The sequence below is a fragment of the Benincasa hispida genome, chromosome 5 (genome assembly GCF_027475165.1).
Source record: "Benincasa hispida cultivar pf3 chromosome 5, pf3_genome.v1.1, whole genome shotgun sequence".
In the NCBI taxonomy this organism is placed as follows: Eukaryota; Viridiplantae; Streptophyta; class Magnoliopsida; order Cucurbitales; family Cucurbitaceae; genus Benincasa; species Benincasa hispida.
In genome coordinates, this window is record NC_143482.1 from 39966705 (window position 1) to 40028149 (window position 61445).

Sequence of the window (61445 nt, forward strand, 5' to 3'; positions counted from 1 at the left end):
GTGTGGTTTTCTGATAACGACTGACTGTTTTATAATATGCTTATGAGAGTTGATTATGCTATTGTTTTACCAGCACGTGTTCGAGATGTTGTTGAATCTTTCATACTTGTCCAATGTTTTATCGAATGACTTATTACTTTTATGGATGATTTAGAAAGCGATAACTTATTTTTATATTAAATTACCACTCACTGGGTATTAGCTCATGCTTTTGATGTTTTATGTTCTCACTCCCCCCCCCCCCCCCAGGTAGCGTTAAAGTTCCAGAAACACTCTGAGCTATTTACTGCCACACGACAAGAGTCTTCTGCTACACTGTAGGCCTTGCACTGTTGTAAATAGATTGCATATCACGTACCTTACATGTCCTGGTGTTGGGAGTATGGGACAAGAGGAGTTGTTTTGTTGTGTAATGTCTAAAAGTGTTTCCGTTGTGTCTAAACTTTGTTCATTGTTTGTATGTAACAGGAGATAGGAAGTTTTTGAAACATGTTTGTGGATATCGTAATATGGAATATGTTAAACAAAAATTAAATGTACTAAAGGATTATTGTGTAACTTTTCAGATTTAAGCACAGGTTAAGTATGTTAGTAAGATGCTAAATGTCATCAGGGGAGGTGACGTTTAGCATCTTGAAACCTCTTTCTATATTAAGTGGGTAATCTGGGAGGGTGTGTGACAGTTTGCTATCAGAGCATGGTTTTGGGAGACTTAAGGGTTATATGTTAAAGAGTCATCATGTCTTAGGCTTGCATGTTGTAGCATATTCATGATTTTTACTGAATATGATGTCACATATTGTAATTTAAGGATTATGACCCATCATGGCAGGACGAAGGAACAGTCAGTTGACGGAACTAGTAAAGCTCCTAGTTGGTGCTATAAGTGGAACTGAGGAATCAGAATCTAGAACTAATCAACCCCAGGCAGAGATGAATTTTAGGGAACAAATGATTGCTAGGTTTGCTCAGGAACTTGCAGCCAGTGTGAGGGTCATGCAAGATAATCCTAAGAAGTACTATGGGACAGAACATTTGAAGGCCTTGGGTACCACAACATTTTCAGGGACAATTGATCCTGCAGATGCTGAGAAATGGATGAAAATGGTAGAAAAGTGTTTTGGTGTGATAAGATGCCAAGATGACAGAAAGGTGGGACTTGCCACCTTCTTACTTCAAGAAGCGGCAAATGACTGGTGGCGTATGACTCAGTTACGCCACAGAGATAGACAGATCAGCTAGGAGGAATTCAAAGCTTTTTCTATGACAAGTTCTATCCAAGGTCATTTCACAATATGAAACGGAATGAATTTTTGAAGTTAGTACAGGGAACGATGTCACTGGCAGAATATGAGAAAAAATATACAGAACTGTCCAAATAAGCTATATCAATAATTAAGGATGAGAGGGACAGATGCAGAAGATTTGAGGATGGCTTGAGGGGAATATATTTGTACACTTATTACTGCAAGTGCTGAGTGGAATGACTTTGCTCAATTAGTTGAAACGACAATGAGAGCTGGGAGGAGTATCTCTGGGAAGAGGATAAAGCTAGAAGCTACAACGAATGCTCGTCCAAGTACCTCATTTGGCCAACAACGTGAGTAATTCAGTAGGAGATTTACCCGGGAGTTTCAAACAAGGGAAGCTTTAAACCAAGATACAATGGTTCTTTCAGTTCTAAATTAGGTAGAAGAGGAGGATTTTCGTCTGTTAACAATTCAAAATGACCATTTGAGTCCACAGTAGGTTCACAGGTGAGACCAACTAGTGGTGCTTCTACAGATGCTGAGAGAAGACCTATTTGTGTAAAATGTGGAAGAGGTTACTAGGGTCCATGCTTTGGAAAGAATGATGTATGCTTCAATTGTGGACAACCTGGACATTTCCTCAGAAATTGTCCTAAGTTGTTACGAGAGGGCAATACTACTCAGAGAACCACTTCTCAAACAGTTGATCAGCCAACTATGCCAACAGCTTCCAAAGGCGAGGGTTCGAGCTATGCTAAGTAGAAGGCACTAGTAGGTCGCTCCCGTGCTCAAGAGAAATGTTTTGCAATGACCCAACAGGAAGCTGATGAAACACCAAATTTCGTCACTGGTACGTTAATTTTTTTTGAAAAACTTGCTCATGTATTGATTGTCCCTGGTGTTACGCATTCTTTTATGTCATGTGTGTTTTTCCAGACAATCTATCAGGATTACCACCTGTTTTACCAGCACGTGTTCAAGAAATTATAAGATATACCAGTGGTACAAGAATTCCAAGATGTTTTTCCAGACGATCTGTCATGATTACAACCTATTTTACCAGCACGTGTTCGAGAAGTTGTTGAATCTTTTATACTTGGCCAATGTTTTATTGAATGATTTAGTTACTTTTATTGATGATTTAGAAAGTGAAAACTTATGTTTATATTAAATTACCACTCACTGGGCATTAGCTCATGCTTTCGATGTTTTATGTTCCCCCCCCCCCAAGGTAGCGTTAAAGTTCTGGAAACACGCTGAGCTGTTTACTGCCACACGACAAGAGTTTCCTGCTACACTATAGGCCTTGCACTGTTATAAATAAATTTCATATCACGAACCTTACGTGTCATGGTTTTGGGAGTATGGGACAAGAGGAGTTGTTTTGTTGTGTAATTTCTAAAAGTGTTTCTGTTGTGTCTAAACTTTGTTCGTGGTTTGTATGTAATAGAAGATAGAAAGTTTATGAAACTTGTTTGTTGGATATCGTAATATGGAATATGTTGAACATAAATTAAATGTACTAAAGGACTATTGTGTAACTGTTCAGATTTAAGCACAGGTTAAGTTAGTTAGTAAGATGCTAAATGTCATCAGGGGAGGTGATGTTTAGCATCTTCACACCTCTTTCTAGATTAGGTGGGTAATCTTAGAGGGGGTGTGACAACATATCCATAAGGTCCTCTAGGTAGCTTGGATAAAGTCGAGAATCAGTTTTTGGGTAAGTTTGAAATGTTCAAATTAATAAGAGGGAGTTCGATTATATACGATATAATTGAACTGATTAATTATATATGATATAATTGACTAAATGTATGAGATACATTATCTTGGAGGAGAAATTACTATAGTAAATATATGATATCAAACTATAGGTTAAGAATATAATAGGATTATATTCATTTATTAATTAATGGGTTAATTATGTGATAATTGGCCAGAAACTTCTCCTCAATTGTGTGTTAGTAGGAAAATCTTAGTCGGTTATTGTAATTGAAGAATAAAATGACAATTGGTTTACTTTTGCAAAGAGTTCAAAAAAATCGCTCAAGGTGTGAAAACATAACGATCGCTTAGCTGAGAGCCTATACGATAGCACCCTATCACCTAAACGATCGCACACCTCGTGTACTAAACGATCGCACGCATTCTCTAAACGATCACTCAGTTTTTCTAAAAGATCGCATAGCGTTCTGAGTTTTCTAAACGATCACTTACTAACTACTAGATGATTGCTTAGTAAAACCTACACGATCTTGAAGCTTTCTCTAAACGATAAGCATCCATTATCGATAGACTTCTCTCACTTGCTTGTCATTCTACACGATCATCCCTTTCCTCCTTCCTCTACCAATTCCATCAAAGACCACTATTTCGATTCTCACTCCGCGAATACCAATGGCTCTAGGTGGTAGTATCTTCCCCGGTCCTGCTTGTTCATGTGCTGTCATTTGTGTAGAGGATCGTGCTGCTGGTAGACGACTATTTGATGGGTGGTAAAGGTTGTAGAGGGTTGCTTCCGCTGGATTGAGTTTGAAGTGAAGACTGTCTTCAACTGGTACGTTAACTCAATCTCTTGGATTTTATTTGTAAAAGCATGCCTTTTAATTAGTGTGAAAATGCATATCTATTTGTTAAAATGTGTATGTAGTATTTTGGTCACAATGAAATAGGAAAGATCTAAAAGTGCTCATGGATGCTCTTGTTTAATAGTTCCTTTAGTCTCCACATAATGTTTAAATTATAGAACATAACCTTGGATGTTTATTTATTAGTTTTTTAGGTTAATGCTATCTTGAATAAAATACCTCACATCTTATTAAATAAATAAACTGTTTGTATAATACGATGACAAACTACAGAACCCACGAGATTTAGGGCATCAACCCCATCGGTTAGTCTCTCATTTGGGATTCATCAGAGATTAGTGATCTCATTCGAGATTTCATCAGAGTTTTGTGGGTATATCGAATTTATGATAGGACGAGTTAAACTATTCATCAGATGGCCATCCAGAAATGGTAGGGGTTTTTGCATGTCTCACTAGAAGATTGCATTTATTAGACATAAATGCAAAACCTGGCGCCGGTAGTGGGGTTACTTGTTGAGTATTTTATACTTACTCTTTCTCATGTTTCTTTTTCAGGCAATGGGTAAGAATATGCTGGTGAATGACAAGCAAAATCCGTGATCGAGAAACTAGGATTAGTCAATGCTTTCGCTTTTTTTTTTTTTTTTTTTTGTCTTCATGATTCTAAATTTAGCTAATTGTTGGATTTAGAGAATTTTTAGTTTTGATTTTCTTCTTGCACATTGGTTGTTTTGGATCATGTTTTAATGTGGTATTTTCATTACTTCATATTTTCCGGGTACCCTATTAAATAAATTTCATTTAGTTACTTTTAATAAAATTATTAATTTTGGTTTTTTTCTAATCTTAGAAAAATGTCGTTTTGAAATGTATACATGCATGTCTATAGTTTATGTCCTAGGGAGTCGGGTCGTTACATCACGTGCCCTCAACGAAAATTTGTATTTAGGAGAAGAAATTACTTGCAAGAAAATTAAAAGGGTAACACATAGGTATGGTGCTTGCCACAGACACTCTAATGTACTTTGCACAAATGTTAAGGCAAGTAGTTTTTAAGGAAGAGATGAACTTACCTTTCATGGAGCTGTCATGCCTTATTTATAGTTGAGTCCTAGAGGTCTTCCTTACTCCAATTGGAGAATAAAATGTGTTTTCATGGAAGGTTAAAACCTTACCAACAAATTGTGCATACACAAGTATAAAATTAAAAAAAAAAAAAAAGCATGGTTATATAATGGGGCTTTTAGATCTCATTTGATAACTTCTTTTTTATTCTCATTTCCCTTTTTTTTAATAAAGAAAATTTAAGCCTTTAAACACCACTTTCATCTATTGACTTTCTATGTTTTGTTTTCTACATTTTATGTGTGTTTTTAAAATAAAAGCCAAAATTTGAAAATTAGTAAAAGTAGTTTTCAAAAAATTGTTTTCATTTTTGAAAATAGTCTAATAATTCAAATGTTTACATAAGAAATATAAAAATCACGAGTAAAATGTTGTGAGAAAACAAACACAATTTTTGAAAAAGAAAACCCGATGGTTACTGAATGAGATGGTTAGTTTTAAATTTTTAGTATTTGAAGATGAGCTTTATAATAACTACTTGCACGTGTGAATTATTTCTTTACAATGTTATCAATACCTTCTACCAATATTTTGAAAATTTAAGCTAAATTTTGGGGAAAATAAATGGAAAGACTTTTAATCCAAATGAGAAGCGAAAATTAAAGAAAAAGTGAAGAAACCATAAAAATTTCAAAAACGAAAAATAATATTGAAACAAAATTATTATTAAATGAAGCCTTCATAGAATTATGATTCGAGATTAAATAAATTAATATCTTAATGATATATTGTTGGAAATGCGACCAAAGTCCGACATTGATTGCTATGTGATTGTTATGTGATTGTCACACCTGCAATTACAAAAAAGTTATAGTCATGGCTTTGGTTTATTAAAATATATTTTTCATATAATGCAACTTCCCTAGAAATAATTCAAAAATGTTATATAACTGGATTAAAAAATGACCAAATTTATTTAATGTTATATAACTGCATAATCATATGTAGAAATATGTGTTAATTAATTTATATCCAAAAAAATGTGTTTTTAATTTAGGATTTAAAAAATGACATCGGGTTAATATATAAAGGCGATCTATTTAGGGAGAATAGATTCGATTTAAGGCGGTCGTCTACTTGAGTTTAATATATATCTTATGCATTCCATTCATACTTAAATTTTGCAGGAGTGGACACGTTGTCTGAGATCCGTGCAGATGCATGCAAGCCTGCCTGATACACACAACTATTAAAAGGACAAAGAGAGAAAAAAAAAAACTCGAGAATAAATAAACTAACCTAACAGTAATCCATAGTTAGAATCCATGGCGCATACGATGCCTCTATTTTTGTTTCTTTATTTAGCATTCAAACGCCAACCATCATCTAAAAACTATTTCATTCTCACTATAAATAAACCTTCACCAAATAATGTCCATACTCCCACACGGTGCCTTTCACATTCTTCCTTTATTCCATCAACCCTTAAAAATAAGATATCCAAAATCGCACTCGCCACCGTTCTCGTCGCCCTTTGCATTGTTGTGCTAACCCTAACCCCCATTGTCGTTGCCCAAAACAGCCCACAAGACTTTCTTGATGCACACAATGCGGTTCGAGCAACAGTCGGGGTTGAACCCCTTTTTTGGGACGAATAACTTGAAACTTACGCTAAAAATTACATCGGATCAAAGATTAAAACTTGCGAGATGGTGCACTCCAATAGCCATTATGGTGAGAACTTGGCAACGGTAAACAGCGAGTTGACGGCAGCGGCTGCCGTGAAGGCATGGGCGGATGAGAAGAAGTACTATGACCATAACTCCAACAAATGTGTGGGAGGCGAGTGCCGACATTATACACAATTGGTGTGGAAGGATAGTTTTTTGGTGGGTTGTGCTACTGTTAAATGCAAAAACAATTGGACTTTAGTCTCATGTAACTATAGTCCTACTGGCAATGTTGTAGGTGAGCTACCTTATTAGGTGATGATCAAATGTTATTCATTTCACGATCTAATTATATGAAAGGAAGATTGACATTTAACACAATCCCTTCAAAGTCAAACGTGGTTGTCTCATGTTTAAATATGGTAGACTTTGTTCTAATAGAATGAAAACACGAGGAAAAAAAACAAAAAAATATATAAGTGAAATATTTGTTATGATGTCGGAAACATTCTTACAATTATTTTTGAAAAACAAACATGGTGGTTATCTAAATATGCTAGATGTCTATATTTTCAGTCATCTACAATTACAATTTCAGATATATATAAAGATTCTGGCTGGTTTTGATTCCTAGAAAACAAACATCCTTTGAAAGGTTAAGTTGTAGAATCATTAGTTGAATTTACATTACTGGCATTGGTTTGAGAGACTTTGCCGTTCAATTGAAACTTGCATTCGTGATCGGCGGGAGGATTCCGTATCGGAGAAACGAGTCCTCGTAGGGACCCATTCCTCGTTTTTCCTTTTGTTTCCCTAGGACTTTTTGTTTTCATTTTTTCTCAAAAATTCTATTTGGTTCGGGCTTGTACATTTTAGTTGGGCTTAGATTGGGCTAAATTAAAAACTAGGCTGAATGTGAAAAGTTAGATACCTAATATATATATATTTAAAAACCTAACCAGGACGGGGATGGGATGAGGATCCCTCGCCATCCCCACCCTATCCCTGGTTCAGGGCCCTAAAGGGGTCCCCGATTTGATCCATCCTCTGTTAAATCGGGGATTCCCCACCCTGACCAGGGTGGGGCCCTGTGAGAAATTTTACCAACCCTAATTGTGGGAAATGGGTATTGGCATCAGCATCTATATGGGGTTTTGATTTCAAATCAACAAACATGTAGATTATTTATTTAATAATTAAATTCACAATGATGCAGTATTTTGTGAGTTTGAGAGAGGATGATGTTAGAATATATTATTTGACATTTAGATTATGTGATTTGAGTTTGATTTATTTAGGCTCCATTATATTTCATAATTATTTCTGTTGACGGCAAGATCCGGCAAAGGGAATTTCCTTGAGTTTCACGTGTGGCATCCCAAATTTTTATGTAATTTAAATTTTATTATTTATGGTATATGAGACTTATTTTGAATTTTGGAGGTTGAATTGAATTATTGTGAAAGGATAATTCAATTTCTAAATTTTGTTTGGTGAAGAATTTTGGAATTTAAGTTTTAATTTAAGAAGAATTTGAGATTTATTTCAATTGTAATTTAATTTGAAAAATAGAATTAAATTAAATCGATTTAATAGGATAACTTATTTAAATTCATTCTTTCCAAGAGGATTTGGAAGTTTAATCTTTTTTCAAAAATAGAGATTTGGATTTGGAATTGGAGAAGTTAAAGGGAAAGTCAGTTTATTCATATATATATATATATATATATATTTCTTGGGATAGTTGCAAATATAGACATTATACTGAAGTATTAATAGATATAATATAATGTAAAAAATTATAAATATGACCAAATTTAAATAGTTTATCAGTGATAGACCATATTATTGGTAGCAATTTATCAGTGATAGACCATATCACTGGTAAGAGTCTATCAATGATAGAAATCTATCACTAATAGACTTGAGAATTGATCAACGATATAAGTCTATTGCTGATAGGCTTGACTATATTTGTAATTTTTTAAATGATGTTATACACTTGGTTATTATACCTAAAAATACTACCAATTGCAATTACACTTTTTTCTTTTATAAGGGTTAAAGTTATTAATGTTTAAAAAAATTATTTCCATCCTTTCTTTTTCGCGTGCAAACAAAACACCCCGCCTCCTTTTGAGTTTATGCTTCGTGTGAGCATTCATATCCCTAACGGCGTGACGCCATCAAGTGAAGCTCGTGCTGCATCTCTCTTTTGACCAAGCGTCGTCCTCTGCCTGACACACGGCTGAGCATTCATTCTTCAGACAGCCGATCACTCGCGTCGCCGGAGTTTGTCTCCATCCATAGCTCTTCTCCAATTGAGTGTTGATCTATGAACAACTGCCTTGGGGCTATGCCGTTGCCTATCTTTCAAGACTCCCTTCTCTGCCATCGTCGACGCTTTTACCGTCACTGACCCGGTGGGACCGCCACTGCCAAGAGTTTTCGCTAGAATCTTGATTTAAGGGTAAGTTTCAATTAGTTTGATTGGGTTTTCCTGAGGATAATTGAGCACTCATTAAAGTTTTAGCCCTGATTTGTTGAAACTCGTCATATTTTGGATGTTGGTACATAGGCCAATGAAGTTTCTGTCAAAACAATTAAAGACATAGTCGACAAATTTGGGTGGGTGAAAGATTTGGATCTTGAGGATTTTAGGTGCTTTCGTTTGGGTGTTTTAAGTCGATCCCGTGGATTGTCAATATTGTTGGGCAAGAAGAGGTTAAGCTTGCTAGTTCCTAATGTTTGCAATCTTAGGTAAGTAATCTTTCTACTAGAACTACCTTTATGTCAGGCGATAAAACACAAGAACAATTTAATGATTATATGACTATATGAATCATGATGCATGATTAAAGAGGAAATTGAACATATGACTGTCCTTGTTGATGTATGTGATAAGAATGAGCATAATATTGTCTTATAAGATATTTTATAAGAAAGTATGAGCATGGTCTATATCTTATTTGGCATATATGAGGATGGATGAGCTTTATGTTATGATTTATGTGTGGGCTCTATTTTATGATACATGATATTTATGTTAGTGATGGTTACCCCCTATCCGTAGACATGTACCTACCAGAGGTTAGTACTTCCTTTAGGATTCATTAAAGGTTAGTTATCTTCTTTGGGATTTCACTAGAGATTTGTGTTTATTGTGAGATTAACCAAATGTTAGTGAAGGTTTACGAAAATCCTAGACGGAAGTGAGATAATTTTCCAATTTTTAATTTACATAAAAAAATAAAATTTAAAACACTATTATGCATTCCAAGTTATTTACAGCATGCTTAGAATAATATTACAGAGAAGATGAAAATAGGGTTCAAAGATAGTAACCCTTGATGACACAAATTATTTATGAAATCCTTTCAATTGACCACAAATCTTCTTGTTCATGAGCACCAAAGAACATTGCAACACCTAAATCCCAATTTAGTCGGTCACCACCAATGGAGAAACCTCTGTATTCTTGTTAGGATCGAGAATCTAAGAGAGAGTTGTCAGCTTCTCTTAATTTTGGTAGAAGGTAAGGAAGAACAATTCTATAGATGATTTTTATTTTATTTTTTTTTCCTGTAAAGAAATTCACACACTCCGAGCATGACCAGTCTACGTGAACTCTAATGGAGAAGGAAGAAGATCAACGCATAACCTCTAGCCTCATCCTACAATTCCTGAGAGAAATTAGGGAGGGAAGTTATTTTAATAACCCCCTCTTTTTTAATTTAAATTTAAATCAAATTCAAATTTTAATTTAAATAATAACAATACAATAACTAATTTATCATATATATTATATATATAACTATATGTTATATCAAATATAACACATAATATATGGTTTATATTATATCAAATATAATATAAACTATAGTTTGTAATTCTCTCATTAATCTATGATATATGTGTTGGGGATGATGCCCTTAATTCTCGTGTTCTATAGTTTGTTAACATTTTTTGTACGAACGCTTGAGATGTATAATATATGATATTCTTTTTCACTACTTGACTTTGAACATTGGATGTTTTATTTGCTTTACCATAAACCGATAAACTATAATCCATGGTTGTCATTATGTAACTTAAGCATGTATGTGGTGACATACAAGTGGATCATGTCTTATGTGATAACCAAAATGGTCTGTAGTATATTGATATAGGAGGGAAACCTTGTCCTGGTAACGCTACAGATGTGGTCTGCTTTATGGAATGGTTACAAGTGTTGTGACTTGTCACAGATGGTCTGATCCTAATCATTCTTGTGGGAACATGCGAGCAGGGACGTCCTATACAAAGAGTTTGTATAAGACCTGGCCACGAAATGTTAACGTCTCATTATATAACATCGTTCGTGACAGAGGCTTCACTTCACTAAGATGACCATAGGTAACATGATCTCAATCCTGAATGAGTTGGGAACTCCTGTCATTGAGGGCGGTTCTTTGATTTGCATGCGTGCGAGTGACCAGGTAATCGACTCAAACCTACCACTTTGGGGATTCGTCTGATGTTGGAGTTAGGAACTCAGCTATACAAGATGGAATTCCCTCCTTCCTCGAAGCAAGGGTAAGTAGATAGATTTCTCTATTAAGGATTGATCCCCAGGCTTGAACGATGTGGCGTCAAACACCTTTTCATGGCCCGAGAGGTGTTCACACATAGTAGGACTATGTTATATTGTTCATTAGAGGGATCAGTGGTACTTAAGGAGTAAAATGTAACTACAGGTGCAAAATGGTAAATTGGCCTAGCTATACATACGAGTATCTGTGAAGGGTTATCGTACTCATGATTGGTTATATCCGAGTGACACAGAAATATATATGCGGTAGGAAGAGTTCAGCTATCAGTCTTTAGTGGAATTCCTGGCAATTAACAGATGGTGGATCTCGTGGCTAAAGAGTTTAGTCAGCTATTCACGTACCGTTGGAGCTTTAAGCCATAGGTCCATAAGGTCCCCTTGGTTACATGGATTCAAGTTGAGACTCAGTTTTTTGGTAAGTTTGAAATGTTCAGATTGACAAGAGGGAGTTTGATTATATATGATATAATTGAACTGGTTAATTATATATGATATGATTGACTTTATTATGAGATACATTAATTGGAGAAAAATAGATATAATATGATTTATATCTAGTGGAGGAGGAAACAATATGGTTGATATATGATATTAAACTATAGGATAATGAATATAATATGATTATATTTATTATATATTAATTGGACAGTTATAGGATAATTGGCCACTGTTTTCTCCATAACCATGCATTAGTTGGAGGTTCCATTCGGTTTTCATAACTAAAGAATAAAATAAAAGTTGTTTTTATTTTGCAGAGAGCACGGTACAAGCTCACGAGGTGATTGCATCCTATCACTTAGTGAATTGAGAGCCCATACAATAGCTCGAGTTTACTAGGTGATCATTGCGTGCGCTGTCTTCTAAATGATTGCCTAGGATTTACTAAATGATCGCTTAGCGCCGAGCTTTTACTGAACAATCATATAGACGATCATTTACCTTTTCCTACACGATCGTGTACTTCGCCTAAACGATCAATCATCTTCTCTATATGATAGATGTTGCCTTCTGCCACTTGCTTGATCATTGTATACGATCTCATTTCTTTCTTCCCTCTACCAAATCCTAACAAAGCCCACTCTTTGGATTCTCACTCCGAGAATACAAAGGGTTCCAAGTGGTGGTGTCATCCCCATTCTTCGTTTATTCGTGTGGAATCCGTTCGTGGTAGACAATCGGGTGTTGCTGAACGATAGCTTGTCGTTTCAACAAGAGCAAGAGCGTCCGTTAGTGGACAGAGCGTGTTTTGCTGTGAAGAGAGTCTTCAACTGGTAAGTTTACTCATTCCCTTGTTTATTTATCTTTAAGCATACCAGTAATTTAGTAGTTTGATGCATATCTGTATGTGTGAATGTAAATGTGGTAATTCTGTCACAATGCTTTTGTAAAGATCCGCTTTCGCTCAGAGGTACTCTTGTATAAGAGTTTCTTCAATTGGTATCAGAGCCAAAATTCTAATATTCCAAATTCATTGCTGCAAAGAATTGCATTTACATTCTCAGTAGGTAAAAGCATGTCTACTCTCTATTTTAAGCGTTAATTCGTTTGTGGATGTGTGAATTAATGGAGTTTCTAGGATGAAACCTCTGGTTTGTTAAATTCTTTTAAATTTTGAGTTAATTGTAAAGGCCTCTGGTTATCAGGCATTATTAACTGCTATCGAGTCTGTATTCAAAGATAGTTTGAATCTGTGAGTCGTTCGTGAAGAAGATTTATAGCAAGGGTTGTTGTTCTTCGAGGATGAGGACGACCAAGCATTGGTTGAGTCGTGTAGATGATAAGGTAGACAATCGTTGAGTACCGGATACTCGAGAGTTGTTTAACGCGCAAGCACTAGACGATCATATAGCTGAGCAAGCTTCATCTCTTGGTTACTGTCTATACGATCGTGGAGTAAATTGCGTAGTAAATCATTTACCTTTCGCATGTTAAGCAATCGTATAGACGACCGAGCTTCGTAGCTTCGTTGTCGTCTAAGCGATCGTTTAGCATCCGCGCATTATCGTCTAATGTGCTACACGATCGTTTACCTGGAGGCATTTACTAAAAAATGAGAGCTTCGCTCAACGGTTCAAGACCCGGTTCATCTGTGAACCGGTTTGCTCGGTGGAAAAATGTAATAGATAGAATTTTTCATTTCGGTTTTTGAGGTGGTTCATCCCGGTCCATTAATCTGCGTTATTATACATGAGATGTATGTTTTATATATATGTCATATGGTATGCACATGTAGAAAAATTCCACCTTAGGTTATGCTTTGGTCATGTATCATCTCTTTATTATAAGTGTTATGATTTAGAGAAGCATGATTTAAATTATGTAAGAATATGCTCATGCATCATATAATATAAGAGTTATATTTATCCATGCATAAAGCATTGACATGCATCATCTTTATATTATAATTTTTATAGTATAAAGGTGTATGGAAAGCACGTGTGCTTGGTTATTACTTGTATATAAAAGTTGTGTATAGTAATGACTGGACATTGCATGAAGCATGACACATAGGCTAAATTTATAAGGGTTATAAATATCTTATTGTGTGGCAATGTTTGTTTTAGTTGTTTCTTTTATAATGGTTATAAAAGAAATTAGAACTAACATTTATAAGAAAGACATGCATGCACACTTAGGTTTAATTCACGGTTTTAAAATGTTTAAAACTTGGATGAGATAGATCTACGATCACGATTCTAATATGATTAGCAACTTTAGGCTTTAATCTTTTAATTAGTTTAATAGGATTAAATTGACTAACAAAAGGTTAAACTGTAGCAAATCTATCTATAAGGGACCTTTTGTTTAATGCGGGTTCTGTCTACGCTAGGGTATTTAAGGTGACAGAAACGTAACACCCCTACCTGGGAACCTACCTGGAAAGGTGAATTAGATAGATATGATGCATGCATGCAAGTTAAGGACAGTTCATTAAAGAGTTTAATGTGACTACTTGAACTTGTATTATTTCAAAGACAAAAGTTGTGTTTTGAGTGGACTTATAAATGACTTAGACTAAAAGAAGTAGCCGGATTGTCTAGGTTAATGAACCCCTAGGTAGAACATTCAGTGTGAGATACTTGGGGCATATGATGCTTCATTTAAATCTCTTGTGTTTCTCCCTTATTGTCCACGTCGTGAGATCTTCCCTCGGCCTCGTGGCACCCTGGGAATGTCCCTCTAATTGATGGTGTTTGAGTAGGTCAATATCAAGGTGGATGGAGAGAATGTTCATAGTAAGTGAGAGCGGGAAGTGCGACAGTATATCCCACTATCTCTCTCGTTAGGTTGAATAAAGTTTATGTGCATTGCCTCGAGGAACCCTGGGAGTGTCCCCCAAAAGGATGGCAGTTTTATGCGTTTCTTTATTTGATCTACTGTAAGAGGATGAGGTTAATTAGTCTCCTATCCTAATTTACTTCTTCCCTACCGTGGGCTCATTAGGACGGGACTCTGGGGCCAAAAACGAGGGGTCACACATACGCAAAATTGTTAAGGGTTGATAGTTATGGACCAAATAAATGTGGCTGTTAGGTTCAGTTTCAAGAGTTGGTTCTTCCTAATGATTGAGAATATGTCGTCCCAGTGAAGGGGCATCTGATCACCCCACCGGTGACGTTTTTCCTGCCTCGCTAGGGCAACATTGCAAAATAGAAGTCTTAATAACTTAGGGTACTTGAAAACTATTTTTCTAAAACTAATTGGTTAAAATATGGTTTAGTAATGTCTTATAAAAGTTTGTTCGTTTTTCACCAACGGTTTTTAAAATGGCCACAACCACAATTGTTTTGTTAAGTGCCAAAAAACATATTGGCGACAACTATTCGAATTAAAAACATATGATCACGACGATACTCATCATTGAGGATCTGATGTTTGCCCTTACGGAGGTCTGTCCTCCTATTCCAGCTCCAAATGCCGCTCAAAATGTTAGAGAGGCATACGAGTGATGGACACGGGCAAATGAGAAGGCCAAGAAGTATGCCCTGTGGTCTCAGCACGTGAGATCATGGAGTCCCAACGGGGGAAGTTCGGACAACTGTCTGAATAGCTCAAGCACGGGGCTCTTAAATAAATCTTTAACTCCAAAATGGAGGAAGGAACCTCTGTTCGTGAATGTGTGCTTAACATGATGGTCCACTTTAACGTGGTGGAGATGAATGAGTCTAGAATCGATGAGCGCTATCAGGTTAGCATAATCCTGCATTCTTTACTGGAGAGCTTCCTTCAGTTTGTTAGTAATAAGATTCTTAACAATGTGGAATATACCCTTAGAACTCTCCTCAACGAATTGCAGACATACCAATCTTTACTGAAAAGTAATGAGAGAAAAGGGGGTGGGGCAAATGTTGCCTCATCTTCTAGGACGTTCTATCAAGGTTCGACCTCAGGAACGAAGTCTGTATCTTCTACTTCTAACTCTGGAAAGGGGAAGAATAAGAAGAGTGGTAAGGAGATAGGGAAAGCGTCTGCTAACCCACCACCTATCGCCCGAATGAGGCGTCTACCACCGGTTGAAAAAAGAAAATGTTTCCACTTCAACCAAGACGAACACTGGAATAAGAGTTGTCTTCGCTGGCTGAAGGAAAGGAGGGCGGCTAAGGCCAAGGCAGACAAAAGTAAATATGATTTACTTGTGCTAGAATCTTGTTTAATGGAGAGTTATGATTCAGCCTGGATAATTGATTCAGGCGCCATTAATCACGTTTGTTCTTCTTTTCAGGGGATTAAATCCTAGCGACAGCTGGAGGCTGGAGAGATGACGATGCGGGTAGGCACTGGGCACGTCGTCTCAGCTATGGTAGTGGGAGGCATCCAATTAACCTTACATAATAGGTTTCTTGTATTAAAAGATGTTTTTGTAGTTTCTGAGTTAAAAAGGAACTTAATTTACTTAAAGTATCTGTTATAATGTAAATACACTATTGTTTTTAATACAGATAAAGGATGGTGTTGAAATTTGTACAGCTAAACTTGAAAATAACTTGTATGTGCTAAGACTGTTAGCCTTAAGTTTTCTCCATAACATAGAGATCTTTAAATCTACCGTAACTCAATCTAAACCTCAACGAATTTCTAAAAAAAAAATGGCCAACTTTGGCACCTTCGATTAGGACACATCAATCTCAATAGGATTGAGAGATTGGTGAAGAATGGCTTTTTAAGTGAGTTAGAAGAAGATTATTTACCGATGTGTGAATCTTGCCTTGAGGGTAAGATGACTAAAAGACCTTTTACTGGAAAAGGTTATCGAGCCTAAGAGCCTCTTGAGTTAGTACATTCTGATCTCTATGGTCTATGAATATGCGAGCCTAAGGAGGCTACGAGTATTTTATCAGTTTCATTGATGATTACTCTAGGTGTATGTTTATCTGATGTAACGGAAGTCTGAATCCTTTTAAAAGTTCAAAGAGTTCAAGGCTGAAGTTGAAAATGCATTGGAGAGACGGATTAAAACACTTCCATAAGATCAAGGTTAAAAGTTTTTGGATTCAGCATTCTAGGACTATTTGATAGAACATGGAATCGTTTTCCAACTCTCAACGCCAGGTACACCTCATCATAATGGTGTAACAGAGAGGAGAAATAGAACCTTGTTGGACATGGTTCGTTCGATGATGAGTTACGCTTCCTTACCGGATTCGTTTCGGGGTTTCTTAGTGAAGAATGTGGTATATGTACTCAACTGTGTTCCTTCTAAGAGTGTTGCGAGAACACCTCTAGAGTTGTGGAACAAGCGTAAAGCTAGTTTACGTCACTTCCACATTTGGGGTTGGCCAGCATATGTGCTTGAGGAAAATCCCAAGAAGTTGGAACTACGGTCGAGGTTATGCCTCTTTGTAGGCTACCCCAAAGGTACACGAGGGGGTTACTTTTATGATCCATCGAAAAATAGGGTGTTTGTTTCTACAAATGCTACTTTCTTTGAATAGGATCATATTAAGGAGCACAGTCCATGTAATAAAGGCGTGTTACGTTAGCTTTCCAACAAAACTACTAAAACTTCAAAAAGAGCTATTGAAGGGCCTGCTTCATCAGCAAGAGTTGTTGATGATAGTTCAACTAGTAGGTCGGTTCCTCCTCAAGAGTTGAGGGAAGCTTGACGCAGTTGGAAGGTTTCGAACCCACTCATTCACTATCTGGGTTTCACGAAAATCCTCGCTATGGTAGCAGATGGCGACGTTGAGGATCCGTTGTCTTATCAGAAGGTAATGGAGGATGTTGACTGGGTTGAATGAGTCAAATCCATGGATCTCCAGATGGAGTCGATGTACTTCAACTCAGTATGGGATCTGGTAGATCAGTCTGATGGGGTAAGACCTATAGTTTGTAAATGGATCTACAATTGGATACAGGGTGCTGATGGGAAGGTACAAATCTTCAAGGCTTAACTTGTGGCAAAGGGTTATACCCAGGTGGAGGGAGTTGACCATGAGGGGACCTTCTCGCCTGTTGCCATGTTAAAGTCGATCCACATCTTCCTGTCCATTACCGCTTATTATAATTATGAGATTTGGCAAATGAATGTCAAGACGGTTTTTTTGAATGGCAATCTTGAAGACCATTTACATGGTGGAGCCCGAGGGATTCATTGCCCAAGGTCAAGAGAAAACAGTTTGCAAACTGAATTGGTCCAGTTATGAACTAAAACAGACGTCTCAATCTTGTAACATTCAGTTTGATACTGCGATCAAATCGTATGGCTTTGACCAAAACGTTGATGAACCTTGTGTCTACACAAAGAACGTCAATAGTTCAGTAGTTTTCTTAGTGTTGTATGTAGACAATATCCTACTCATTGGGAATGATGTAGGTCTCCTGACTGCAGTTAAGAACTGGCTAGCAACCCAAATCAAAATGAAAGATTTTGGAGAGGCTCAGTTTATTTTGGGTATACAGATCTTTCGGGATCATAAGAACAAAGTCCTAACACTATCTCAGGCATCATACATTGACAAGATGTTGCTCAAGTACTCGATGTAGGACTCCAAAAGAGGCATACTGCCGTTCAGGCATATAGTAACTTGTCTAAGGACGTTGAGGAAATGAGACGGGTCCCATATGCATTTTTCGTTGGCAGTTTAATGTACGCAATGCTTTATACTAGGCCAAACACATGTTACGCTATGGGAATAGTAAGTAGGTAGTAGTCTAACCTAGGCCAGCATCACTGGACCACAATTAAGAACATCCTCAAGTATCTTCGAAGAACGAGGGACTACATGCTCGTGTATGGATCTAGGAATTTTATCCTTACTGGATACATGAATTCTGACTTTTAGACTGATATGGGCTCTCGCAAGTCCACTTCAAGGTCAGTTTTTACTCTTTAATGGAGGAGCTATAGTGTGGCAAAGCACTAAGCAGGGGTGCATCGTCGACTCCACGATGGAGGTCAAGTACGTAGCAGCTTGTGAAGCTGCTAAAAAGGTTGTCTTGCTCAGGAAGTACCTGACAGAGCTGGAAGTGGTTCCAGATATGTCTAGGTCTATCACTCTATATTGTGACAATAGTGGTGTTGTGGCAAACTCCATGGATACTAGGAGTCATAGGTGCAACAAACACATAGAACGAAAGTATCACCTTATCTGCGAGATAGTGCATCGAGGGGACATGACAGTCACGAAGATTGCTTCCAAGCACAACGTTGCTGACTCGTTTACGAAGGCTTTCACGACTACAGTGTTTGAGAGTTACCTTCAGAGCATGCGTCTACGGGACCGCCCACGGCTGGACTAGGGCAAGTGGGATATTTTTTTATACTGGGCCTTAGTGCCCTAATTTATTGTTGTGTACTAGTTTTATGTATACCCCACTCACTTTAGGACAAGTGGAAGATTGTTGGGAATGATGCCCCAAAAGTCTCGTGTCCTGTAATTTTTAAACACTTTTTGTACGAACGCTTCTGATGTATAATATATGGTATTTTCTTCACTACTGACTTTGCACATTGGATGTTTTATTTACTTTACCACAAACCAATAAACTAACATCTCTAGTTGTCATTATGTAACTTAAACATGTATGTAGTGACATACAAGTGGATCATGTCTTAGATGATAACCAAAATGGTCTGTAGTATATGGATATAGAAGGAAAACTTTATCATGGTATTGTTACAGATGCGGCCCGCTTTGTGGAATGGTTACAAGTGTTGTGACTTACTACAGATGGTCTGATCCTGATCATTCGTGTAGGGACATGCCAGCGGGGGTGTCCTATACAAAGAGTTTGTATATGACTTGACCATTAAGTGTTAATGTCTCGTTATATAACGTCGTTCATGACAGAGACTTCACTTGACTAGGATGACCATAGGTAATATGACCTCAATCCTTAGTGAGTTATGAACTTCTGCCATTGAGGGCGATCCTTTTATTTGCATGGGTGCGAGTGGCCAGATCCCCAACTCAAACCTACCACTTTGAGGATTTGTCTGATTTGGGAGCTAGAAACTCAACTACATAAGATGGAATTCACTCCTTCCCTGAAGCAGGGGTAAGTAGATAGATTGCTCCCTTAAGGGCTGATCCCAAGGCTTGAACGATGTGGTGCCACACACCTTCTCATGGCTCGAGAGGTGTTCACACATAGTAGGACAATGTTGTATTATTCATTAGAGAGATCAGTTGTACTTGAGAAGTAAGATGTAACTACAGGGGCAAAATAGTAAATTGGCCCAGCTGTACTTACGAGCATCTGTGAATGGTTCTCGTACTAATGATTGGTTATATCCGATGGACATAGAAGTACATCTGTGGTAAGAAGAATTCAGCTGTCAGTCTTTAGTGGAATGCCTGACAGATAACTGATGGTGGATCTCGTGGCTAAAGAGTTTTGTCAGCTATTCATGTACCGTTAGAGCTTCGAGCCATAGGTCCATAAGGTCCCCTTGGTAGCTTGGATTCGAGCTGAGAATCAGTTTTTGGGTCAGTTTGAAATGTTGAAATTGACAAAAGGGAGTTCGATTATATATGATATAATTGAATTGGTTAATTATATATGATATGATTGACTTTATGTATGAGATACATTAATTGAACGAAATTGAATATAAATATCATTTATATCTAGTGGAGGAGAAAACACTCTGGTTGATATATGATATTAAACTATAGGTTAATGAATATAATATGATTATATTAATTATTTATTAATTGGACAGTTATGGGATAATTGGCTGCCATTTTTTCTGTAACCATGCACCAGTGGGAGGTTCCATTCGGTTTTCATAACCAAAGAATAAAATGAAAATTGTTTTCATTTTTAAGAGAACATGGTTAATAGCTCACGAGGTGTTTGCATCCTATCGCTTAGTTAATTGAGAGCCTATACGATAGCTCGAGTTTACTAGACGATCGCTTACATGCGCACGCTATCTTCTAAACAATTGCCCACGATTTACTAAACGATCGCTTAGCGCCGAGGTTCTACTAAACGATCATATAGACGATCACTTACCTTTTCCAACACAATCGTGTACTTTGCCTAAACGATCAAACATCTTGTCTATACGATAGACATTGCCTTCTCCCACTTGCTTGATCGTTGTATACGATCTCTTTTCCTCATCCCCTCTAAAATATCCGAATAGAGCCCACTCTTTGGATTCTCACTCCGAGAATACTAAGGTTTCCCAGTGGTGGTGTCGTCCCCATTCTTCGTCTGTTCGTGTGGAGTCCGTTCATGGTAGACGATTGGGTGTTTCTGAACGATAGCTTGTCGTTCCAACGAGAGCGAGAGCGTCCATTAGTGGAGAGAGTGAGATTTTCGGTTAAGAGAGTCTTCAACTAGTAAGTTTACTCATTCTCTTGTTTCTTTATCTTCAAGCATGCTGGTAATTTTGTAGTTTGATGCATAACTGTATGTGGTAATGTTGTCACAATTCTTTTAGAAAGATCTGCTTCCTCTCAGAGGTACTCTTGTATAAGGGTTCCTTCTATATGATATAAGTCAAATTTATATTAAATATAATTACATGAATCAAATTCATATAATTAATATTTGAATCACATTCGAATATTTCTATCAAAATAATGTTTGAATTATAATGTATCAAATATGTTATATTAATTATATCATTTATAATAAAATTAATTAATTATACCATATATAATTACTTCACTCAATTAATTTGAGCAATTAAAATTAATCCAAAATTAAATTGATTCTCAATTATCCAAGTTGAGTTACAGACGGGACTTTATGGATCTATAGTTTGAAGCTCTAATAGTACTTGATCAATTAATTAAACCCCTTTAATTAAATTAATCAACTTTCATTAACTGTCGCTCACTCCACTAAAGACTGACAACTGAACTTTTCGCACTACAGATACATTTATGTGTCTATTGGATATAACAAGTCAACAATGTGATGACCCTTCACAATTGCTCGTAAGTACAGCTAGGCCAAAATTACCGTTTTTCGCCTATAGTTACATCTAACTCCTTAAGTACCATTGATGCTTCTAATGAATAATAAATCATAGTCTAATTATGACCAAACCTTTCTTGGGCCAAAAAAGGGTGTAGCGCCACATTGTTCAAGTCCCGGAATCAGCTCCTAAGGGAGAAATTTATCTACTGACCCCAATATTAGGGAAAGAGTGATAACTCAAATGGTCTATAGTATATGGATATAGGAGAGAAACCTTATTCTGGTAAAGCTACAGATGCGGCCCGCTTTATGGAATGGACACAAGTGTTATGACTTGTCACAGATGGTCTGATCCTGATCATTCGTGTAGGAGACATCAGAGCGGGGCCGTCCTATACAAAGAGTTTGTATAAGACCTGACCACAAAGTGTTAATATCTCGTTAAATAACACCATTCATGATAGAGACTTCACTTCACTAGGATGACCATAAGTAACATGACCTCAATCCTAAGTGACTTGGGAACTCTTACCATCAAGGGCGGTCTTTTGATTTGTATGGGTGCGAGTGACCAGGTCGCCAAATTAAACCTACCATTTTAAGAATTCGTCTGATTGAGAGATTGGTACGAGTGACTACATTCGCACCTTCGTTTAGCATCCATCTCAATAGAATTGAGAGATTGGTGAAGAATGGACTTCTAAGTGAGTTAGAAGAAAATTCTTTACCAGTGTGTGAATCTTGTCTTGAGGGTACGATGACTAAACGACCTTTTACTGGAAAAGGTTATCGAGCCAAAGAGCCTCTGGAGTTAGTACATTCTGACCTCTGTGGTCCTATGAATATGTGAGCCCCTGTGGCTATGGGTATTTTATCAGTTATACTGATGATTACTCTAGGTATGGGTATGTTTATCTTATGCAACAGAAGTCTGAATCCTTTGAAATGTTCAAAGAGTTCAAGGCTGAAGTTGAAAATGCATTAGATAGATGGATTAAAACACTTTGATCGGATCAAGATGGAGAGTTTTTGGACTTGGGATTCCAGGACTATTTAATAGAACATGGAATCGTTTTCTAACTCTCAGCATTGGATACATCTGATCACAATGGTGTAGCGGAGAGGAGAAATAGAACCTTTTTGGACATGGTTCGTTCGATGATGAGTTTCGCTTCCTTACCAGACTTGTTTTGGGGTTTCGCAATGGAGACTGCGGTATTCATACTCAACTGCGTTATCTCCAAGATTGTTGCGAGAACACCTCTTAAGTTATGGAATGGGCGTAAAGTTAGTTTACGTCATTTCTGCATTTGGGTTGCCCTGCACATGTGCTTGAGACAAATCCTAAGAAGTTTAAACCACGATCAAGGTTATGCCTCTTTGTAGGCTACCCGAGGGGGTTATCTTTATGATCCATCAGAAAATAGGGTGTTTGTTTCCATGAACGTTACTTTTCTGGAGGAGGATCATATAAGGGAGCATAGTCCACAAAGTAAAGTTGTGTTGCATGAGCTTTCCAATGAAACTACTAAAACTTCAACAAGAGTTGTTGAAGAGCTTGCTTCATCAGCAAGAGTTGTTGATGGGAGATCATCTAGTAGGTCGGTTCCTAAGGGAACCTCAACGCAGTGGGAGGGTTGCGAACCCGCATGATCGCTATCTGGGTTTCACGGAAATCCTTGCTATGGTAGCAGATGGCAACGTTGAGGATCCATTGTCTGAGGCAATGAAGGATGTAGACCGGGATGGATGGGTAAAGGCTATGGATCTCGAGATGGAGTCGATGTACTTTAACTTAGTATGGGATCTTGTAGATCAGCCTAATGGGGTAAGACCTATAGGTTGTAAATGGATCTACAAGCGCAAACTGGGAAGGTATAAACCTTCAAGACTCGACTTGTGGCAAAGGGTTATACCCAGATAGAGGGAGTCGTCTATGAGGAGACTTTCTCATTTGTTTCCATGTTAAAGTCGATTTGCATCCTCCTGTCCATTGCAACTTATCATAATTATGAGATCTGGCAAATGGACGTCAATACGACCTTTTTGAATGGCAATCTTGAGGAGACCATTTACATGGTGCAGCCTGAGGGATTCATAGCCCAAGGTCAAGAGCAAAAGGTTTGCAAGCTGAATCGATCTATATATGGGTTAAAACAAGCGTCTAAATCTTTGAACATGCGGTTTGATACTGCGATCAAGTCGTATGGCTTTGACCAAAACGTTGATGAACCTTGTGTCTACAAGAAGATCATCAATGTTCAGTAGTCTTCTTAAAGTTGTATGTAGACGATATACTACTCATGTGGAATGATGTAGGCTATCGACTGCAGTTAAGAACTGGCTAGCGACCCAATTCCAAATGAAAGATTTGAGAGCGGCTCAGTTTATTCTGGGTATACAGATCTTTCGAGATTGTAAGAACAAAGTCCTATCACTTTCTCAGGCATCATACATTGACAAGATGTTGCTCAGGTACTTGATGTAAGACTCCAAGAGGGGCCTACTGCCATTCAGGCATGGAGTCACTTTGTCTAAGGACATGTGTCCTAAGACGCCTCAAGAGGTTGAGGAGATGAGATGGGTCCTATATGCATCTACCGTTGGCAGTTTGATATACGCAATACTCTGTACTCGTCCAGACATCTGCTACGTTGTGAGCATAGTTAGTAAGTATCAGTCTAACCTAGGCCAGGGTCACTCGACCACAGTGAAAAATATCCTCAAATATCTTTGGAGAACGAGGGACTACATGCTCTTGTATGACTCTAGGGATTTAAACCATGCTGGATACGTTGATTCTAACTTGCGGACTGATAGAGACTCTCACAATTCCACTTCAAGGTCAATCTTTACTCTTAACAGAGGAGCTGTAGTGTAGCGAAGCACTAAGTAAGGGTGCATTGTTGACTCCACTAGGGAGGCGGAGTACGTAGCGACTTGTGAAGCTGTTAAAGAGGCAGTTTGGCTCAGAAAGTTCTTGACAGAACTGGAAGTTGTTTCGGATATGTCTAGGCCCATTACCCTCTATTGTGATAATAGTGGGGTGGCGAACTCCAAGGAGCCTAGGAGTCACAGGCACGGCAAACACATAGAGCAAAAGTATCATCTGATCTGCGAGATAGTGCATCGAAGAGACGTGATCGTCACGAAGATCAGGGTCAAAGCACAATATTGCTGACCCGTTTACGAAGACTCTCACAGCTACAGTGTTTGAGGGTCACCTTCAGAGCATGGGTCAATATGATCGCCCGCGGCTGGAGTAGGGCAAGTGGGAGATTTTCTTGTCCTTGGCTTTTATGCCCTAGTTTATTGTTTTGTACTAGTTTTATGTACACCCCACTTCGCTTTAGGATAAGTGGGAGATTGTTGGGGTTGATGTCCTAAAATCTCGTGTCCAATAATTTGTAAAGAGTTTGTACGAATGCTTGTGTTGTATAATATATGATATTTTACTTCACTTATTGGTTTTGCTCAGTTGTTTGTTTTATTTGCTTTACCCCAAACCAATAAACATAAAATCCCTAGTTATCTATATGTAACTTAAGCATGTATGTGGTGACATACAAGTAGATCATGTCTTAAGTAATAACCAAAATGCCTTGTAGTATATGGATATAGGAGGGAAACTTTATCCTAGTAATGCTACGGATGTGACCCGCTTTGTGGAATGGTCACAAGTGTTGTGACTTGTCATAGATGGTCTGATCCTGATCATTCATGTAGGGGACATGCGAGCGAGGGCGTCCAATAAAAAGAGTTTGTATAAGACCTGACAATGAATTTTTAACGTCTCGCTATATAACACCGTTCATGACAGAGACTTCACTTCACTAGGATGACCATAGGTAACATGGCCTCAATCTTGAGTGAGTTGGGAACTCCTACCATTAAGGGCGGTCCTTTGATTTGTATGGGTGCAACTGGCCAGGTCGCCGACTCAAACCTACCATTTTGGGGATTCGTCTGATTTTCCAGCTAGGAACTCAGGTACACAAGATGGAATTCACTCCTTCCTCGAAGCAGGGGCAAGTAGATAGATAACTCCCTTAAGAATTGATTCCAGGGCTTGAACGATGTGGCGCCACACACCTTCTCTTGGCCCGAGGGTGTTGACACATAGTTTGACAATGTTGTATTGTTCATTAGAGGAATCAGTGGTACTTAAAGAGTGAGATGTAACTGTGGGGGCAAAATGGTAAATCTGCCCAACTGTATTTATGAGCATCTGTGAAGGGTCATCGTTCTCATGATTGTTTATATCCGATGGACACAAAAATATATCTATGCTAAGAAGAGTTCAACTGTTGTTCTTTAGTAGAATTCTTGACAGTTAACAGATGGTGGATCTCGTGGATAAAGAATTTAGTCAGCTATTCACGTACCGTTAGAGCTTCGAGCCACAGGCCCAAAAAGTCTCCTAGGTAGCTTCGATAAAGTCGAGAATCAATTTTTGGGTAAGTTTGAAATGTTCAAATTGACAAGAGGGAGTTCGATTATATATGATATAATTGAACTGGTTAATTATATGTGATATAATTGACTAAATGTATGAGATACATTATCTTGGAGAAAATTAGATATAAATATGATTTATATCAAGTGGAGGAGAAATTACTATAGTGGATATATGATATCAAACTATAGGTTAAGAATATAACATGATTATATTCATTAATTAATTAATTGGTTAATTATGTGATAATTGGCCGAAAACTTCTCCTCAATCGTGCATTAGTGGGAAAATCTTATTTGATTATTATAATTGAAGAATAAAATGAAAATTGGTTTACTTTTGCAAAGAGTTCGAAAAAATCACTAAAGGTGTGAAAACGTAACGATCGCTTAGCTGAGAGCCTATACGATAGCTTCCTATCGCCTAAACGATCGCACACCTCACGTACTGAACGATCGCACGCATTCTCTAAATGGTCACTTAGCTTTCTTAAAAGATCGCTTAGCGTTTCGAGTTTTCTAAACGATCGCTTATTAATTACTAGACGATCGCTTAGTAAAACCTACACGATTTTATAGCTTTCTCTAAACGATAAGCATCCATTATCGAGAGCCTTCTCCCACTTTCTTGTCATTCTACACGATCATCCCTTTCCTTTTTCCTCTTCCATTTCTATCAAAGACCACTCTTCAGATTCTCACTCCGAGAATTCTAACGGCTCTAGGTGGTGGTATCGTCCTCGGTCCTGCTTGTTCGTGTGCTGTCGTTCGTGTAGACGATCGTGCTGCAGGTAGCCGACTGTTTGTTGGGCGGTAAAGACCGTAGAGGTTTGCTTCCGCTGGATTGAGTTTGAAGTGGAGATTTCTTCAACTGGTACGTTAATTCAATCTCTTGTATTTTATTTGTGAAAGCATGCCTATAATTAGTGTGAAAATGCATATCTATTTGTTAGAATGTATATGTGGTAATTAAGTCACAATGAAATAGGAAAGATCCGAACGCACTCATGGATGCTCTTGTTTAAGAGTTCCTTTAGTCTCCACATACATGTTTAAGTTACAGAAAATAACCTTGGATATTTATTTATTGGTTTTCTGGGTTAATGCTATGTTGAATAAAATACCTCATATCTTATTAAATAAGTAAATTGTTTGTACAATATGATGACAAACTACAGAACTCACGAGATTTAGGGCATCAATCCTAACGGTAAGTGTCTCCTTTGGGATTCATCACAGATTAGTGATCTCATTCGGGACTTCACCAGAGTTTTGTGGGTATATCTTATTTATGATAGGACGAGTTAAACTATTCATCAAGTGGCCATCCAGAAATGTAGGGGTTTTTGCATGTATCACTAGAAGATTGCATTTATTAGACATAAATGCAAAACTTGACGCCGGTAGTGGGGTTACTTACTGAGTATTTTATACTCACTTTTTCTCATGTTTCTTTTTCAGGCAACGGTAAGAACACGCTGGTGAATGACAAGCAAAATTCGTGATCGAGCAACTAGGATCAGTCGATACTTTTGCTCTTTTTTTTTTTTTTTGTGTCTTCATGATTCTAAATTTAGCTAATTGTTGGATTTAGAGAATTTTTAGTTTTGATTTTCTTCTTGCACATTGGTTGTTTTAGATCATATTTTAATGTGGTATTTTCGTTATTTCATATTTTTAGAGTACCCTGTTAAATAAATTTCATTTAGTTACTTTTAATAAAATTATTAATTTTGTTCTTTTATCTAATCTTAGAAAAGTGTCGTTTTGAAATGTATACATGCATGTCTATAGTAACAACCTAGTTTATGTCCTAGGGAGTCGGGTCGTTACATCACGTGCCCTCAACGATAAATTTGTATTTAGGAGAAGAAATTACTTGCAAGACAATCAAAAGTTTAACACATAGGTATGGTGCTTGCCACAGACACTCTAATGTACTTTGCACAAATGTCATGGCAAGTAGTTTTTAAGGAAGAGATGAACTTACCTTTCATGGGGTTGTCATGCCTTATTTATAGTTGAGTCCTAGAGGTTTTCCTTACTCCAATTGGAGAATAAAATCTATTTACTTTTCTAACTTTGAAACCAGACACGTGGGGTTTGGGATCAAGGCGCTAAGGATTTTCCAACAAAGAAGATCCACCCGGATCAACCTCAGTATAAGGAATTTCATGGCCTCAGCCTCACCCTTGGGCTCCCAAGACCCACATTGGCCTCAGAGGTCGAGGCGGGAAAAGTGGCTCTTTTAAGCCTAATTTATCTCCCTTTATTTATTAGAACTCATATGGGTCTGCTTTTTAGCAAGTCGCATGTCCTTTAGCTAGGCTAGATAACTTTCTCAGTTCAATCTTGGCTTTTGACCTTTTGCTGCTCTAAAATTGCCTATAACATTTTATTTTTTTTATTATGTAAATTAAGTTCATAAAAAAAAATTCTACCTATAGTTTTCTTATTTTATATTACTTATTTTTTAAACATGTTTTAAAAAATCAAGTCAAATTTTAAAAACTAAATAAGAAAACATAGATTTTGTTTTTGAAATTTTGCTTAGAATTAAAATGTGTTTTCATGGAAGGTTGAAAGCTTACCAACAAATTGTGCATACACAAGAACGTAATTTTTTAAAAAAAAAAATCATGGTTATTTAATGGGGCCTTTAGATCTCATTTGGTAACTTCTTTTTTATACTTTTTTTTTTTTTTTTTTTAATTTAAGCCTTTAAACATCACTTTCATCTATTGACTTTCTATGTTTTGTTTTCTACATTTTATGTGTGTTTTTAAAATAAAAGCCAAAATTTGAAAATTAGTAAAAGTAATTTTCAAAAAATTGTTTTAATTTTTGAAAATAGGCTAATAATTCAAATGTTTACATAAGAAATATGAAAATCACGAATAAGAAATTGTGAGAAAACAAACACAATTTTTGAAAAAGAAAACCAGATGGTTATTGAATGAGATGTTAGTTTTAAATTTTTAGTATTTGAAGATGAGCTTTATAATAACTACTTGCACGTGTGAATTATTTCTTTACAATGCTATCAATACCTTCTATCAATGTTTTGAAAATTCAAGCTAAATTTTGGAGAAAATAAATGGAAAGACTTTTAATCCAAATGAGAAGAAAATATTAAAGAAAGAGTTAAGAAACCACAAAATTTTCAAAAACGAAAGATAATATTAAAACGAAATTATTATTAAATGAAGCCTTCTAGAATTATGATTCGAGATTAAATAAATTAATATTTTAATGATATATTGTTGGGAATACAACCAAAGTCCCACATTCATTGTTATGTGATTGCTATGTGATTGTTATGTGATTGCCACACTTGCAATTACAAAAAAATTATAGTCATGGCTTTGGTTTATTAAAATATATTTGCCATACAATGTAACTTACCTAAAAATAATTCAAAAATTAGAAGGATATTTGACAAAAAAATTTTAATGTTATATAACTGCATAATCATATGTAGAAATATGTGTTAATTAATTTATATCCAAAAAAATTTGTTTTTAACTTAGGATTTACAAAATGACATCGGGTTAATATATAAAGATGATCTATTTAGGGAGAATGGATTCAATTTAAGGCGGTCACCTATTTAATGTTTAATATATATCTTATGCATTTCATTCACACTCAAATGTTGCAGGAGTAGACACGTTGTCTGAGATCCGTGCAAATGCATGCAAACCTGCCCGATACACACGGATATTAAAAGAACAAAGAGAGAAAAAAACTAACCTAAAGGTAATCCATAGTTAGAATCCACTTCGCATATGATGCCTCTATTTTTGTTTCTTTATTTAGCATTCAAACGGCAACCATCATCTCAAAACCATTTCATTCTCACTACAAATAATCCTTCACCAAAATCGCACTCGCCACCGTTCTCGTCGCCCTTTGCATTGTTGTGCTAACCCTAACCCCCATTGTCGTTGCCCAAAACAGCCCACAAGACTTTCTTGATGCACACAATGCGGTTCGAGCAACAGTCGGGGTTGAACCCCTTTTTTGGGACGAAGAACTTGAAACTTACGCTAAAAATTACATCGGATCAAAGATTAAAACTTGCGAGATGGTGCACTCCAATGGCCGTTATGGTGAGAACTTGGCAACGGTAAACGGCGAGTTGACGGCAGCGGCTGCCGTGAAGGCATGGGCGGATGAGAAGAAGTACTATGACCATAACTCCAACAAATGTGTGGGAGGCGAGTGCCGACATTATACACAATTGGTGTGGAAGGATAGTTTTTTGGTGGGTTGTGCTACTGTTAAATGCAAAAACAATTGGACTTTAGTCTCATGCAACTATAGTCCTACTGGCAATGTTGTAGGTGAGCTACCTTATTAGGTGATGATCAAATGTTATTCATTTCATGTTCTAATTATATGAAAGGAAGATTGACATTTAACACAATCCCTTCAAAGTCAAACGTGGTTGTCTCATGTTTAAATATGGTAGACTTTGTTCTAATAGAATGAAAACACGAGGAAAAAATATATATATATATATATAAAAGTGAAATATTTGTTATGATGTCGGAAACATTCTTACAATTATTTTTGAAAAACAAACGTGGTAGTTATCTAAATATGCTAGATGTCTATTTTCAGTCACCTAAAATTACAATTTAATATATATATAAAGATTCTAGTTGATCTTGATTCCTAGAAAACAAACATCTCTTGAAAGACTAAATTGTAGAATCATTAATTGAATTTACATTATTGGCATTGGTTTGAGGGACTTTGCCGTTGAATCGAAACTTGCATTCATGATCGGCGCAAGGATTCCGTATTAGAGAAACGGATCCCACTCATTTTCCCTTTTGTTTTCCTGAGATTTTTTGTTTTAATTTTTTCCCAAAAATTCTATTTTGTTCGGCTTGTACACGTTTTTTGGACTTATATTGGGCTAAATTAAAAACTAGGCTAAATGTCAAAAAGTTAAATTCCCAATATATATATATATATATATATATATTCTAATCGGGGTGAGGTCGGGCACGGGGATGGGACGAGGATACCCTCGCCATCCCCACCGCATCCACGATTCAGGGGCCCTAAAGGGGTCCCCGATTTGACCCATCCTCGGTTAAACCGAGGATTTCCCACACCCATCGGGGTGGGGCCCCGTGAGGAATTATGCTAATTCTAATTGTGAGGAATGGATATTGGCATCAACATCTATATGGGGTTTTGATTTCAAATAAAAAAACATGTACATTATTTATTTAATAACTAAATTCACAATGATACAGTATTTTGTGAGTTTGAGAGGGACGATTTTAGAATATGTTATTTGATATTTAGATTATGTGATTTGAGTTAGATTTATTTAGGCTCCATTATATTTCATAATTATTTATGTTGACGGTAAGATCGGGCCAAAGGAACTCCCTAGAGTTTCACATGTGACATCCCAAATTTTTATGTAATTTAAATTCAATTATGTTGTGGTATTTGAGAATTATTTTTAATTTTGGAGGTGGAATTGAATTATTGTGAAAGGATAATTTAATTTCTAAATTTTGCTTGGTGAAGAATTTTGGAATTTAAGTTTTAATTTAAGAAGAATTTAGGATTTATTTCAATTTTAATTTAATTTAGAAAACAGAATTAAATTAAATCCATTTAATAGGATAACTTATTTAAATTCATTCTTTCCAAAAGGATTTGGAAGTTTAATTTTTTCTTAAGAAAAAGAGATTTGGATTTGGATTTGGGATTGAAAAAGGAAAGGCAAAGTGGGTTTATTCATTTTTTTTTCTTGGGACAGTTGCAAATATTGACATTACTCCAAAGTATTAACAAATATAACATACTGTAAAAAAATTACAAATATGACCAAATTTAAATAGTCTATCAGTGATAGACCATATTATTGGTAGGAGTCCATCAGTGATAGACCATATCACTAGTAAGAATCTATCAACGATAGAAGTCGCTGATAGACATGGTTATATTTGCAATTTTTTTTAAATGATGTTATACACTTAGTTATTATTCCTAAAAATATTACCAATTGTAATTACCCTTTTTTCTTTTGTAAGGGTTAAAGTTATTAATGTTAAAAAAAAAAAAATATTCCCTTCCTTTTTTTTTTTGCGTGCGAGTAGAACATGCCCCCCCCCCCCCTTCCATTTGAGTTTCTCCTTCGCGTGAGCATCCCCAGCCCTAATGGCGTCAACGCCATCAAGTGAAGCTCGCATCGTGTCTCTCCTTCGACCAAGCGTCATCCACTGGCTGACACATAGTCGTACGCACATCGCCCTTCGAACAGCCATTCACTCGCACCGTCGGAGTTTGTTTCCATCCATAGCTCTTCTTCAGTCGAATGCCGATCTGTGAAGCACTGCCTGGGGGCTGCGCCATTCTCTATCTTTCAAGACCCCCTTCTCCGCTATCGTCGACGCTTCTACCGTCACTGACCCGTTGGGACCGGCACTGCCAAGAGTTTTCACTAGAATCTTGATTTAAGGGTAAGTTTTAATTAGTTTGATTTGGTTTTCCTGAGGATAACTGAGCACTCATTAAAGTTTTGGCTCTGATTTGTTGAAACTCGACATATTTTGGATGTTGGCACGTAGGTCAATGAAGTTTCTGTCCAAACAATTAAAGATCTAGTTGACAAATTTGGGTGAAAGATTTGGATCTTGAGGATTTTAGGTGCTTTCGTTTGGGTATTTTAAGTCAATCCCGTGGATTGTCAGTTTTGTTGGGCAAGGAAGAGGTTAAGCTTGCCAGTTCCTAAAGTTTTCAATTTGAGATAAGTAATATTACTACTAGAACTCTCTTTGTGTCAGGCGATAAACTTTAAGAACAATTTGATGATTATAAGACTGTATGAATCATGATGCAAGATTAGAGATGAAATTGAACACCTGACTGTCTTTTTTGATGTATGTGATAAGAATGAGCATAATCTTGTTTTATAAGAAATTTTATAAGAAAGTATTAGCATGATCTATATTTTATTTGGCATATATGAGGATGGATGAGCTTTATGTTATGATTTATATGTGGACTCTATTTTATGATGCATCATATTTATGTTAGTGATGGCTACCCCCTATTCGTAGACATGTACCTACCAGAGGTTAGTGCTTCCTTCAGAATTCACTAATGGTTAGTTATCTACTTTGGAATTTCACCAGAGATTTGTGTTTCCTATGAGATTAACCAAAGGTGAAGGTTTATGAAAACACTAGACGGAAGTGAGATAATTTTCCAATTTTTAATTTACATAAAAAATAAAATTTAAAACACTATTATGCATTTAAGTAATTTACAACATGCTTAGAACAATATTACAGAGAAGATGAAAATATGGTTCAAAGATACTAACCCTTGATGACACAAATTTTTTATGAAATCCTCTCAATCGACCACGAATCTTCTTGGATCTTGAGCACCAAAGAACACTGCAACACACAGATCCTAATTTAGTTGGACATCACCAACAGAGAAACCTTTGTATTCTTCTTAGGGTCGAGAATCTAAGAGAGAGTTGTCGGCTACTCTTAATTTTGGTAGAGGGTGAGGAAGAAGAATTCTAGAGATGATTTTATTTTTTGGCAGAGAAATTCACACACTCACAGTATGACCAGTCTACGTGAACTCCAATGGAGAAGGAAGAAGACCATCGCATAACCCCTTGCCTCATCCTACGATTCCTAAGAGAAATTAGGGGAGAGAAGTTATTTTAATAACCCCCTCCCTTTTAATTTAAATTTAAATTAAACAAATTTTAATTTAAATAGTAACAATACAATAACTAATTTATCAATATATATTATATATATAACTATATGTTATATCAAATATAACACATAATATATGATTTATATTATATCAAATATAATATAACCTATAGTTTGTAATTCTCTCAATAATCTATGATATTTGATATAAATCAAATTTATATTAAATATAATTAAATGAATCCAATTCATATAATTAATATTTGAATCACATTCAAATATTTCTCTCAAAATAAACTTTATATTATAATGTATCAAATACGTTATATTAATTATATCATATATAATTAATTCCTTCAATTAATTTGAACAATTAAAATTAATCCAAAATTAATTTGATTCTCAATTATCCAAGTTGAGTTACAAAGGGGACCTTATGGACCTATAGTTTGAAGCTTCAATAGTACTTGATCAATTAATTAAACCCCTTTAATTAAATTAATCAACTTTCATTAACTGCCGCTCACTCCACTTATAAAGAATGACAACTACACTCTTCGCACTAAAGATATATTTATGTGTCTATTGGATATAACAAGTCAATAATGCGATGATCCTTCACAATTGCTCGTAAGTACAGCTAGGCCAAAATTACCGTTTTGCGCCTATAGTTACATCTAACTTCTTAAGTACCACTGATCCTTCTAATGAACAATAAATCATAGTCTAACTATGACCAAAGCTTTCTCACGCCAAAAGAGGGTGTGGAGCCATATTGTTCAAATCCCGAAATCAGTCCTCGAGGGAGCAATTTATCTACTTACCCTGATATTAGAGAAGGAGTGAATTCTGTTCTTGTGTAGTTGTGTTCCCTACTCCCCAATCAGACGAATCCCCAAAAAGGTAGGCATATTGAGTTGGAGAACTTGCCACTCTAACCCATGCAAATTAAAGGATCGTTATAGGCAGGAGTTCAAAATTCAATCAGGATTTAGGTGTCACTTATGGTTATCCTAGTGAAATGTAAGTCTCTACTATTTACGATGTTATATAATGATACTATTCATTTCGTGGTCTGGTCTTATACAAACCATTTTGTATAGAACACCCCCGCTTACATGTCTCTCCATGAATGATCAGGATCAGATCATTTATAGAACTTTACCACAATTGTAACATCTACAAAACAGGTCATATTCGTAGTGCCATCAGGATAAGGTATCCAACTTTATCCATCTACTACAGACTCTTGAACTTATCACTTAAACATAATTCACCTATATGTCTCCACATACATGTTTAAGTTACAGAAAATTACCTTGAATGTTTGTTTATTGGTTTTGTGGGTTAATGCTACTAAATGTCGAATAAAATACCTCAAATCTTATTAAATAAATAAACTGTCTGTACAATACAATTACAAACTACATAACCCACAAGATTTAGGGCATCAATCCCAACGGTTAGTGTCTCATTTGGGATTCACCAGAGATTAGTGATCTCATTCGGGATTTCACCAGAGTTTTGTGGGTATATCGCATCTACGATAGGATGAGTTAAACTATTCACCAGATGGCCATCCAGAAATAGTAGGGAGTTTTTTGCATGTCTCACTAGAAGGTTGTATTTATTAGACATAAATGCATAACCTTACCCCAATAATGAGGTTATTTACTGAGTATTTTATACTCACCCTTTCTCATGTTTCTTTTTCAGGCCAAGGTAAGAATACGCTGGTGAATGACAAGTAAAATCCATGATGGAGTCACTGGGACCAGTCAATGCATTCGCTCATTTTTTTTTTTTTTTGTCTTTGTGATTCTAAATTTAGGTAATTTTTGGATTTAGAGATTTTTTAGTTTTGATTTTCTTCTTGCACATTAGTTGTTTTGGATCATGTGTTAATGTGGTATTTTCGTTATTTCATCATCCATGATGGAGCCACTGGACCAGTCAATGCATTCGCTCATTTTTTTTTTTTTTTTTTTTTGTCTTTGTGATTCTAAATTTAGCTAATTTCTGGATTTAGAGATTTTTTAGTTTTGATTTTCTTCTTGCACATTAGTTGTTTTGGATCATGTGTTAATGTGGTATTTTCGTTATTTCATCTTTTAGGGTACCCTATTAAATAAATTTCATTTAGTTACTTTTAACAAAATTATTAATTTTGGTCTTTTATCTAATCTTGGAAAAGTGCCGTTTTAAAATGTATGTATGCATGTCTATAGTAACGACCTCATTTATGTCCTAAGGAATCGGGTCGTTACATCACGTGTCATCGACGATAAAATTGTATTTAGGAGAACAAATTACTTGCACAAATGTCAAGGCGAGTAGTTGTTAAGGAAGAGATGAACTTACCTTTCATGGGGCTGTCATGCTTTATTTATAGTTGAGTCCTAGAGGTCTTCCTTACTCCAATTGGAGAAGAAAATCAGAAAATCTATTTACTTTTCTTACTTTGAAACCAGACACATGGGGTCTGGGATTGGGCCGCTAAGGATTTTCCAACGAAGAAGGCCGATTCGGATCAACATCGGTATAAGGAATTTCATGGCCTCAGCCTCAGCCTCATCCTTGGGCTCCCAAGACCCACATTGGCCTCCGAGGCCAAGGCGAGCCAAGTGGCTCTTTTAAGCCTAATTTATCTTCCCTTTATTTATTGGAACTCTCATAGGCCTGCCTTTTAGCAAGTCGCATGTCCTTTACCTGGGCTAGATAACTCTCTTGGTTCAATCTTGGCTTTTGACCTTTTGCTGCTCCGAAATTACCCATAACATTTTTATTTTTTTATTTATGTAAATTAAGTTAATAAAAATTTCTTCTACCTATAGTTTTCTTACGTTTTAATACTTACGTTTTAAACATGTTTTAAAAAACCAAGTCAAATTTTGAAAACTAAATAATAGTTTTGAAAACGTAGATTTTGTTTTTGAAATTTAGCTTAAAATCAAAATGTGTTTTCAAGAAAGGTTAAAAGCTTACCAACAAATTGTGCATACACAAGCATACAATTTCAAAAGAAAAAAAAATCATGGTTATTTAATGGGGCCTTTAGATCTCATTTGGTAACTTCTTCTTTATTCTCTTTTCTCTATTTTTTTTTTTTTTTAAAAAAAATTATGTCTTTAAACACCACTTTCATCTATTGACTTTCTATGTTTTGTTTTCTACATTTTATGTGTGTTTTTAAAATAAAAGCCAAAATTTGAAACTAGTAAAAATAGTTTTCAAAAAAATATTTTCGTTTTTGAAAATAGGTTAATAATTCAAATGTTTACCTAAGAAATATGAAAATCACGAGTAATAAATTGTGAGAAAACAAAGACAATTTTTTAAAATGAAAATCAGATGAAGACCAAATGAAAAGTTAGTTTTAAATTTTTAGTCTTTGAAGATGAGCTTTATAATAACTACTTGCACGTGTGAATTTCTTTACAATGTTATCAATACCTTCTACCTATTTTTAAAAAATTCAAGCTAAATGTTTAAAAGCAATTTGAAAGACTATTAATCCAAATGGGAAGCGAAAATTAAAGAAATAGTGAAGAAACCACAAAATTTTTAAAAACGAAAAAGAAAAAATACATTAAAAAAAATTATTATAAATGAATCCTTCATATTCTAATTATGATTCGAGATTAAATAAACTAATATTTGAATTATATTTGAATGAAACTCTAGTCATCTTTGCATTCTCAAGTCAAAGTATTAAAAGTATAGGGACAAAAAAAAAAAAAAATAAAACATCTAAAGTAGAAAGAAAAAAATATAATGCATGTTCTAAAAGCATATGTGAAGCAAAATGAATAAAGTTTTATTTAAACTTACATTTTATTTCAAATCTCAACTCTAAATACATACGTGATTAAACTTTGTCAAAATGAGATAACTCAACTTACATATGTATTAGTGACTAAGAAGGATTGTTTTATGGTTCGAATTGTCCTTTCAAGAGTTGAGAAATGTATAGCAAAAAGTGAGATTAAACAACTAAACAAGGAAAGCCCATTATTAGAATTCATAGCAAATAAGGGGTCTCCACACTATTTCTTTTTTTAACACTTCCTATATGAAAAGTCAACAATCAACACAAACCATTCATTCCCCCTATAAATGACCTTCACCAAATGTTCATCCACACCACAATTCTAATCAAACATTCTTCTTCATTTCCTCCACCTACCTTCAACATGTCAAAAATGTCACTCTCCAACATTTTATCCTCCATTTGCTTGATTATGCTAACCTTCATCCCCATGTTTCTTGCTCACAATACACCCCAACACTACGTCGACGCCCACAATGCAGTTCGAGCTGAGGTTGGGGCCGATCCAGTCTTTTGGGACGAAGAACTTGCAACTTATGCTAACAATTATCTCGAGACAAAGATTGCAACGTGTGAGATGGTGCACTCCAAAGGCCCTTACGGCGAGAACCTAGCAACGCTAGATGGCTTGTTGACAGCGGCGGCTGCAGTGCAGGCATGGGCGGATGAGAAGAAATACTACGACCACAAGTCCAACACGTGCGTTGGCGGCGAGTGTCGCCATTACACCCAATTGGTGTGGAAGAAGAGTTTCCTAATAGGTTGTGCCAATGTTAAGTGCAAAAACCATTGGACTTTGGTCTCTTGCAACTACAGTCCTGCTGGTAATGTTCCAGGTGAGCTGCCTTATTAGATAAATCTGTTTTTTTGTTTACAAGGACATAAGATTTTGTACAAGAAAAAGTATTATTTATTTATTGTACCTCTTGATTTTGTTGGTATTTGGGTTTCTGTATTTTGCAAGAAGAAAAGGTGTTTAGTGATATTTGGAATTGACAATGGCTAATATTAATGTTGATTATTACTTTCTGTTTTGTTAATCTTGATCTCAGTAATTAGTTAACTAGTTTAATTTAATTTGAAGAGGTTGTCTCTCCAATGTAGTTGGATGTCCGAGTTAAAAGGAAATATTTTAATACTAATTGTCCTTGTGTTTTGCATAAATGAAGAGATGAAAGTGATAATTGTACATCATGTTCACTAATTAAGAAACGACACGAAATTAGATATTGGTCTTCTTGAGTTGTTCCTTGAATAATAAGGGCGTTTAGGACAAGGGTTATCATCAAAATATAATACCACCTCTTGCTACAGTAAAAACTATTTCAAAACATCAAATTAGCTATAGTCAACACTATTTTAAAACTCTCATTTGTTACAGTATTTACTACAATTTTTTACTATTTTACATTCATCATTTTTTTATTATTTGCTACAATGTTTACTATTTCTTTCTCAAGCTAAAATACTTTACACCTCGAACACATACTATTATAATCTATACTAAAATAATCTATACTCCAAACACAAGATATCATTACCCAACTATAATAACCTAGAACTATAATAACTAACTCATTGCCCCAAACGCCCCCTTAAATTTTTATGATGAAATTTGAATTTTGAATGAATATATTTTATTTAATTTGAATAATAAGTATTTAACATAAACTTAATAATGAAAGAAATAGTCCGAAAACTATATATATATAGGGAGAGAGAGGTTAATTTACAATGAAAATAAAAGAAGTTGTACGTGGTTGAAAACCTGTTGAATATAAATTTTTATGGTAAAATATAAATTGTAAATGTATATACTTGTAATAAGTTTAAATTATAAAATATATTTTACCTTTAAATTTTAAAACAACAAAAGAGATTTTAAAAGAAAAATAGAATTAAAATACAAATATATATGATGAAATTGAAATAAAATTTGTGAAGGAGTGACATAGTAAGATATTACTTGCATGGGTCAATTTTTTATGCGATTTGTTCAAATTGATTGATTTTTTTAAGGGAAAAAATAAGAACGATGGAATTATGAATTAGAATAATTAACAATAAAAAATGTAGATTTAAAAGATATTAATTTTTAAATTTTTTAGATTATGTATCAGACAAGATAGGTAATTTGTCTCTTTAATATCTAGTGGTGAGGGTTAAATGTTATAAATTCTACAAAATTTTACTTGTTTCAAAAATTGTATTTCTTATTATTTTTTTTTCTACAAATCAAATCTTACATCCATCAAAAGATATTAGGTTTTATAAATAATCGATTAATAAATAATATATGCTCGGATACTTAAAAAAAAAATAAATCATTTAGATATAAAATTTTGTTTCGATTGAAAAAAAAAAAAAATAGAGCATCCATTAAATCTAATTATTATATGATGATAATAATAATAATAATAATCCACTATAAGCTTATTTTGGAAGAAAAACTCTAAATTGGTGTCTGAATAATGTTTACATGAATCTTCAAAAAAGTTATCAATAAATAATAGTTATATCTTCTTAAAATAAAAAAATAATAATAAAAAATAGAATAGTTTTAAGTAAAAATTATTGTTTTCAAGATTTGAAGGTTTATAAAATCTAAAAAGTAATTGACAGATTGTTGAATTAATTTAATATTAAAAAAAATCCCTTAATTTGAATTCAATTCATTAAAAAGGAATTATGGCCAATCATAGCATTTATTGGTTTTTTGTAACGACCAGATCCTTACACATTATGATCCGACCACTACGACATGCATACTTAGACTTTTCTATCATGAGATGAGTTCTGGTGAAAATTTCAAAGAACATATCTAAATTTTATTAATTAGATAGAAAAACTATATAAAAAGTTTATTTATCAAAACACCAGGATCCATAAAACATTAGCGTGGTGGTACAAAATGCATATGCCTATAATAGTAAGTTTGATGGTTGGCCATTTGAGCGATGTCCAATTTTGCCATCTACGCTGTGTCCTTACCTACAAAGTCTATAAAAATATAGGATGAGTATATAATATACCAGTAAGTAGTTCTCATGTAGGGTAGTGACCAAATGCACAATCACAAGCAACATGTCATGAAAACATATGGTTGGGACCGAAAACGTATAATAACATGTGGTGGTCGGTTATGCTTCCAACATAAATCTCTCTGCCTTGATAGGAAGATGAGGACCTAAGCGAAAACTAACCCATCTGATGATTAGCGGGTCATGCAGTCAGTAGGGCTAGAGTCACATCCAACATCAACCATTAGCATAAACGTAATATTAGACTAGAGGGGTGTAACCATACATACCCTGCTAGTCCCTAACGTAAACATAACGTACGATTAGGCCTGGAGGGGTGCAACCATACATGCCCTACTAGTCCCTAGCGTAAACATAACGTAAGATTAGGCCTGGAGGGGTGTAACCATACATGCCCTACTAGCCCTGGAAGCATAAATTTCTCCGCCCTGATAGGAAGATGAGGACTTAAACAGAAACTAACCCATCTGATGATTAGCGGGTCATGCAGTCAGTAAGGCCAGAGTCGCATCCAACATCAACCATTAATGTAAACGTAAGATTAGACTGGAAGGATAACTTACACCTAATCAAAACTTGATTTTAACGTAATCGTGAACAAACATAATGCATGGGGTCCCTTGTAGAGAAATGTGTTCTAAACATGTAATGCAATTAACAATTAACATAACCATGCAACATAATAAAGGTACACTACCATAGAACATTTAAAGAGAGGGTGAGATAAACTACATATTGTGATCTAGTTATTCCTTATTATTCTTTATGATTTGATCAGTAGAGCTTTCCCTTTTTAAACTAGAAGGGAATTTGGGCAGAATTTGGGCAGCACCTTACCCGAGCTTTTCTCTTTTAACCTCACAGAACTTCCTCACTCACACTTATTTTTTCACACATTCTTTGTTACTAAGATTTGTTTGTGAATGGGTTAAATCTTCAGGTAAAGGGTTCTATTTATAGTAGTTTTCAGCTCTTCTCAATGTGACAAATCATCGTATAGGTGGCTTCTTTAAAATTACTTAGGGTTTAAGGATTCCTCTCAATAAGACACCTAATCTTGGCTAACGTTTGCCCTTACATCATCATTCTTTGTTTGTATTCAATTTTAGGGTTTTTCCATGTATAATCTATAAGATCGTGGCCAAATTCAACGCATAATCCATGCTTCTATCCAAATCTCGCTCTCTTTGTTCTCAGAATCTCACTCTCTTTAGCTTTCTCGCTGGTTTGGCTCTCGTGACTCTCGCTCGTCTCGCTCTCGCTCCCACTCCCGCTTCCGCGCTCGCTCCTGCTCCCACTCTCTCCCATTGTCTCGCAGAGAATCTCGCTCTCTTTATTCTCGCTCTCTCCAATTTTCTCTCCAATCTCGCTCTCTCCACTCTCGCTCTCTTCAATTTTCTCTCCAATCTTGCTAGTTTTCACGCGTGGTTGCCTTCACTGCTTGTGGATTCCACTTTCTCTTTTTAACTCTTTCAAATTTTAAGAGTATATGGGCAATTAATTCACCTCCAATTCTTCCAATGAGTAGTGTCTAAACAAAAAGTTATCTACTGCCCATTGTCTCCTGAATTAGCTAGCGTCCAACTTCCAATTAATCCTCCCTGATTCTGCTCCCTTATTCATTATTTTTGGATAATGAATAAATTTCCTTTTTTTTTCCTTCTAAATTTCCACCCCTTTAAATAAAATTTCGTCTTGCTTAATATTTGACATTTAATTTTCTTCATGCGTACAAATCTGGGTTGTTACATTTTTCTTCTTAAAATCTAAACAAAAAATATTGCTCTAAATACAAAATCTCGTTTCTATTATAAAAAAAAAAAAAAAAAAAAAGAAAGAAAAAATTATTAAATAATTTTTTTGGTTGTTTTCTGGAAGGTAAAACTCAAAATATTTTTTTGAATTATATTTACTTCGGTTTAAGAAAAATAATTAGTAAACAATTATATTATTAGTATATATTCTTAAAATTAAGGAGGAATGAAAAAAAAAAAGAATAGTTTAGATACATAATCTTGTTTTTGGTTGAAAATAAATTGAACATTCATAACATGTAACATATATCGGTAAAGGTGGAACCATGTAGGGGTCAGGGACACGTGGCCCCACAATTTAATCTTCTTTTGCATGTTTAATGTAAATTATAAAGTGATATATATTAATATATATATATAAGTTCAACTTAATTAATAATATTTGTTTTGGCTTGTTAGTGTAGGATATATTTTTTTTGTGAGGCACAAGGTTGAAATCCTACAACTTACCAACATTTTATTTTAGACTTTAAATGACTTTTTACCCATAATAAAGGAAAGTTGGTCAAATAATGTGCCCTTTAAAATATAATGTGTCTTTTTTTAATAAATAGATAGTCAAATAATACTCTTTTAATTGACAACAGAACTAGACAGTTTATAAACTTTTTTTTTCTTTTCGAAATTCACTTTTCAATCTCAACTCTCAAGAACATTCTATTAAAAGGGTTCCAATAATTTTTTTTACATAATTTTTTTATTCATGTTACGCTCTATATATTTTCACTTGTTTTCTTGTAATTTTTACGTTCACATTTCTCCTATAGATTTTTAAAATTAATTTTGGAGTTTAAGCTAGAGGATTATTTGTTGTCACTTATTTGGATATATGAACTCAACAAGTAAATTTTAAAATATTCTTAGATTTTAAGTTTTGATGTTTTTATATCTATATTATAGAATGTAATATTCTTATTGTTAATAATTTTGTAGAGTTAATTCAAAATTAATATGGAAAGATATTATAAAAGAAAAAAAATAAGAAAGATGGTAAATGCATGATCTTCAAAAAAAGAAAAATATTTTGGATTCTGATCGATCTTATACAGAAATAAATCTAGAAAAATTACCTGCAGATCTTGGTCTAAGATATTGTGAATGCAATGAAGTTAGTCAAAATTTATAAAGAAATACAACAAAAAATAAGAGAATAACACCGTTAATAATAGAAATTTGCATTTCAACAATACGACCATAGGTGATATGACATGAATCCTGAGTGATTTGTGAAGTTCTACCTATTGAGGCTGTCCTTTGATTTGTATGGGTGAGAACGACCTGATCGCCGACTGAATAAGCCTACCATTTTGGCGTTTCGTCTGATTGGAGAGCTGGGAACATAACTATACAACATGGAACTCACTCCTTCCCTAATGTCAGTGTAAGTAGATAAGTTGCTCCTTAAGGGCTGAATCCAGAGCTTGAACAATGTGACGCCACACCATCTCTTGGCCTTAGAGGGGTTTGGTCATAGTTGGACGATGACTTATTGTTCATTAGAGGCATTAGTAGTACTTAAAGAGTTTGACGTAACTACAGTGGAAAAATTGTAATTTTTGCCCAACTGTACTTATGAACAATTTTGTGCAGGGTTATTGCAATGTTGACTGGTTATATCCAATGGACACAAAAATATATCTATAGTGCGAAGAGTGCAACTGACGGTCTTTAGTGAAGTGACTGGAAGTTAATGGAGGTTAGATAATTCAATTAAAGAAGTTTAATTAATTATCTAAGTACAATGAGGGCTTCAATTTATAGGTCCATAAGGTCTCATTTGTAGCTTACCTGCGATTATTGAGAGTTAATTTTTTATTAATTTTAATTTTTTAAATTAATTTTGGAAATTAATTATATATGATATAATTAATTAAATCAATTATATGTGATATAATTAATATAATGTATTTGATAAATTATAATATAAAGTTTATTTTGAGAGGAAATAAATATTTGAATATGATTCAAATATTAATTATTTGGATTAGATTTATATATTTAAATTTGATATAAATTTGATTTATATTAAATATCTTAAATTATTGACAAATTTTTATTATGATATAATATAAACAATAGATTACAAATGTTATATTAGATATGACATTTAATATAATGTATATTATATGATAAGTTGGTTATCACATAATTACATTATGTTATTATTGAATTAAAAATATTTTAATTTAATTTTTAAATAAAAATTCGAGGGAGATATGTAACTCCCTCCACATATCTCTTATTCTATTGTGGGAAGTTAAAGAAATTGGGTTCGTTCTTATGGATAGTGTGTGTTGAACATAAAAGGTCTTCCCTGCAAAAAAACTATTCTGTAAAAAATTTTCTCCCTTATTCTTAAATCACCAGAGCCCACAACACTTGTGAATTTGTAACCCCTAAGGAGAATATAGAGGAAAATCTTGTGGTGGTGACCATTTTGATTTTTCGTTCGTGATCATACATAAGAGATCATGAAGAATTATGGCTTCAAAGATAAGTGTGTAGATCCCTATATTCTTCTTCTTTGTTATTGAATGTTTTAAATTTTATTGAAAATGCAAATTTTATTCCCTATAGTTTTAGTTATCTGTGAATTAAAATTGGGATCGATCCTCGCTTCCGCATTGGACCTCACAATCTTTCAAGGATAACCATAAGTAACTTGAGCTTAATCATGAGTGAGTTTTGAACTCCTGCCTATGAGGGTGTTCTTTCGATTTACATGGGTGAGAGCAGTCAGATTCTCCTACTCAATATTCCTACAGTTTTTGGGGATTTTTCCGAGTGGGGAGCTAATAACTCAACTACACAGGATGGAATTCACTCCTTTCCTTTGTTAGGGTAGGTAGATGAATTGCTTCCTTAAAAGCTAATTTCGAGTTTTGAACAATAAGGGTCCTCACCCTCTCAGTCTAATTATAGTTAGATTATGACTAATTATTCATTAGAGAGATCAGTGGTAGTTAAAGAGTTAGATGTAACTAGATGGGTAACACGGTAATTTTGACCCAGGTGATTCGTGAAGAGTCAATGCACTCTGATTGGTTATATCCAATGTGTTAGGTTTTATGCCCTAAAACTCGTAGATAGTGAATGTAATTTTTTGCCTATCATCAATAAAGATTTATCAATGTTATTTCATTAATAAAGAGTTATCAATGTTATTTCAATAAATGTTATTGATTACGTTATATTATATTTTTTCTTAATAACGCCAAATCCAATAAACTAACATCCTATGGTGTCTTATTAGTCTTGAATAGTATGTGGAGACATATAGAGATCAATGTTCAAGATGCAACTTAAGGAGTTCATAGTATAGGGATAACGTTGGGTACCTTATCAACCTTATCCTGGTGACACTATCGTTACAACCCATTTTGTATTTCATAGACATGCAATGATCTAACACGTTCGTGTAGGTGACATGTGAGTGAGAGTATCCCATGCAATGAGTTTGCATAAGACCAGACCGCAAAATAGTAACTACTAGATGTAACACCGTTAACTAGTTAGATTTCTATTTCAATAGGATACTCTAGGCAACTTACTCTTAATCCTGAGTGTCTTATGAACTCCTGTGCATAAGGTATTGTCCTTTGAATTGTATGAATGACAGTGGCAAGTTTGCCGACTCAATAAACCTACCATTATTGGGACAAGACCGATTGGAGAGTTGGGAACATAATATTACAAGATAGAATTCACTTCTTCCCAATTTTAGAGTAAGTAAATGAGTGTTTCCTTAAGTAGTGTCTTCAAGACTTGAACAAAGGGCCTATGGTGAATTTAATGATGCTTATGCACTGTAATTTATGATATTGCTATACTGCATTCTAAATGTATGCGATGATGCTTAAATACTTCATAGTATGTGTTCGTGTAGTGTGTGTGTCACAAGTTTTCTTACGCTGGAACCAAGTATAATTCCAATGAAAGTTTCTCAGAGTGATCTGAAGTCGAACAAAGAGATTGTTGTGATTAATGCGATACTAATGTGGTACATGCGACCGGTTAACATAAAGAATAATGAATTGGGTTTAAAAGTAAATTGCGATAAAAAGTAAATTGCGGTAAAGAATAAAATGTGCTGAAAAATAAAATGCGATAAAGTAAATTGCGGTAATAAATAATTTGAGGACTGGCTGTGAAGATGTGCAAAAATTTCCGATGAATGCGGTGGGAAGTCTTGTGAAATGTGTCAAAAAGAGAATGGGTTGAAGGAAAGGACATCGCAAGTTCGTCAATCTTGCTGAGGGTGCAACCAAGGTTCCGCTTTCCCTTGGCTTACACCTTTCAGTGATCGGTCATATTTCAATATGTCTATGGTGAAACAGGGATGAACGTGATGAACGCAAGGTTGTTTCCATCTTTGGAAATACTTCTCGCTTTAGTTAACGCATTCTCCCAACCTTCTTTCGATTGGTGGAATAACATCTTCACTTCTGCTCTCACAGTTGAAGATGTCGTCGAGCATGCTTTAGCTAAACTTAGCCGATTTTATTAACAAGTATTAACTCACTCGCTTAATCCTTCCCCTTACCCTGGGGATTAGTTACACATAATGGAGAAAATGGATGATGAATGTATGGAAAAGAACAGAGAAATGACGATGAATACGATAATGATATTAGAATCTAAGGATAAGCGTTTGTTATAGATTGTGAATGAAAGTTTAGCGATGAACATAGTAAATGAATAAAAAATAAGAACAAATACGTAAAGAGTGTCAATGTCTTGACACGGATCCTGATGGGAGACGATTGCTTGTCGGCGTGTGGTAGAAATGGAGTGGAAAGCTTCCCTCTCAGGCTTGCTTTCCAGGTAGAAGTGACCTTTCGCACATCACTTCTTCTTCGGGAATGGAAATAATTGCTTGCTCTAAAGACTTACCTCTCGGTCTTGTCTCGTGTGTCTCTCGGATTTTCTCTAAATTGTCTCTCCAGACCAACCTCCTTTCTTCGAATTTGATGAAGCTATTTATAGACCTTGGCTCCTTCTGCATTAATGGTCCTATTCTGAAATCTGATAATTCCTGCAATGGCATAGTGGAAATGTCCTCTTTGCTCCACGATCAATTTGTTAGAATCGTACAATAGAAAAGCTGTACAATGTCAGAAGTCTTTGCGAATGCGTTGCACTTCACATCTTCGATCGATTGCCGCATGTCGTGTAATTGTTTTGATCTCTTATCGATTGCCGCATGTGGTGGAAATGCGTTGGTCGTTTGAGTCTATGATCAAACGTCGCATGCATTGCAATTGTGTTGTTTTTTTTCGTTCTTGATTGATTGCCACATGCAATGTGGATGCGTTGTTCATTTTTGTCCTCAAGTGTTTGTCACATTCGGTGACCTATTTTCTGCAAAACAAAGACTTGGACATTCCATTTTTCCATCGCAATGGGGTTAGCGAGTGTGCTTACGACACTTTACAATTTTCGCGATTCTAAGCCAATTTCTATACTGTCAACGCAACTTTTCCTTCTTTTTGCCGCATAATCTAAATAAAACGGTATAAATAACTTGTATTTCTACAAGTTATCACACCCCCAAATTTAGATATATGCTTGTCCTCAAGCATATCCTTGACTAAGGCAATTCAGCTAAAATCCTATCCTAACTTTGCGTCGATCGACTACTCCGAATGCTCCATCTCTACATAATTTCTTATCTAAGATAAACCTCTGCCCAAAGTTCCCTTCTAGTTTTGAGAATAATGTTTTACCTCTTTTTGCGAAAACAACGAAGTCCGTCTTTATGCAGTGGCCTGGTTTGCATCATCGTATAGAGAACGTTGATCATGGTTACACCTTTTGTTTTGGCTTGCTCCCATGGGTGTCATGCGAGCGTCCAACTTTGGTTGTGTACAAAGCTCAACTTCAACTCTTGATCCTTAGCCAAGTTTTATTTTTACTGGTCAGTGGAGTTGTCTCTTTTATTCTTATTTTCTCTCTCTTTTTTTTTTTTTTTGCATTGCGTCAATCCTGGTAACCTACCTTCGTTCTGGCTTGCTTCCACGGGTGTCATGGGAATCCAACTACGAGCAGGTTTCTTTCACGACTTAACTTTTATCAGGTTGGGATTTTCCCTTGCGCTGACAGCAGAGTTTTATGATTTTTTTTTTTTTAATGATGATGATGAACGTATTTGCCTGATATGACCGCATCCGTTTGATCGCATCTGCTCAGACTTCCCCGCCCCCAAATTTAGAGATGTGCAAGACCCTCATTGCGTTGTTTTGGACAGAACAGACAAAACACTTAGTCAAAATTTTGAAAAGAAGGTTTGAGTAGAGTTTTGTAATAGAGAAGGTAAAGCAGAGCTATTGTAATGAATTGTCTAAGTGTTAGGCAGAAAATACAATGTATAAAGAAATTTTGCTAAGGGCATGCATACTACTCATCATGGCAGTGCAAATAAACAACGCAAAAGAAAAGAAAAGAATTATCGCAATAAATTAACAAAGGATGATAAAAATAAAAAAGGCCAATGCATAAGGAAAGAATGATTACTCAGTTGTATAAAATTTGTCTAAGTACACAAAGAATTATAATTATCGCAACACAAAATTGTAAGTATGTACAAAAGAATACAAGGTATAGCTCTCTATATAAAAAAAAAAAAGAATGGCTGCAAAAAAAAAAAAAAAAAGCAAAATTGTGGAGAAGGTGGTACACCCCCAAATTTAGAGTTGCGCTGAGGGCTCTTGGTGAGAAGGATATTGCGGAGGAGCTCTATGAGTCGCTTCTTGAAATTGCAGAGGTTGCTGTAGATGTGGAGGCACCAAGGGACCATGTAGATATGTCGTTAAGAAATTGAAGTACTAATGGTTGTGCTCGGCCATCTGTCTTTGGTTCAGGCGAATGGTAAAGATGTTGCGTTGAATATTGACCATCGCCTATCGCAACATTGTGCTGCTGTCTCACAACTCTGCGTTCCTTTCCTACAACTTCGTTAAGGCATGGTGGAAGAAGGTGAGTTCTCGAGATAAAAACACTCGTATATCTTCTAAGGCAGCAGTAAGGGATGCGGTGGTGGGTTACGCCATCGATGTTTCACCAGCATCAGTTTGAGATTGAGCGGAAGGGCCTACTTCCAAACCGTGTGGGTCATCAACATGCGGCGATGTTGGCGGTGCAAAGTAGGGTGGAGATGAATGGTGGAGGGACGCTGCTGAAGATGCAGGGTTGGAGTCGGGGGCAAGGAGGAGGTTTGTGAATTATTCGGGAAGAGGGGAAAGGGGTTTGTTTGGAGGGCTTGGTGGGCGAATGACTAAAGGCAAATGGTCCAAGGGTAGACTGGTTTGCTTCTGCGGTGAACTTTCTTGGATGGTTTCCTTTCCTTTGTCATTGCGGCGCTGCTTCTTTGGTTTTGGCGGTTGCGGCGCATTTAAATCAATGAGGGGCCTTTTTGTTGGAAGCTCGGGGCAATGTGGTGAATCCTTGAGAAGCATTCTCAAGATCTTTGTGTGGATGATTACGTGAACTTCAGGCATGGGCTTTTCGTCAATGCCTTCGCTCACAGAGAGGCATAGGCTCAAACTTGTCCACGGGAAGAAGTACTGACTTCTCACACGGCCAAAAAAACCTCGAATTTGCTTTGCAATGAGCTGGCCCACATCGATCGAAATGACATCTGGTAGCAGCCCACATCGATCTCTTGAAATTTTTTTGTCATGCGTTGTTGGGATGAGTCGCGAGGTTGACCTCCTTGCTTCTCTCATGTTACAATCCTCTTCCCACCGATAAAGCATTGGGTCGAACTCTTTTTTGGTGTCAAGGTGACAAATGTATGCATTTTGATTAGGGTCGTATTCTATGGTTGCTATGCTTAGTGTGCGACTCGTCGGATTTTTTAAGGTTAAGGTTTCACTAAAGAGACCCAAAGTCGCACATCTGGCAGCAGCCTGCTGGAGGCGAGGGTTCTTATGCATGTTAATGACACCGACCACTTGGTGCCCAATTGCATTAATACTTTCAGCGTATCCTCCATATGCTCTTCTTCAGGATCATCAATCAACTTATTACCCGGTACTTCCGGGAAAGTCTTCAACTGATAGAGCTCATTGTCCTTTATGCTGAATGGCACTACCCTCCCTTCGATGATCACCGCATCTTCAATGTCATGAAGTTGGCCGTGATAGAAGGCCCTCACTACCGCAAGAATAACGATGGATGGACATTGGCAGAAAGTTTCCCACCCATGTTCCATCACAACATTGGTGATGAGATTCGGTAGTGGCGCCGACGCAAGAACAAAGCCCATTTCCATCCATAAGTCATCATTTTCTTTCTTGGTTGCTGGGCACCTCCTGGTCGACGCAAGCTCGTTACTCTCCATTTTAGCTTTGCCCTTTTCTTGAGCAGACACAAGGCAGGCTTTCTGTTTTTGGGTGCGTTCCCTCACCTTGCGTTGCTCTTCTTTTTCCCTTTCCCATTCTTCCACTTCTTTTCTGTTCCTCTCTCTAACGTGCTGCACATTTGCTTTACGATGTCTTTCCTTCTCCTTCTTTTCCTTCTTCTCTGCTTCTTCTTCTTTTCTCATTTCTCTTTCAAATTTCTCCGAGATCTTATTTCTTCTTCTTCTGCCCTTGTGTTGTCATGGCGAACCGCCTCATCATGAAGTTTTCTAGCCAAATCGCCTGATGCGATGATTTGGCACGCACGTGACATCCTTTCTTTCTTCTCCTCTAATTCTCTTTTTCTTGCCCCCTTCTCTTCTGCTATACGTTGAAAGAATGATGGGTCGCTTGTGGACCCTTGCGGCAGATTCTCCTTGCGATGTCGCATTAGAGGTGTGATGCCAGGGTCTTCTTTGTCTTCAGATGCAACTAGTTTGGTATGTGGCGATGAAGTTGGTAGTTGAGCTGATGCTCTAGCTTGCACTAACACACCCTCTTCCACCCTTGTGCTGGTTGATTCTCCGTCAAAATCCAAACTTTCCACACTCTTCCTTCTTTCCTCCTCTTTCTTCAGGCGCTTCTTTTCTCGCCTGCGTTGTTTTCTTTCACTTCTTTTATTTTCTTTCTTCTCCTTCTTCAACTAGGCGGCTTCATCTCCTTCCGCCCGTTTTTCTTTACTTTTTCTCTTCTTTTTCTCTTCGGTCGTCCTCAGCTGCTTCTTCACCTCTACGACCTTCAGAACAGCCCATATGGGTCCCTCATTGGAGTCTATTGGAGTAGTCTTCTTAGGATCCGAAACAGCTAAGGCCATTCTCCGCGAAGCTACCGCCAACTCCTCCTCCGATGGCAGGAGCTGGTTCACTACTCTTGCTTCCGGAAACCCCCTCTCTTTCTTGCTCAAAATACTCCCAAATACCTCCTTGTCATCCTTTCGTTTTAGTTCGCTTTCAGTCGAAGGTACTGGGAGTGCAACCTCAAGTCTGGTGGCAGGGGCACTCTCCGTTCTCGGCCCCTTTCGGTTGGTGGGTGGTTTTGCTGCCACAGAGGTCTTTCGCCGGGGTTTTCTAGCGATTCTTGGGGAAGGCTTAGGCTGAACGGTTGGGCGGCGGCTGGCAATGAGAAAAGCCGCCTCCCGCGCGATGACGGGGGCTTGGGAAGGGGACGATGGTTGGGAAGAAGAGTGGGAAGATTGTCCGGCCATTTTTGTTGGTGAAGTGAAAGAAGTTGGAAATTTCTTTGTTTCAGAAGAAAGCTCGGAAGGGGATGGGTATGCAGAGAGAATTCGTGCTTAGGGTTTTTCGCAAAGAGATGCAAATCAGCTTCTCGGTTGAAGGAGGTGCGATTTATAGGTTTGGCCTTGATGGGCCCAACACAATCGCTGCGTGGCAGGCTTCGGTATTCCAAAAAGCCTGTCGTGCACCCCTCCCATTATGATTTAGTAGAAAGAATGTCATTTCGTCTGCTAAGTCATAATTCCCTCGAAAGTTGAAGCTATTCGACTACCCTCTCTGCATATATTTTATCATCATCTTTTTTTTTTTTAATTAATCGAACGAGCGCAATGTTAAGTGATCAACGTAATGCATCCGTTACTGCAAATATATTTGCAGAGGATGGGCACAATGTATGTATTAACGTAACACACCCATCAATGCAACGCATTTCTGGAGGACAGACGCACGGTATTTCTACCAGCACAACACGACCATCGACATAGTGCATGTTTGTGGAGGACGGGCACAGTGAACATATGCGCGTAACTCATCTGTCAACGGAATGCATTTTTGGAAGACAGGCGCAAAATGTATCTATTAGCGCAAGATACACCCTTCATCGCAACACATACCAGATGTTTTTTTTATGTTATCACTAACATCGCAAAGCTTATCCCAAAACCAAGTTGATAAGACGTTGCAGTGTTCACTTCTAACATTCATTCACAGAAAATTGAGATCAACGCAATACTGAGACAGGAATGGAAGTAAACTCAACTAAAAATGAACTAAATTAATGTAAGCAATAAACTAAGTTTAATAACGCAATAACAAAGCAATAAACTAATTTACGAAAGTAGTAAAAAAGTAGTAAAGAAAGCGGTAAAGAAAGAGATAAAGAAAGGGGTAAAGATAGTGATGGGGATGCTGATTGAAAAAGGGTTCTTCAAGGTTATCGCAACTGCATCCCCGCAGGCGGTTAGACTTTCCTACACAATGTCACTACTGACACTGTTCCTTCCCATTTGATCCAGGGGCTTCTGAATTGCTGGGCAACATTCCTGGTGTTCTATTTCTAAGCTCGACTGCCAACTGCCCGACCTGGATCTCTAAGTTCCTTATGGAAGATGCTTGCAATTGCATGACCGCATCATTTTTCTCTATATACTGCTTAAGTAGAGCTTCCAAGGACGATGTATTCGTTGAGGTGTAGGATGAGGAAGGTTGGTTATGCGATTGCCTACTTTGGTGGTGACTCTGATTCAGACCTTGATGAAAAGTTGAAGGGTTTCCTCGATTCCCGAAATTGTTCTGCAGATTCCTTTGGCCTCCCTGGTAGTTGTTCCCTCCCCAACTAAAGTTGGGGTGATTCCGCCAACCCGGGTTGTACGTGTTGCTGTATGGGTTATTCTGAATGGAGTACACTGTCTGTGGGTTTGATGGGTACATTTCTACTGAATGACACCGTCCGCATTGTGTATAGCTTATCGTTGCGACTTGTGCTAACACATTGGCTTGTGCTACACCCTAGGAGAGGGTTCCTTGATTAATCGCCATCGTTTGGAGGAGAGAGGTAACTGCGACCATTTGCACGGCCAATGTGGTCATTGTGTCCGCAGGTACAATGGCACTCTCTGCTTTTCTTCGTTCTGGCCCTCTTCCTCCATACCCATCATCTACCTAGTCATCTGTATTTCTTGAAATGCGATCCAAGATGACCTTAGCTTCAATATACGTTTTGTCCATAAATCCTCCTGCCGTAGAGGCACCAGCAACAGCTTGCATCGATCTGTCAAAGCCATTGTAAAATGTCTCCATCAAAACGAAATCGGGAATCCCGATGTGCGGACAGTTCTTCATGAATCTTCTGAATCGCACCCATGCGGAGCTCAGAGTCTCATTTTTCATCTGTTCAAACTTCAACATGTCCCTCCATCTTCTTGCGTTGATTGCGGGTGGGAAGAATTTCTTCATGAATCGCTTGACCAACTGATCCCAAGAGTTAATTTCATTCGGGTCCAATGAATGAGCCCACCACTTTGCCTCATCCTGAAGTGTATACGATAAGAGGTACAGTCTAATTTCTTCCGGAGTAACGCCAGGAATGGAGAATGTATTGCACATTTCATCAAAGCTTGTCAAGTGAGAATGCGGGTTTTCTCCTTTTAGACCTCCGAATTGTCCAACATTTTGGATCATTTGAAGCATGATCGACTTGATCTCGAATCGTGCAATCTCCTCCACCATGGGTCTTGCAATTCCGGGCGAGAAGTCATATAAATTTAGCATCGCATAGTTCCTCATTGGGATATTGCGGTCAGCAGTTAGAAAAACTGGATCTTACGCTGGCCGATTTACCACTTGATTCCCTTCGGGCCTATCGTTGTTATTAGCCATGTTCCTTCTTCGCCTTATACGGTTCTGGCGTGTTCGTGCACGAAAAGTACGCTAGATCTCTGGGTCAGCTTCGAATTCTGGTTCAGTCCTAGTACTCATACACCGTCAGCCTGTTCTCCGCGTTAAACATATAGTACAACAGAGATGTGTCCTGCAAAATATCACAAAAGTATTCAACACTAAACATTGTCAATCCCAGGCAATGGCGCCAAAAACTTGTAATGGTGAATTTAATGATGCTTATGCGCTATAGTTGATGATATTGCGATACTATGTTCTAAATGTATGTGATGATGCTTAAATGCTTCGTAGTATGCATTCGTTTAATGTGTGTGTCACAAGTTTTCTTACGCTGGAACCAAGTATAATTCCAACGCAAGTTTCTCAGAGTGATATGAGGTGAACACGAGGATTGTTGAGATTAATGCGATACTATTGTGGTACATGCGACCGGTTAACATAAAGAATAATGAATTGGATTTAAAAGTAAATTGGGATGAAAAGTAAATTGCGGCAAAGAATAAAATGTGCTGAAAAATAAAATGCGATAAAGTAAATTGCGGTGATCAAGTAAAATGCGGTAAAAGATAAATGAATAAACAATTAATTATACAAAGTGAGGACTGACTGTGAAGATTTGCAAAAATGTCTGATGAATGTGGTGGTAAGTCTTGTGAAATGTGTCAGAAAGAGAATGGGTCGAGGGAAAAGACATCGCAAGTTCGTCAATCTTGCTGAGGACGCAATTAAGGTTCCGCTTTCCCTTGGCTTACACCTTTCAGTGATCGGCTGCGTCCCTATATGTCTATGGTGAAACAAGGATGAACATGATAAACATGATGAACGCAAGGTTGTTTCCATCTCTGGAAATACTTTTCGCTTTAGTTAACGCATTCTTCTAACATTCTTTAGATAGGTGGAATAACATCTTCACTTCTACTCTCACAGGTGAAGATACCGTCGAGCATGCTTTAGCTAAAATTAGCCGATTTCCTTAACAAGTATTAACTCACTCGCTTAATCCTTCCCCTTACCCTGGGGATTAGTTACACATGATGGAGAAAATGGATGATGAATGTATGAAAAAGAACAGAGAAATGACGATGAATATGATAATAATATTAGAATCTAAGGATAAGCGTTTGTTACAGATAATGAATGAAAGTTTATAGATGAACACAGTAGATGAATAGAAAATAAGAACAAATATGGAAAGAGTGTTAATGTCTTGACACGGATCCCGATCGGAGACGATTGCTTGCCGGCGTGTTGTAGAAATGGAGTGGAAAGCTTCCCTATCAAGCTTGCTTTCCAGGTAAAAGTGACCTTTTGCACAGAGCTTCTTCTTTGGAAACGAAAATAATTGCTTGCTTCAGAGACTTACCTCTTGATCTTGTCTCGTCGGTCTCCCAGATTTTCTCTAAATTGTCTCTTCAGACTCGCCTCCTTTCTTCGAATTTGATGAAGCTATTTATAGACCTTGTCTTTTTCTGCATTAGTAGTCTCGCTCTGAAAATCTGATAATTCCTGCCATGGCATAGTGGAAATGTCCGCTTTGCTCCACGATCAATTTATTAGAATCGTACAATAGAAAAGCTGTACAATGTCAGAAGTCCTTGCGAATGCGTTGCACTTCACATCTTCGATCGATCGCCGCATGTGGTGTAATTGTTTTGATCTCTTATCGATTGCCGCATGCGGTGGAAATGCGTTGGTCGTTTGAGTCCATGATCGAACATCGCATGCATTGTAGTTGCATTCTTCTTTTTCGTTCTTGATTGATTGCCGCATGCAATGTGGATGCGTTGTTCATTTTTATCCTCGAGCGATTGTCACATTCAGTGACCTGTTTTCTTCAAAACAAAGACTTGGACATCCCATTTTGCCATCGTAATGGGGTTAGCGGGTGTGCTTACGACACTTTACAATTTTCGCAATTCTAAGCCAATTTCTATACTGTCGATGCAACTTTTCCTTCTTTTTACCACATAATCTAAATAAAACGGTATAAATAACTTGTGTTTCTACAAGTTATCAGCCTACTTTCTTGTTGGCCTGAGAGAGCTTTTTGTTTAGTAGTTGAACCATATTAACAAGTTGTTCATTATAGAAGCATTTGTACTTAAGGATACAGAGGTAACCCAAGGGTAAAACGGTAATTTGACCAACTAGTGTTACGAACACTCGTGAAAGACTAACTTGCAGTTAATTGTGTATATCCATGGACACATAAATATATCTTTAGTGAAAAGAGTTCAGTTGTGGGTTTTTGTGGAGTATACTCACAGTTAACGAACATTGATTACTTTGGTTAATGTGTTTAGTCAATTAATCTCATATCGTTGGAGCTTTTGATATGTAGGTCCATAAGGTCCCCTTGTTAGCTCACTAAAGGATATTAATGAGGAATGATTGAATAGTTCAAATCAATTGAGAAAATTGTATGCTAATGTGATTACTATATAATTAATTATAGATGTGATCTATAATTCACATTATATGAGAGAAATATATTTGAATGAGATTTAAATACCAGATTTATGGGAATTAGATTCCTAAAGAGTTGCATACATATAAATATGTGATATTTATATGTTAATTAACTCTATAATAAATATGATTTAATATAGTTACTTAATTGATTATTTAATGGTTAATTCATTGATTAAAAAATGTTACAGAAAGGTGGATGCATATAAACATGTGATGTTTATATTTGTTAATTAACTATGTATGTATATTAAATTGGTTTTAATATATATGGTTATTTAGTTATTGTGCTAATTAATTAAATAAAGAATATTTAATTAATTTAGAACAAGGGTAGAAAAGGAACGACTTAGAGAAGGGGTTAACCATTCTCCACTCCTCCTTAAAGCACCTTTTTAGGGCAAGATTTCATTTGGTGAGATTTTAACCTAGGCTCTAAAAGAAAATTCTCTCTATGCTTTCGCAAAAAAAGTCCCTCCTTCCTCTTCCAATTATTGGATACCACTTATCCAATTATTGGAATTCCTAAGAGAATAACAAGGTTATTCTGGTGGTCATGTTCAAGATTGATTGAGGACACGTTCGTTTGAAAAGCTAGAGGAAATTTCGAGAGATCCGAGAGTCTACAAAGGTAAGAACGATTCTTTTCTTTTGTTTCTCCTTTGATAAAGTATGCTTTTATGATTATTATTCAATATATGCTATGTTTAGTATGTTGTTTTTGTTTCTTATAGAATTTAAAAACCGAATGCAAGATGGTCCACATGCTTCTGCTCATGATTGGATTCCCAACACAATGGACACAAAATACATCTACAGTGCAAAGAGTGCAACTATCGGTCTTTAGTGGAGTGACTGATAGTTAATGAATGTTGATGAATTTCATTAAAGAGTTTATTGAATTAATCAAGTATCATTGAAGCTTCAACCTGTAGACCCATAAGGTCCCTTTGTTAGGCCAAGAAGGTTAATGAGAATCAAATTAATTTTGGGATTAACTTAAATTATTCGAATTGATTAAAGGGAATTAATTGTATGAGATACAATTAATATAATGTATGTTGATTCATTATAAGTATAATGTATGTTGTATAGTTTCACGAGGATAAGGTACTCACTCCATCTACTATTGACCATTCAAGTTATTAATTACTTAAACATGATCCACCTATATGTCTGCACATACATATTTAAGTTACATATAAGAACCTTTGATCTTAGTTTATTAGTTTTGAGTTAATTCAACTAAATGTCAAATAAAATACAACTTATTTTATTAGATAAATACTATGTTAGTATAAATACAATTTACAAACTACAAGACCACGAGATTTAGGGCTTCAACCCCAACAATCTTCTACTTGTCTTAAAGCTAGTGGGGCGTACACATACAAAGCAAAATTACAAGGTAAAGTACATAAAAATAAGAAACTAGGGCATATAGTAAAGTGAGGCTTGTCTCATAGACCTAGACTCTCCAGGTGACTCTCGAATAGTTTAGCCATGAGAGCCTTTGTAAATGGATCAACAATATTGTGCTCTGAAGTGATCTTTGTGACGATCACATCCCTCATTGCACAATCTCTCTTAGTTGTGCTTTATGTGTCTTCCACGCTTGTGGCACCTAGGCTCCCTAGAATATGCCACAACCCTACTATTATCACAATAAAGGGTGATGGGTTTGACATGTGTAGAATAACTTCCATATGAGCCAAAAATATCCTTAGCCATATAGCCTCCTTGATAGCTTCACATGCTGCTACATGTTTTGCCTCCACGGTAGAGTCAGCTATGCAACCTTGCTTTATGCTTCTTCAGACCACAACTCTTCTGTTAAGAGTGAATACTGATCCTGAAGTGGATTTTCTAGAGCCATATGATTTTTATAAACACAAGGCTAATCAACATTTTTATCAAAGCCAAAAATTTCATCACAGTATTAAATCTTATTCCAAGATCGAAATGCATGTTTCAGTCCATAAACAGATTTATTAAGCTTGCAAGCTTTTTGCTATTGACCTTGGGAAATGAATCCATTTGGTTGTTGCATATAGATGGTCTACTTAATATTTTCATTTAGAAAGGCAATCTTGATGTCCATTTTCCAAATCTCATAGTCATAAACAATGGATAGGAGTATCCGGATAGACTTTAACATGAAAATAGGTAAGAAAGTTTCCTCATAAACAACTCCCTCAACTTGGGTATAACCTTTTGCCACAAGTCTAGCTTTAAAAAGTTTGCACCTTCCCATTTGCACCCATTTTCCTCTTGTAGATCCATTTGCAACTTATAGGTTTAACCCGATCAGATTTATCTACAAGATTCTAGACTGAAATGAAGTACATAGACTCCATTTTGAGATCCATAGCTTTGACCCATTCATCTTTGTCCACATCCTTCATTGATTATTTATAGGACAATGGATCCTCAACGTCGCCATCTGATATGACGGTCAGAGTTTCTATTAAACCCATATAATGAATAGATGGGTTCGTAACCCTCACACTACGTCGAGGTTTCCTCAAAGATTAAAGTGGATGTGACTGACTAGATGAACCGACATCAACTACTCTCGTTGATGTATTGGGTTCTTCGACAACTATTCTTGAAGTTTCAATAGTTTTTGTGCAAAGTTTTTTTAACACTATCTTATTGTGCAATTTATGTTCCTGATGTGGTCTTCTTAAAAAAGAAGTAACTTTTGTCATAAACACTTTATTATCTTGAGGATCGTAGAAGTATTCACCACTAGTTCCTCTAGGAAAACCTACAAATAGGCATAGTTTTGAACGAGGTTCCAGTTTCTTTAGATTAGCCTCAAACACGTGTGCTGGGCAATCCTAAATTCTGAAATAGCCTAAACTACCTTTATGACCATTCCACAATTCCAAAGGTGTTTTAGAAACACTCTTCGATGGAACACAATTCAAAATATAATCTGTAGTCTGTACTGCATAACCCCGAAACGAGTAAGGTAAATTAGCATAACTCATTATAGACCAAAGCATATTCAACAAGGTTCTATTTCTTCTTTCTGATACTGAAGGGATTGAATCCGAAGCAGAAGCTTATAAATTCCCTACGATTTTAAGTTCATTTTGAAGCCAAAATAGAAAATGCAAAGAACCATAAAATTTCAGGATAAACAAACCCTATAATTAGCATGCTATAGGGAAAAGAGAAAGAAATTCTACTTACCATTGTAGAATATACAAAAAGAAATTCTACTTACCCTTGTAGAATATACAATCTTCATGTTTCCTCTCTTGATCTAACGAATGACCACGTCCCTAATTTCACCACCACGAACGAACAAAAGATTGCAATGATTGGGACACTACCACAAGGACTTCCTCATTATTCCCAGGGACGAGAATCGTGCAGAGTTGTGGGCTTGCACTTTTATAATGGTAAGATAGGAGAATGAGAGATAGAGAGAAAGGAGAATGTAGAGAGTTTCCATTAGATGGAAGATGATCAATCTTCAATCCCTTCATCTTATATATGAGAGTGGGGTTGAGGGAGTTATATCTCTCTCCCCTTTTTTATTATTTATTTAAACTTCAAAATTCACTATCTTGAATAATATAATAATATATATTAGCTAACTTAGTATATATTAATATTAAACCATAGGTTATATCACATATAACCTATAACCTATAATTTATATTATATCGCATATAATATAACTTATAGTTCATAATACTCTCATATGAAATATACTATTAATATGAATCATATTCATATTAATCTTAACCTATAGTTTTTATATGAATCAAAGTCATATTATTAATATTTGAATTATAATCAAATAATTATTTCTTTCATAAAACTATAAAAATTTAATATGAATCCCAATCACATTAGTTTTAACATATAATTTTTATATAAATCTCATTCATATAACAAATGTTGAACCACATTCAAATGTTTATTTCTATCATTAAATTATATAATATATCACCATACATTATACTTTATAATATATCAATATACATTATTTAATGAATTAATCTCCTTTAATTAATTTGAACACTTCAAATTAAACCTTATTAATTCAATTCTCATTAATGCCAATTGACCTAATGAGAGAACTTTATGAACCTATAGATTGAAGCTCCAATGGTACTTGATTAATTAATTAAATTTTTGAATTAAATTAATCAACTTCCATTAACTGTCAGTCACTCCAATAAAGACCAACAACTGCACTCTTCGTACTATACATATATTTATGTGTCCATTGAAAATAAAAAATCAACAATGCGTTTATCCTTCACAAATTGCTCGTAAGTATAATAGGGTCAAAATTACCATTTTACCCCTATAGTGACATCTAACTTTTTAAGTACCACTGATCCCTCTAATGAACAATTAGTCATTGTCCAACTAAGATTGGACCCCTATCGGGCCAAGAGAGGGTGAGGCACCTTCTTGTTCAAGCCTCAGAATAAGCCCATAAATGAGCAATTTATCATCTTACTCTAATATTAGGGAAAAAGTGAATTCCTTCTTGTGTAGCTGTGTTTCAAGCTC

At 36.1% G+C, this 61445-nt stretch overlaps 2 protein-coding genes and 1 pseudogene across 2 annotated transcripts; all 3 read left to right on the top strand.

The window, feature by feature from the left end:
* The first annotated feature begins 2057 nt into the window (after window positions 1-2057).
* LOC150036135 (pathogenesis-related protein 1B-like) lies at window positions 2058-6890 on the top strand (annotated as a pseudogene).
* A 22994-nt stretch (window positions 6891-29884) lies between these two features.
* LOC150036136 (pathogenesis-related protein 1B-like) lies at window positions 29885-30364 on the top strand (the record flags this gene model as incomplete). Its single annotated transcript, XM_090314212.1, has 1 exon — window positions 29885-30364. A coding segment is annotated over one exon (480 nt), but the record flags the coding sequence as incomplete, so codon positions are not given.
* Window positions 30365-37909: 7545 nt separating this feature from the next.
* Window positions 37910-38398, top strand: LOC120077067 (pathogenesis-related protein 1A-like). Its single transcript, XM_039030919.2, has one exon. It carries the CDS (start codon window positions 37910-37912, stop codon window positions 38396-38398), a length of 489 nt encoding a protein of 162 aa, XP_038886847.1.
* The last annotated feature ends 23047 nt before the right edge of the window (window positions 38399-61445 follow it).

What these genes read in the sequence shown, in the direction of transcription:
- LOC120077067 (XM_039030919.2), top strand. Translation starts at nt 37,910, where the DNA reads ATGTCAAAAATGTCACTCTCCAACATTTTATCCTCCATTTGCTTGATT.